The sequence below is a fragment of the Phaethon aethereus genome, assembly GCF_964289735.1.
Source record: "Phaethon aethereus genome assembly, chromosome: Z".
Taxonomy (NCBI): domain Eukaryota; kingdom Metazoa; phylum Chordata; class Aves; order Phaethontiformes; family Phaethontidae; genus Phaethon; species Phaethon aethereus.
The window spans coordinates 45,937,691-46,009,779 of record NC_138577.1 but is presented as its reverse complement, the minus strand read 5'-3'; the positions used below and the strand labels follow the sequence as shown (position 1 = coordinate 46,009,779).

General features: G+C 39.4%; 3 protein-coding genes across 3 annotated transcripts; 2 read left to right on the top strand and 1 right to left on the bottom strand.

The window, feature by feature from the left end:
* Positions 1-12,178: 12,178 nt before the first annotated feature.
* On the top strand, positions 12,179-27,984 carry GKAP1 (G kinase anchoring protein 1; the record flags this gene model as incomplete). The annotated part of the gene is made up of 11 exons (XM_082013046.1): positions 12,179-12,424; positions 15,099-15,242; positions 17,280-17,357; positions 18,960-19,089; positions 20,149-20,171; positions 20,860-21,012; positions 21,412-21,513; positions 23,461-23,524; positions 25,024-25,094; positions 25,977-26,054; positions 27,937-27,984. Exons 1-11 carry the CDS (start codon positions 12,212-12,214, stop codon positions 27,982-27,984), a joined length of 1,104 nt encoding a protein of 367 aa, XP_081869172.1. The 5' UTR covers positions 12,179-12,211.
* An 8,435-nt stretch (positions 27,985-36,419) lies between these two features.
* Positions 36,420-58,374, top strand: UBQLN1 (ubiquilin 1; the record flags this gene model as incomplete). The annotated part of the gene is made up of 11 exons (XM_082012824.1): positions 36,420-36,575; positions 45,583-45,734; positions 47,926-48,041; positions 49,194-49,456; positions 50,256-50,414; positions 51,062-51,305; positions 51,767-51,909; positions 53,396-53,479; positions 55,917-56,032; positions 56,349-56,517; positions 58,219-58,374. 11 exons carry the CDS (start codon positions 36,420-36,422, stop codon positions 58,372-58,374), a joined length of 1,758 nt encoding a protein of 585 aa, XP_081868950.1.
* A 5,684-nt stretch (positions 58,375-64,058) lies between these two features.
* Positions 64,059-68,824, bottom strand: IDNK (IDNK gluconokinase; the record flags this gene model as incomplete). The annotated part of the gene is made up of 5 exons (XM_082012765.1): positions 64,059-64,419; positions 66,604-66,647; positions 68,208-68,294; positions 68,589-68,619; positions 68,784-68,824. 5 exons carry the CDS (start codon positions 68,822-68,824, stop codon positions 64,059-64,061), a joined length of 564 nt encoding a protein of 187 aa, XP_081868891.1.
* Between the last annotated feature and the right edge of the window lie 3,265 nt (positions 68,825-72,089).

Below are 72,089 nucleotides of genomic sequence, written 5' to 3'. Positions count from 1 at the left end.
AACAGCTGCACTCGCTGCGGCTTCTGGTTGTGTGTCTTGAACAGAGGTGCGTTAATTAAAACATAAAAAAATCATCAGCTACAGCAAAAATGATGATCGTAATTAGAAGCTAAAACGTCACTGGGACACGAGTATTTACTGATCACTGGCAATCTTGTTGTTCAGGGTTACTAGTATGTATTGGTATCCAAGAATGCTAGTATCTGTTGTTGCATTAGTCTCACACAGCAACTTGACTGTGAAGTTTCAAAGTTTGTTAGATAAAAGTTCCTAACTTTAAATCTTAACTAATTTTCCTTAACTCTAGGGGTTTTTGCGGGGAGGGGAAAACACGGGAAGAAAAGCAAGGGAGGTGACACTGTCAGTCAGCATCCTATGCTCAAACTAAAGACTGGTCACTTTTACATTTTAACCCTGAGTTTAAAAAATGTTTAAAAAAAGTTCTTCCTCAAAAACATTAATTTTTCCAAAGCGCAGCGGTGAATTCACTGTATTCTCCTTTCAAACAGTGCAAGGCCCTTTACTTGCCGTGCCTTTATTGCTGCTGTATATGCCAGTGCTGCAACTCTCAAGTAGATTTCTGAACCATATTTACTTTTTGGTTTGTGGGGGGCTTTTTTTGGCTGTAAAGTTACATGTTAAACTCTTCAACAAGTTGATGACTTTAACTAAGGATTTAGAGCAGGATTTAATGCAGCTTTATAGCTTTTGATCAGATGGCATAAACCAAAAGCAATTTAAATGGAGAGAGCTCATCCAGCTGTGAGGACCTCCTGTGCAAAAGTTCCTGTAAATGCAGTGATAAGGAAAAGCAAATTGAGCTTGCTGTGGTAAGGGTATAAACAGGCAAAGATCAATATGTAATGTGCAGAAAGTGCGAAGGTTGATCAGTGCCAGTAGGGAATGGGTGTGTTCTTTCATTTACAAATGTTTATTGTGTATTTTAGTGTTATTTCCAGGTTTACAAAGAAGTACTGAAGTCACTCAGTACTTCAGGTGTTGGCTAAGAACATGTATTGATTGTAGATTACCATAAGTATTCATTTTAGTGGTAGAAATAAGTAGACTGTATGTGGGAAGAAGCTTTAGCGTGACAGTACCCTGTTTTCGAAGTTTTCTAAAATCTGCATCTTTATTAGCAGTTTATTTGATAATGGAAGTGATTAAATAGGAAATTAGTTATATTTTTGGTCGTTTCAGCATATTTTCCTTGAAATAGTAAAGGCTAACATTTAAAGCTATGTGGTTATAGGTGCTTAAAGGTGTACGACTAGCATCAGGCTAGAGGTTCCTAAATTGTGATGTACTGCTCACTTCTTGGAGGTGCTTGAACACTTGCCAGTTAAATGGTGACTCATGCACATGTGCCAAGCTGCACAAGAGGCCAGGAAGCTGCTGGTGCTTAATGAAAACAAGCCTGTGGATGTGTGCTAAACTCTTCTTAATATATACATTGGACTAGTTTACAGTGGAGCTTTTAAAATTCAAGTATTTCAATAGCAATTTCACCCGCATCATGTGGGTAAACATAAGTAACTGCTTGCAAAAGGGATTTCAAGTTACAGTAACACCAGATGAGTATGTTAGTTCTATTACCTCAATCTTTGTTACATCATGTCTAAAACTAGACTGAAGCTCTCCAGGGCATCGACCAATCTCATGTTTCTGAAATAACACTTAGTACACTTCAGGGAAAACTTAAAAAGATACCTTTTCTTTTCAGTCATGTCACAATTTAACTTTCTAAATATGTCTCCTTGTTTACCAAGAGCTGCACGTAGAGTAAGCACTGTGCGCTTACAAATCACTGTATCACACGTGCTAAAGTAATACATTACATGTTTCATAAATGGGGCCAGCTTGGCATAATCTATTGATTTAGTATCGAATTCCAAAATAATCTGTTCATGTAGGTGTCATGTTAGGAGTCGGAATCTGATGTGTGGCTGGGGAAGCCCTCCCATTGAGTCACGAGGTTCAGAAAGGACCCCCTTGCTTTCTAAACTTCTCAGAGAGGAATCTAGGTGCGGCTAGGTCCCATCGTAGTCCCAGACTTGGTCAATGTTACTAGATGGTGGGCCACATTCAGATCCATCCTTAGAGGGGAACTCAACACACCATTCAGTGTTTATTGGGACACTGTATTTGAATGTAGTTGGGGCACCCCAGAATGGTCAAGGAGGTTGTGTAAACCAAGGAACTTCAGTACATTGTAGTACTGTCGCTTATGGTAGAGTTGAATATACTCCTGAGAAAACTGGCTTGAACGGTTCACTTAGACTTGGTATTATTCTGTATGTTAGTTAAGTTAAGGCCTGAGGGATAGGTATAGGTTCTTGTATTAAGCCCTTCTCCCCATGGTATTGAGATGGTACTACTCTTTTCCCATAGCTGAGATAATATTCCCCTTACGTCAAGTGAGATTACCACGAAAGGGAGTCCTTCTGTAGGAGTGGTTGGCCTCATTAAGCAAGTAGTACCTTGGGTCCAATTCATCATTCTAAAAAAACCTTGTAACAGCTTAAAAGCTGTGTTTTCCTGCAACATTTCTGAGGTTCTCTTACTTCTTTGATCGTAATGTCTGTAAATCACACACAAAATTACCAGTCCTAACATACACATACATATTAAGCTCATACATACCTTCCTAAAACTACTTACACACAATAACAAATTGATTAAACTGCAGCTGCTACCTAACAATCAATAATGCAAACGAAACAACAATAATGATAAATGTGATTAAGCTTAGAACACATTCCAAATCAACACATCAACAAACACACGCAAGTTATTTCAGTCATGACCCCAAATTGCATCACAGTTTTGTTAGTCATGGTTATATTAAAATTTTGGTTTCCAGAGAAGTATAAGGATTAAAAATAGGAATACCCAACAAATAAAAATCAACAATCCTTGGGGGCACTCTAGATTAGTATAGGGGAGTCCAGGATCCCAGGTGCAATTTCCTGGCATTCAGAGTACCTGTGGACACAAAAAAGAGGTGCTCAGTCATTACATAACCAGCAGACGTTAGGTTAAAAGGTGGGTACTATCCATCTAGTACTGATCATTGGAGTTTTGTGGAGCCATCTTTCGCTTCCCAAGTGTAAAGGTTCTTTGGGGTCATTAGTACCACTGCCACTGTCCCAGTCTGAGGCATTTTAACCAGCACAGTCTGGCACACATAAAAGCCAGTAGAGTATTCCCCTGGTTTTATGCTTGCCTTTGGCAACAAAGTTGTGGCAGAAGCACAAAAAGCTTTCATAGTCAGACAATCGTCTCCGCTCTGTCTATTGTTTAATTGACAGATGGTGTTGGACAGTTGCAGATACCATCCAGATTCATGGGTTTTAGCAAATTGCTTGACCAATCCATTTGTTTGCCCAACAATACTGTTGGTTTGGGGGTAGTATGGAGTATGGAATACCCACCGGATCCCTTTTTCCTTTGCCCAGCCTTGTGCTACTGTAGCTGAAAAATGCGACCTGTTACCACTTGGAATCTCCTCAGGAAGGGGGAGGGTACTAAACCATTCCTTCAGACTATGGACTCTATTTTCCCCGGTGGCAGCCGTCATGGTGGTAGCCATTGTAACTCCTGAAATGACTTCCACCAGTATGGTTTTTTTTACCCCCTGGGGGTCACAGTGGGTCTGTGTAGTCGATCTGCCAGGTATGCCACCGTGTTTTCCTCTCCTGGATATGTGGGGGAGGCGCCTTACTCGGATGGTTTTTGCTAAGTCGCAAGCGACATTGTGAACAGGCGGTTACCACTTGTTCACACAACTTTAGTGATTATGGGCCATCCTTGGGCTGTACCTTACCAATACAAATTGGCTCGTCCGGTGTGACCTTGTTTTACGTGCAACTGTTTGAGTAACCGTCCCCATTCGTGGTCATTGCTCATGACATCAGTTTTTTGTAGTCACGTGAGACTATCCATTTGTTGATTAAAATGGGCAGTGATAGAACTCAACAATCATGCTCTTTTACCCAACCAGTGTGCAGCACCCTTTGTTCTCCTATTTTTAGCAATTGCTTCCAGCTGTTGGTTCTCCTGACTGGGACTCTATTTACCTGCCAGTCGTTGGCTGCCCAGTGGCCTACCCACTCTGTGGCTCCCTTAAAGACCACATATGAATCGGTATAGATATGGCTGGCACCACGTTGTGCATGAGTAAGGATGCTCTAAGCTCCCGTACCAGCACACTTCCTTCACCTGTTGCACTTAACCTTTCTCCTGTGGCCACTTCCAGTGCCACGGCCTTGTAATTCCACTCATGGTTTTGTCTATAAGATGATGCATCAGTAAACGATACCCCATTTTTCAGAGGAGGTGCCTCCTGAATCAGAGATGGTTTGCTTGGCGGGATTTGGAATAACAATGTGCTGTCTATATCTTTCTGCAATTTAGATACTTTAGTGTTGCCTTCCTTAATAGGCGTAATTTCATGGATACCTTCCAGATAAACATACCACTTACGGATGGTAGGTTTCTGGGCAATGCCTACAGGTGGTGCTGTCCTCTTGCAAACGGTATCTAGGTGACAGACGGGTCACACCCTGTCCTCTTCTTAGGTGCTCTGCTCATTTCACCACTCCCACCAGGGACAGCAAGCCTTTCTCAAGGTCTGAATATCTCATTTTGGTGTCATTGAAAGAGCGGAAGCTAAATTCAAGCACTCTCTCCAGTCTTTCTGGTCCCTTCTGCTGTAGATTACAATGCGAACCGTGTTCACTGAATCCCCATTCTACATGGATAGGGTCGGTCGGCTGTAAGGGGCTTGGTTGTTGGAATAGCCTGAGTTCTTTAATTAATAATTCTAACACGTTCTCATGCTATTTAGTCCACTCCCATGATTTACCTTTTCTGAGCAAATTGTGTAAGGGATGGGCAATAACAGAAAAGCCAGGAATATGTTTGTGCCAATAGACTAAAGTTCCCAGAACGTGCTATAACTTCTTCATGCTAGGTGGGTTCTGCCCATGCTCTGTTTTTTCCAGGGTGTCTAGGGGAATAGGAACGGCTCCTTTGATCCACCATACCCCCAGGAACTTAACTGCCTGTGCGGGACCCTGACACTTGGGTGGAGCAATGTTTCGTCCCAAAGTTACCGATTTTTCTTGTACACCTTCCATGGCATGCCTAATTTCCTCTGAGCTTTCTACTCCTATCAGTATATCATTGATATATCGTGTTGCCCGGTATTTTTTTGAACAGAAAACTTCTGTTAAAACCTTTGCCAAGGCAGTGTGGGCAACGGTGGGGGAGTGTTTCTATCCCTGTGTGAGCGTGTTAAAGGTTACTGTGTCCCTTTCCAAGTAAATGCAAATTGAGCTTTATCATGTTGCTGGAGTGGGATCATAAACAACATGTCTTTGACATCCAAAGTCGCCATTCATGGCTGTGATGCTCCCTGGATTTGGGTTACTAATTCTGCAGTGTTTGGTACAGCTGCTGTTAAAGGTGTGGTATTGGCGTTCAGTTGCCTAAAATCAATTATGAGTCTCCATTGTCCATTCATTTTTTTCACTGGCCAGACAGCAGAATTGTATGGGGAGTGTATATGGGTAACGATGCCTTGGTTTTCTAAATCTTTCACTACCCTGTTGATAACCAGTTGCGTGGCCACTGGCAGGGGGTATTGTTTTAGGCCTGTAATTTTTGATGGGTGTAAAGGTATAGATGTCTCTAACAAATTTATATATTTAGGCACATCCCCTTCAAGCTGTGCTGTTTCTTTATTATCTCATGCTGCAAAACTCCAGACTGACCCATTGGGAAGTTTCCACATTCCATACAACAAATGGAATCCCAGTATGTTAGTGTTGGCAGCACTGACCAACACTTCAGTGTGGGTTAATTTCTTCTCACCTGGGAGCCATAGGGGAATTTTCGCTATGGAGCATTCCTTTATAATCCCATCCCTATAAATTTTACTCTATGGTGACTGGGTTTCACATTCAGGCATTTTACGATCTGTTTGATGAGTACTGATATTTGAGCACCAGTATCAATGAGGAAATTTATAAAAACTCTCCTTGGTCCTACTGGAATAGCAATGACAGGTTCGTGATGTTTGGCAAAGAGCCATTGTATAGCTAGCACCCGCCAGGCAGGGTGGCTCACTGTCCTCCCCAGGGATGCAAGTTTTTTGCTGTGGTATCTGCTAAGTCAGCTGGATCCCCCTGCGGGGCTGGGGGCACGAGTCTAAGAGGAGTCAATTTATTTCCTGCCATCTGATTTCTGCCTGCTGAATCCATCTTTGGCTTAGCAATTGTACCAGAGCTTAGAGGTCGGCAGTAGATGTGCCATATAGTAACTGTCATGGCACCCCCATTGCCAAGGCTCTACGCCAAAGATCATTACATTCCTTATCAATCTTTGATTTGAACTCTGGCTTAGGCTTAGTGGTGTGGACCTGGAGAACCCATCACGGGGATTCTGGCTGTCTCGCAGTGGAAGATCTGACCCAACCCATGCGGCACCCATAATTCACTCTCTCTGGTACAAACTCAATCCAGGTGGGCAGATGGACCTGCGGCAGTGTTCACGGCACGGGTGGTTTGTATACAGCCCTGGGCATTAGCGACCTATGTCTTTAGGCTATCCGGGAGGCCACGGATAAGGGGACTTAACCTTGCCAGGTCAACAGGGGCTAGTGCTTGAGATCTCTTCAACACGTCCCTCTCAGACATCACTGGTATGCAGACTGCCTTTTGCACAGAAACAGCTAAACTAGAGAACCTTGAGGTCTTAATTACAAGGGGATCTCCTCTTTCTTGTGTGTCTATGCTGCCGGCCCAGTAGGCAGCCCAAAGTGGCTAATGAGCAATTATGGTCACCCGGTCTGGTGGTTAAAAACACTCCAGGGTCCCAATAGCCTCCTGCTTCTTCCTTGCTTAATAAGATTTGATCCCCCCCGCAGCAAGGGAGACTCACCACATATATTCCATCTTGGATTCCTCTGGTCACCTGCAATACTTTTCCTGTAACTTCACTAATTCAGCAGGAGACCATGGCATGGTTCATACAGTACTATGAACATTGTAATCTCCCTCATTTGTGGTTTCGTTTTTGATCAATGGTCATATAGGTACGGGTTCTGGGGTAAGATCAAAGTCTTCACCAGTTCATCCTTGTCATTATCGTCCCAGGTATCTCCATCCCATGTCTTGGGATCTGCACAGTGTATTAATTCGCAGATTTGTTTAGCTGAGACTGAGGATGGCATTTGATTTAGTAATTTAGCTATTCCTGCAGTTGGTTTTCTCACCTTTCAGCTGAGGCTAATAGCATTTTAAGTTCCCTATCTTTGGTTTTTAAGTTTGGGGTTTCAGTCATGAGGGTATCTAACTCATGTCCCCAGTTCCTCGCAGTTCTCCATTTCAAAGATCAATGATGTCTTTACTATTTTGTTTTCTGTTTTTAAAACAGCATGTTCTACATCTGCAATTTGTTCAGGGGGAGGGGACATTTCAATCTCCTTTTGAGCACAAGATAAGCAAGCCCCTAACACTGCACAAACAATTCCTTTGCCTTTACCTTTTTTAATCTTTTGCTTACTTCCACATTGTTCTATCTGCTCTGCTATTTGGTCATCTTTGGGGCCCATTCTATTCCCGCTTGGGATGGTGCACGCTTACATATTTGCAGTAGTTTATCTATGGCAATCCTGTCCAAGACACCTGTGTTAGGAGTAAGAGTCTAACATGTGGATGGGGAAGCCTTCCTGTTGAGTTATGAGGTTCAGAAAGGACACCCTTGCTTTCTAAACTCCTTTTCAGAGAGGAGTTTAGGTGCGTCTAGGTCCAGTCTTAGTCCCAGACTTTGTCAACAGTTTATGTCTAAAAGGTTGTGTGTGTAGCCACTGATCAGAGTCAATGTTTGCCTGTCAGAGCTTTCTCAAGGACTTTCCCTGAGACAGCTTCACAAAGTTGAAAATACAGATGCTTTGTTAAGTCAATAGATACAACAAATTCAGAATTGCCGTTGATAAATACACTTACCACAGAAATTGAGCTCGAGTTAATAGTTCAGCGCTTTTGTTAACAATATTTTCCAGCGGCACGTCTAACAGAGTCAGAAGTGCGAATCTTACCAAAGAGGCGTCCCTGCTTCGGGAGGAGAGAGGTGCAGGCCCATTGACCCATATGGTAGTTGGAGTTTTCATCCTCAAAATGGTGAATTCTAAATGCCAGATTTATACACTTGGTGAGGTGGGACTAAGTCAATTATTGTGTGCCGATTTGCTCTTGGCAAGGGTCTGGGGGGTCGATGGGGCCTGATGAGTCAGTATGGGGACGGGGAATTTGGTATGGATGTACGGGGGTCTTTGTGGGTTTGTTGAAGCAACATTGGGCTGTGAGACCACATACATGTGATTATAGACATGGAAACAACTCCAAGTACTGATGTTCATTTGTTGGTCTTTTTTTTAACTTGTGGTGTCACTTGAGGTATTAGTGAGCTGTGTAGATGCCACAAACATGCTTTGCTTTCTTCCACTCCTCTTGGAGATATTTGCTTTACTCTATATTGTAAGGAAAGGAATTGTCTTGTAATTAGTTAGGTAGGCTTTGGCCAACTGACTGTTATGAATGCATAACATTTCTTAGACTGACAAACTCTTTCTTGAAAGTACTGTAAAGGTTGAAATGATGTTTCAGATCCTAGTTTGATCTGCAGAATTACAAAACACTCTGTGGTATTTGAGAGCTGCTTTTGTGTGATCAAAAAGCCTCTTTGAGCACAGCCTCAAGCTTGAGAATGTCAATGCTTTAATTTTCTAAGACTGTTCATATAATAATAAAGAACAGCACAAATTATAATTCTGTGTTAAACGAAGAAAAAAGACCTTGTAAAAGGGGTGGCAAGCATCTACGCCTAGCTGAAAGCTTTTGAGATCAGGCCATTGGTTTCCTGTGGGGGGAGAGTCAAATCTTGGAACTGAAATATTAGGTACTTGGTAAAATTTGGCTGTCAGAATTGTAGGTGTGGTATTAAAATGTGAATCATAGCATGGTGGTAGGCCTCAGTGAATCACTGGATCCATCTTTAAATGTTGCAGAAGTGAGGTGAGTACATCCTGCTGTAATATGAATAGCTGTATTGAAATGTCCTACTAACAGAGTTTGCAATGTTAATAGCTCTTCTAGACTTAACTGGAAAATAATCTATAATCACATGTATTTGCAGTTTCTTCTACAAGCTCATTAGTATTTGTTTTTCTGCTCTGTGGAAACAAATGTAATTCATTAATAAACTTCTGTAAATTAATTTCTTCTTGTCACTTAAGTATTTCAGTGAATTTTAACAGCAGAATTCCATGCGTAGTACTTGCTTGTCAGCTGGGCACTTAATTGCATGCCAACTACAGTGAAATAGCAAGAGAATGCCTGTGGTATTTTTGTTGTATTTGTTGAAAAAAGAGAGGAGTTTTCAGCCTTGTTCCATAGTGATGTAGAGCTTCAGCTGCTATGGCTAACTAAGTCAAACTTCTTTTCATCTTTCTTTATCTGTTGTTCTAGAGTGACTAATAATTGTATCTGGATGATGTTTTCTCTTAAATTGTATTTTCAAAGGATCTAGCTGCCATCACTTGATAGCAGCTTGAAAATATGAAATGTTTTCAAATTGGTATGGGCAAAAAGAAGTATTTGGCACAATTAGTAGCTGACAACTTAATAAAGACTATGGAGTGCTGTTTATATATTTATATGAAAACCAAAATACATCACAGTAAGTAGACAGAGACTAGAAATGCCAAGCTTTTGACTGACAGGAGTCACCTTTAGTACACTTTTTTTTAAGCAAATACAGTAGAGTGTTTACAAACTTCCAGTGTTAAGACTGTTGTAGTCTGGGTAGTGCCAAGAGCACCATCCTCTATCATAAGTTCATGTTATAGTGTGACTGAGTACTTACCTTTGGTGCTGTTTTTCTGTGAAGGTGTATCTTTAATCTTTTCTCTGAGTTTCAGGTTTCAACTTAACTGCATGTTCAAATAGTTATAGCACAGCATCTCTTGGCTGTAACTAAACTCCTAGGCAGGATAACTATATGAGTATTAAGATGCATTTAAAAACACACACACAAAGCCAGGAAAATCCAAACTTACCCTGTTATTTAAAGAGTAACAAGGACTAATTACTTATAGTGTTCTAGATGTGACTGATGTGGTTTTTTAGATGTGTAGTTGTGGTCTGTTCAGAGAGTCTGAACATCAGCAGCAGGTGGATTCACAATTTGATGTCAAGTTTGTTTTATTCTTAGGATACAACCAGCTTCATACGATCAGCTTTATTTTGGGGTTTTTTTTCAAAGAAATATAGTAGGGTAACTTTTGTATGAGAAGACTGCTGTTCACTGTAACTTTGTCTTTGGTAAACTTGAGTAAGAACAGTACTAGCTTACTTGCTCATTCTCTTTCACCTCTGAGAAATAAAATGTAATATTCCTTTTTAATAGTTACTCTGGGTAATGGGCATAATGGTGACCATTTAACATAGCGCTGGTAACATAGCATTGTTTCCTGTTTATATGTCTGAGCATCTTTAGAGCACCTATACACGTTTGTCCTTGAGAGTCTGGAATTTAGCGATAAAAACAGCTTCCTGAAATTTCTGTAGATTCTCATGTTCTTCTGTAATAACAACACATTTGTTGATGATCTAAGCCAACATTCAACTTCTTATGTTTACAGTTGCCAAACCGTAAGCATTCATTTCAAACAGTGCTTTCAAAAAGTATGTACTATTTCACTACACCTCCCTGTCGTAGTACCTCAGCATAGCTAGATGACTGTTTTCTATGAAATTTATGATCACCGATGAAATAACATCACTTTCATCTTCTCTGAATTCACTAAACTTTGCATGGAAAAATTGCAATTAGCCAAATATTCTTATGCCAAAAATGTAACCGGTAGCCTAGAGGAATGATTGGTACTTTGGAGTGGTGTCATGGGAATATACACATTGGTTATAGGTACAGGGGGCAACGGAAGGCATAAGTGTGTTTCTAGTTCTGCCTCCCCCCAACACATCCTCTGTGTTGTGCGGAGGCCTAATGTTTGAGGCCAGTACCAGCCATAACGCTGAGCTCACCTTCCTGTGGAGAAAACTGCTTGTTGAATCTCCAGCAGCTTGGGAACAAAATGATACTACTTGTAAAATAAGAAATAAGGCTGCTGTTGTGATTTAGCCCCAGCCGGCAACTATGCACCATGCAGCTGCTCGCTTACCCCCCTACCCCGCCAGGTGGGATGGGGGAGAGAATCAGAAAAAAATCCTTGTTGGTTGAGAAAAAAAGAGTTTAGTAGGACAGTAAAGGAAGAGGAAATAATAATAATAACAACAACAACAACAATAATCATCATCATCATCACCATCCTCCTGATAAAGGAATATACAACAACAAGTGATGGCCAATGCAATGATTGCTCAGCACCCAGTGATCGATAGCCCATCCCTGAGCAGTGATTCCACCCCCGCCAGCCAACTCCAGTTTATCTACTGAGCATGACATTATATGGTATGCAATATCCCTTTGGCCAGTCTGGGGGTGCCCCCTCCCAGGTTCTTGTGCACCTCCCCGCTGGCAGAGCATGGGGAGCTGAAAAGTCCTTGGCTTAGTAAAACACTACAAGTACTTATCAACAGCTGAAAACATAAGTCTGTTACCAGCATTATTCTCACACTAAATCAAAAAAACAGCACTATACCAACTGAAACCATGACGGCTGCTTACCCAAAACTGGAGCCTGCATATGCATATGTTTGTCAGGCTCCAAGGATGGCATCTGAAACAATTCTGGAGCACTACATTACTCCCAGATCTTTCTTTCCTCCCCTCCCCTCCTCCAGATCATGAAGGCCAACTTCTTTTAGAGCCCTGTACTTGTTTTTTTCATCAAACGTAATCTCAGGAACAAATGTATTAGCCTAAAATAACTGTTGTTTTATAGATTATTCTTGCCTTTTGTAGGTCTTGTTTGAATACTTAAGATAGTACAACTTAGTAAAAGTATAAAGAAATAATACCGAGTTTTGGGTTTGGGGTTGTTTTTAATACTAGTTCTGCAGCTAACAGATACAAATTATTGATTGTTTGGTCAAACACTGTTTTCATTCTTATTTCTGTGCTACTTTCCCAGGAAACCTAATAATTAAAAAGAAGCCAGATCAGTAGAATTTCAGATGTGGCAATGGCATCTACTGTAATCAGTTCAGTTCCTACCACTGCATCTCGTTTTGCTTTACTACAAGTAGAAAGCGATACTGATTCAGAGCCTGGAAAAGGAAGAAGTGGCCGAGGTGCCAGTAAATCTCAGGCTTCAGGGGGAAGATCATCTACAAATGAGAAAAAAAGAAAGAAAAGGAGAAAAAAGAAGGAACAGCAGCAGAGTGAGGCCAATGAGGTAACTGGATTATATTTTCAGCAGTGGGTAAGGTTGTTATCTGATAAATAATTTTTGCTGTCCCTGACAAATAGTTGTTGTGGTTTTTTGTGAAACTGTTGTGGCTTAACATGGCAAGTAACTAAAACAACCACACAGCCATTTGCTCACCTCCAAAGGGTGAGTGGAATGGGGGAGAGAATAATAAAAAAAAAAGTAGAATTCATGGGTTGAGATAATGCCAGTTTAATAGGACAGGGGAAAAAAAAAGTTAATAGTAATTATAAAAGAAAATACAAAACAAATGATGCACAGCACAATTGCTCACCACCTGCTGACTGATGCCCAGTTAGTCTCCGAGCCCCAAGCACCTCCCCAGCCAACTCCCCCAGTTTCTATACTGAGCATGGCATCATATGGTATGGAAGACCCCTTTGGCCAGCCTGGCTCAGCTGTCCTGGCTGTCTGCCCCACCTCAGCTTCTCGTGCACTCTGGCTGGCATGAGAAGCTGAACAGTCCTTGACTTGGCAACAACTAAAAACATCCATATATTATCAATGTTATTTTCATCCCAAATCCAAACTACAGCACTATACGAGCTATCAGGAAGAAAATAACTCTTTCCCAGACGAAACCAGGACAGAAACAAATGCTACTTAGTCACAGAGACTGCATCTTTTTCTTTGCCTTGTTAAGAATTATTTATAGAAAAGTAGGATATTCCCTACTATACAAGTTGAAAAATGAGAATAAATTGCTAGTTTTTACTTTTTTGACAGCACCACTTGAATAATTAATTTCTAATGACGGGAATTACTTTTCTAAAAAGTGATTGCTAGGAAACAACTTGTTTTCAGAGGTTTTTATGTGGTCAGTTCTAGTTGCCTGCTTGGACAGCATGTTAAAATTCAAAGGTGCTTTCAAGTTGTTTTTTTTTTTTTCTTTTTAGGAGCTAGTTAGACCTACCTGCTCTGTCTGAAGAGCTTTAAAATATGTTTCCTTAAGTTGTAATTTTCAGTTTTATCCATCACTTCAGCCCCCTAATAAATCCAGAGCCTTTTGTTTTGTTTTGTTTCTTTCTGTGAATTGGGGAGCAGAGTGAAGAACAATGGTGATTTTCTGACATTGGGATTCTTAAACCTCAGATGAAATGGAAATTAAGTGAGACTGAAAGAATTGTTCCAAGATTCTGGGAACTGGAATTCTAGATTGCTGTGTCTGGTGACTGGTCTGAGATAATATTTTTGCCTGAAACTGTACACATCTCTTATCGAATTTACTATGTAAAACAAACAAACCTCCCGAAACCTTCTTTTTTCTTTCAGTATCTATTAAACTTAGAATCTTTTAAATTTTAGTAGTTGCAGTAATCCTAAGTGATTTTTTTCAGTTTTGATGCTGTTCTTATTATATTGAAGATTAAGTTTTCAATAAGGATACCCTGATGTTTCTTTATGCCTGCCTTAACACCATCAAAAATTTTAACACTATCAAAATAATTGTATGTATGCATATGCATTGCATACATCTACAGAAATTCATTTGCATGGAGATGACACTTATTCCTGTGACGGCAGAGAGGGAAGGAAGGGCTGACTCATTTTCTTCACCCCAGCATGTACCATGTCTATGGCAACACTCCATTGAAACTGTAAATCAGAACGGTCTGCACCAGTGTTCTTGCCAGCACTGTAATCTGAAGGAGGAAGCAGGGGTTGTAGTACTGGTTCAGGCAACAAGACAGTAGCAAAGCAAAAGGCAGTATGTCAAGGGACTGTTTAGAGCAGAAGGAAAAGAATTCTGAGGTATCTGCAATGGTTGCCTGATTTTAAGTAACGTAAGGTAAGCTGCCATTGTAAGAAGGAGTCATGACACTCGATAAACACACATTAAGGAGAACACTGTTACTGTACTTTGTTCCTCTTTGTTTCATCTTTTGATAATACCTTCTTTCTCACCTCCAGGAGCCTTTATGTTAAGGAAATGCCTGTCTCTAAATTGATAGTAGATTGTATTGGTGCCTTTATTTTCACTCCAAGTAAGGACCAGAGTGTCAGTTATGTTTAACCTTGAGCAGTGAATGTGTTTGAGCTGCCAAATTTGCAGGTTACTTGTTCACTATCCAATTTTATAATTGTGTATGGTATTTTTAAGATGGCACTGTTGCATCCGTATGGTGCAGAGATTGAAAATAATTCTTATTGCAGGTTCTTAAAATGTGACCAACTTTAGATTGTTGACAAACTGTGAGGACTTATCTACGTTGTTCTTTTACTACCTGAACCCATAGTTCCTCTGTGTGCCGATGCCAAATCTGTGTATACCACCTTTCCTTTGTCATCATATTTAATTTGGGTCAGGTGTGAGCACACAGCAGTATGTGATCCAGCATGAAATTTGTTGGGCACAGTTATCTCTTCAGATTTGTTGAAAGTATTTTCAGATGGCAAAATGTATTTACTTTTTCATTGGTTTATGTTATGTGGCTGTGGTGTTTCTGAGCCACAGTTTTCCGTAGTTTTGCATTACAGTGTGTACCATAAATGATTAAACAAAAATGTATCCCAAACTACAGAGTAGGGTAAAGCATATGCACATCTATTTGCACGTGTCTGAATGCCTTTTTAGTCCATTAATACTGTTTCTGTATACTTGCCAATGTTTTGATTGATTTAAAAAATAACTGTTTTTCAGCTCAGAAACCTTGCTTTTAAAAAGATTCCTCAGAAATCCTCACATGGAGGCTGTCTATCTCAGCATGAACAAAAACTTCATACTACAATGCAGAAGGACTCTCAGGAAGAAAATTGGCAAGAGTGGAGACAAAGAGATGAGCAGGTACAGCTTACTGTATTTAGTTATCTTTGACTTTCCTGAACTATGTTACGCCATGAAATTAAATCTCATGGATAGAGAGAGATGGGTGGAGAGGAAGCAACAAAATACTGTCACATAGAAAGAAAGGTTTCAGCGGAAATTCAGGCCACATCTTCTGTGGAATATAGTTTAGAGCCAGCATATGCTGCTTTTTGCACACCTCATAGCTGGGCTGTGGATACTGGAGTATGGTAAGAGACAACAAGTAGAAGTACTGCCATGGAAGGATGGTGAAGTGCCGTGGTGAGAGCAAAGCTGGAGATGTTTTGGTGGAGCAATATGTGGATATACAGTATTGATCCATAGTAAACCAGGCTCAGTAAGTTCTGTTAGGCATGAAATAAATAGTTCCTTTCTAGGTAACAAAGAACACTTGAACTCTTGAGTGCTGACTGTCCTTCAGTACTCCAGGGTAGTCCTATTATTGTTGTAAAGGAAAAGAGAGAGAAGCCATGCTTATGTTGGTGTGGTATGCGTTAAAGGAAGAACCAGTTAAACCATCTCAAAGCCCACAATAGCACCACTCTTAAAATTAGCAAGAGATGGTAATTACAACCCACAGGGGGTCCCTGTAGTAGGAAGAAAAGGTAAGGTATTCTTTTGAAATGAAGATAAGAAGTGTTGGAAGCTCTCATGTTTTAGCCCTAGCCGGCAACTAAGCACCACACCAGGTCAAGATAAAGACAGTTTAATAGGTAAAGCAAAAGCCGCGCACACAAGCAAAGCAAAGCAAGGAATTCATTCATCACTTCCCATGGGCAGGCAGGTGTTCAGCCATCTCCAGGAAAGCAGGGCTCCATCATGCGTAACGGTTACTTGGGAAGGCAAATGCCATAACTCCGAACATCCCCTGCTTTCTTCTTCCCCCAGCATTGTATGCTGAGCATGACGTCATATGGTATGGAATATCCCGTTGTTCAGTTGGGGACAGCTGTCTCAACTTCTTGTGCACCCCCAGCCTACTCACTGGCAGGCCAGCATGAGAAGCTGAACACCTCTTGACTGCTTATCAACAACTAAAAACATCAGTATATTATCAACATTATTTTCATCCCAAATTCAGACCACAGCACTATACCAGCTATCAGGAAGTAACTATCCCAGCTGAAAGCAAGACAGAGTTTACCTTATTTTTGTGTGTTGATTGTTCTCTTTTTGTACAACTTAATCTTGGTTAACCTTCCTGTAAACAGTAACATAGGTTTTTAGCTGTTAGATTTAGATTATCCACTGCAACTGTAGCATCTATACCCTCTAGGTAAATCTTTTATTTGGGTTCCATTGAACTGTTGCTGGTACTGGTCTTCTCAGTTCAATCCTTCAACCTTCTATGCAGCAAGAGCTGGACTTTACTGCATTCCTCTGTTTTCCTAAAACACAAGGAAAAAAGAGATAATCTCATCCTTCATTCCTGTTATGTTGTTTCTAGTTCTTTTTCTTAATAGCTCACACCTAGAAAGGTCCAAATTTTCTTTCCATCTCCCAAGAAGACTTACATACTTCCTTTTCTCAGAAATGAAAGATAAAACATCTTGAAATAATTCAGGTTTTCTCAGTTCTGCTCTCCTTGTAAGAAAAAAATAAAGCGTGCTTAACCTAATCTTCTCTATGCAATGGATGAGCGCTTAGACTTTCTGGAGGTCTACAATGACAATTTTCATCCTTTAACATCACCTGGTTTTCATGTTTTGGATTGAAAAATTATTTTAAAGAAATCTCATGTAAACAAATCATCAACAACTGTATTACATAAAGATGTGCACAAATTATTGTGTACTTACATCCATCTCAAAGTTTCCTGAAGCAAGATATCTCATTACTTATGGTACAAAAAGGTATATTAGCTGTTAGTAATGCCATATGTCAGTGAAACTTAGGTTTTTGGCAATTGTAGTAATATGTGTATCGAAACTTAAATTTCAGTGTGGTCTTAGAGGTTTTGTCTGCTTTTTTTTTAACAACTTAGTCACATGAAATACATTAATTCTGTTTCTTCAGCTGACATCTGAAATGTTTGAAGCTGATCTCGAAAAAGCATTGCTGCTAAGCAAACTGGAATATGAAGAGCACAAAAAGGTATTTGCAGGATTCATCCTAATGTAAAAGCTGTACAAGTTTTTTGAATTGTAAAAATACAGCAAAAAAACTCCTAAAAGTACCATTTTCTTCATCTAAGTTGTTTGCTTACACTGTTCAGATGCTTAAGAGTTCAGAGAAATACTGGATTTGAAAGAAACCATATATAGTAGTATTAGGTGGTTTTGTTTTGGTTGGGTGGGTTTTTTAATTGACCTGTAAAGGTGGAAATCTAGTTTCACTTTTTTCAATTTTGTGGCATATAAATGCACTGAAATTTTTTAATAGTACAACAAGGGATCCTGACCTTCCTCAGAAAAAATCCAGCACACTTGAAGAGTAAGAGAAACAAAGCACTGACTCCTTCTTAGGCCTTAAAGTAGTAGTTATATTTGAATTGTTTGCAGTTTTGCTAACATCTTACCTCTGTTTGAGTTTAAATATTTTATTCTAATAAGCTGTGTATGTTTTCTCAGCTGGTCAGTGTTCTTATGGAACACTGCAGAATTGTTCTGAACAAGTACGCTTAGATGAAAACTTTACTTCTAACAGGAAGTTGCTTCTTATTTGCAATAAATCAGGAGCCAATGAAATGTTATTAAAATATGTAAATTTAAATATAATTATGCATCATAAAGAAATAAGAATTGCACATGCACTTTTATGCAAATGTCTCTGTGCAATACTTTGGTTTTTTGAGGGGGAGAGTACCATAGTTCTTGGAAACCAAGAATAAAATTTTAAATTACATAATAAAAGTTCTTTTTAAAAATGAAGACAATCTTCTGGCATAGTAACATAGCATCGCTTGTAGACTTTTTGAGAATTACCTCTGAATAATTTAAAATATATACTGTATATTCAAAATACACAGTACATGAACATGCTGAACAAATCTTGTTTCTATGGAAAGAAAAGCATTCCTTTTCCATCTTTGCTCTCTATATAACAATTTTTTCTTAAGATTTTTTAACATTTAAGATTATTTTAAATCTTAATTAAAATACTTAATTAGTATTTAAGATTATTTTTAACAACTGGGACATTGATAGTTTGCTAGGAATGTTAATGTAGATGTGTGGGGAGGTGGGACTCAGGTTCAAACAGCTGTTTTGTACCAGGCTGTCTAATTTCAATCAGCGTAAGGACAGTTGGTAGAGCATTGCTGCACGCTAATAGCTCTCCGACTTCTATTGAATGAGAAAGCATATTTTGAGAATAAAAAGAAAGTACAGTAGACATCTGTTTTTTAAAAAAAGTACTAACCTGCATTGTGTAGCACTTCGCCTTCCTGCGTTTGACTACTATATATTCTCAGTTTATGTGTTTCTGGATAAAATTTAATGTAGGTGATTGAGGAAGTATTAGGTTGATAGTTCATTTGCTGTTTAGTGAAGAGCAATGCTCTACTTCAGAGAACAGAATCGATGCTTAATTGCTAATATATCCTGCACTATGTAAACCAATCTGGAGCCTGCAAATTACTGTTCAGGCTAAAATCTCCTTTGGTACATTATCACTATTTTTTTACTTGTATAAAGCTTCAGGAAAAAATATTTGGGTATTGAAGAAAATTATACCAGTGGGACTTTATTCTTCTAGGAGTATGAAAACGTTGAAAATACTTCACCTCAGTCAAAGTCTGTGAATAAGAAAGAGAAAAAGAACCAGCAAGGAAAAGACAAACCTCTCACTGTGTCTCTGAAAGACTTTCAGTCAGACAGTAACATAGGTATGCCTTATCATACCATAATGAGCTGTTCTACTTAGAATTTTCATAGTGTGTGTGCTAACAGCAAAATGCCCTTCTGTCTGTTCATTAATACTGTGTTTAAACAAAAACGAAATGAGTTGCAGTCAGTGTGTCATACTGAATCTAAAAGCTAAGTATTCATTATATAATAATGAGCTAATTAGATTAGCAGGAAAAAAAGAAGAGGTTAAGGAAAACGTGGTTTCATGTGGTATCCCTGGGGTGGGTGGTGAACACAAAACACTTTTACTGTGACTTTTTTTTTTTTAAATCTAAGTGAGGGTTTTTTTGTTTTACTAAGTTTGCAGTCCTCAGGCAACTGAGTTTGTTTCCTGGGTAACAGCAAGTCATTGTTTGCCTTTCTTCATGATACTGGCTTTTATTAAGATGAGTAAATATTGAAATAACTTACATATGCTCATTATATGTGTTATATTTATATGTTTAAAATTCCTTCATCTGTGTCCATAGAGCAGAGATTCTGAATTTTAGTGAAGAAATCAAGGTAGACACTAGAAAAGGAAGAAAGTAATTTGTTTCCTAAGGTTTTTCTTTTAAGGATGTTTTAAACTAAATCTCCAAAATTTATTAAACACATTATTTCCAAATATCTGAATAGAGGAAAAACATTGAAAGCACAGCAATCTGGAAGGCATGGAAGGCATTCAGGTATACAGTGAGATATGTGCTAAAAAAGCCTAATAAAAAGAAACAAACCAACAAATTCCTTAAGTGTCTGAACCAAAGACATTGCCTTCCACTGAAGCAAACGAATATGGGATGCTGTTTTTCATTAAATAGTCTGCAAGATCTGGGAGAGATGCAAATATAGGGCTTGAGGTAAAACGTAGTTTATAATCTTGGCTTCTAATGCTTTAGCAATGACATTTTTTTATTGTGTCTTTGAGAGGAGAGTTAATGTTGAAGAATGCCAAGAGATGGGTTTTACTCCCCACTTTTCAAAATGGCTTGTTTCAATATGCAGCTGTACAAGATTTGAGTGCTTTATTGATGTAATTTTTTTTCTATTCTTTTCAGATAACCTTGCTAAAAAACATGAGGTAAGTCTTATTCAAACTAGTTTAATAAAAAAATGACACCAAACTCTTATGTTAAGAAGGTAATTATTTTCGCACTTTCAGTAGTGACAATCAATTATACATTCTGAAAACTGACTGATTTCTATTTGGAAAATTTTTACAGATGCAGATTTAATCAAGGTGTATGGCTGCAGTTCTTGTATCTTGAGAACTTAGTTTTGGCTTTCTTAGAATTATCTCTTGCTTCTTTAGTTTTCAAGTAGTCTTTGATGCAACTTGCAGATTTAAAAGCATGTTAAAAATAAAAGTGGTAGTACAAAAAAGAAGCAAATTAGGTAAGAAAGTACTGTGATGCTACTATGCTGTGGCGCAGCCCACAAATACTAAAACTCTTACAGGGAAGAATATTTAGTAGAGAAATAAAACATAAATTAGTTTAGTCATAAAGCAAAATTATTAAATTCCAACTTCATGCTTTTGTGTAATCTCATAATCAGCTAAATGTTAGCTCTTAATTAATTTCTAGGCTCTTGAATTGGTATCATATTCTATAGGTGGAAGTCACAATATTCTCAGGATGTACAACATAAAACAGTATCTGGATTTAATGTTTTTCCATGACTTAAGCTATTTTTTAAACATGTTAATTTCTAGCTCAATATTAACTTATATGTAAAGGAAGATACCTTATAATACTTATTTTTGACAGGAACTGAACTCTTCCCAGTCTTCATTGCATGATGGAGGATTTTTCAACAGGCTGGAAGATGATGTTCACAGAATACTTGAAAGAGAGAAAAGGAGAGAAAAGCTCACTGATTACAGTGAAATGGATAACTGCATATCTCATGAACACAACCAGGCATGTAAAACAGCAGTCATTCTGAAGTGAAGAAGTTTGCCTAATGAAGCTTATTCAGTGATCAGAAGGGAGCACCTGAGTAGAAGAAAGCACAAATCAAAAGCATGATAATCTTAAAGAATTAAAAAACCCACAACACTGTAATATTTTTATCTCTCTGAAGAGGTATTTAAATGACTTATTTTTTTTAGCACGAAACACTTGAGATTGAAATAATTTTTGCTCCACAGAAAATGCCAATATTTATTACTGCATTTCTTATCCTTTTGGTATCTATGCACATATACCTCTTTTGTTTTGATTAAAAATTCTCTTCTCTGACAAGCAAATAAGTTGCCTTTCCCAAGAATTGAATTCACATGACTAAATTATTAAGAAGTGATGTTTTCTTGCTTATAGGAGAATGTTTTGAAAGATGGCAAAACAGAACGACTAAAGCTTGAGCTTGAAAAGAAAGATGCAGAAATTGAGCAACTGAAAAATACAATAACTCAGTGGGAGGTATGTAGTTGATAATACCTTCAAACAGTAGACAAAATTTAACATTTTTATACATTTGAAACAAAGTATTTATTAAAATGTGACCAAGCTGTAGAAATGCTTCAGACTGGCCACAGATGACGTATTTACAGAGCAAGTCCTTCAGCACGACATGAAGCAGTCTTTCTTGGTAAGTTAAGCATCCTAAAAATAATCAAAGAATCAAGACAAAGCATCCAGAAATAAACTTCGTCTCTGGCATATCAGTCATTACTTGTTTTCTAGTATTGCTGTTTTCATGGTCAGAAAAATAAAGATGTAATTTAAGACTAGGCAATATCTTGAGCAATCTGATCTGTCTTGGAAGTTAGCTCTGCTTTGAGCGGGAAGTTGGACTTTCTTGGGTCTTTTCCAACCTATTTATTTTTTAAAGTCTACTCAGCTTTTCTTGCATTTAAGAACTACATATTGTAGGCATTTTTTGTAGATTCAGTCCAATATTTGAAGTGGCTAAAGAAACCAGCAAATATTTTGTCAGGTTTAAGAGAAGTTCCTCTAAAGCCGCGGTGTAAGAAGAATGAAGTCCTGTGTTTTGTTATATGTCTTCCTATTACATCCAAGTGAAATTGGAAATCAAACTCACCATATGCTAAAACACACCAGGAAAGAAAGATTTGCTCATTAATAATTGCATGGTATTGCTATATACTGGAGTAGCTAGGGAAAATGTCTCTTCCTATTCTCAGTCCATGTTAGCATTGTCTGCATAGTATCTAGGGCAAGAAGGGCAAAATTTCCATGAGGAAATGGCATTGTAACAAAGTATAGTAAAGCACCATAGAATTATTTTACATTATTTTACTACTATCTTTGGTCATTGCTTAAGGTAGACTGAGCAGGTTGCCAGATTGGGAGTTTTCTGATGCTTCAAAGAAGTATTTTTACTTGTGGTAATAAAAACATGAACTTTATTAACAGCTGTTTTCACTGTGTATTAAAGTTGGAATCCCCAGGTGAAATTCTAAAGAAAAAAATCATTCTTATTTACCACTATCAGCACTTGATCACATTGGTGAGGTGATGGACGATGAGACAGCTGTTTAATTTTATGAACTTGTCCAGAGACCTTAATACAGTTTTAGATGGCCATGAAGGGTCTGGTTTAAATGTAAGTTAATTATCCTCAAGGACTGGTGTGATACTAGAAGTGGAAGATAGTAGCTTCTTTATTACAAAAAAAGTACGTCTGAAATTAAACTTGTTTCAAGAGCCTACAAGAGCGAACTGTATGAGAGACTTGCGACAGGAAAAATAAGTTTACAGCTAAGATACATGGCTAGAACTGCCATTGCTGGCATGGAAAAGACTAACTTATGAGTAAAGTGTAGTGATACCAGATAGATTGAAAAACCAGGAAAAATAGGTTCTTGAGTAGTAAATTGTAAAGAATTGAAAAGGAAAGAAACCATAATGTAATAACAATAACTGCTGAATAAAATAAGCTATAGAGCAGTGGGGTCTTGTCCTGCTTGCCAAGCAATATGGCAAACAATTATCTAGAAAGTACATTACAATTGTTGTAATTTTTCAGGGGAGAAACTACAAAGCCCTTGATGCAACAGGCCACTATACTTCAAGCAGACCTGAATGGTGGTTCCTGCACTATCAATGCACTGACATAACATTCTTATTTTAACTTGCTCTAAGCTTTGTGCTTGCCTTTTTTGCTCAACTCTCAAGTTATTAATCCACTTCTCCTGTCATGTATTCCTTACTTTGGCTGTGGTTTATTTAATTAAGACATATATGATCTTAAAGGTCTCTTCCAACCTAAATTATTCTATGATTAGATTCTCTGCAGAAGTTATCATTTTAAACTCTATGTCTGACTGTTAGTCATACTTATTTTATAGAATACTTTTTTATTTAGTAGGGCATACATGTAATAATTCAATCTCTTTAATACAGGCGAAGTATAAAGAAGTGAAAGCAAGAAATGCACAGCTTCTGAAGATGATGCAAGAAGGTGAAAGTAAGTAAGAGTTTTACCAGAAAATTTCAATATTCTTTTTAAAACATGGAAGAACTTTCACAGCAGCTTTTAAAAAATGACTGAGTAACAGGTATAAAGAACTAAGAAGGTATTAATTTGCAGCAACTCCAGTGAACTACAGAATTTGGTGGGCCACACAGTACTGCATTTCTGTTATTATATAATGAAATAATCAGTTGCATGTTGAGGTCATTCTTTGAAATATAAACCGTTCAAGTTACATTTTAGGTACAATGATTCTTCAAGCTAGACTTTCTTTTGCTAGTGACAGCGATCTGTTCTGTACTGATCTCATAATATCTGTTTAGACACACTTGAGGAAACTGTTCAGTTCTTGCATCTTTGTAAGCTGTGCTTTGAACTGTTGGAAACTTCATTCTACACCTAAGCAAGTCTTTTGCCACACAATGAATGGGGATAGCTAAACCACAGGATTATAAATACAACTGTGTCCTAATCTTCTTCTGTTACAACACTATTCAGAGTTTTTATGATTCAGAGTTTGTTGGCAAAGTTGGGGGGGGGAATGCTATATATACACTTACATATATGTAAATATCCTAGTGTCTTTATACTTATGCATAGTTATCCTTTAATATTCCTAATCTTGTTTGATGAAGTTGTTTGAGGCTATGAAGCTAGCCTCACTAATTTTGTTACAAATTTGCTTTTGCTCTTCAATTTCTTAATTTAGCTCTTGAATATAGTGTCTTCAGCTAAAAAAGAGCTCAATTTTTTTCTTTAAAGTATGTTTACAAAAACTATGCCTAAGCTAGTTTAGATATTCATAATGTGATTGAGCCTCACAAATTTTAACCTGGAACTTTATTACTTCAGGTCAGTGTCTGAGCCAAGATGAAATATTTTCATCTTGAGAGGAAAGAGGTAAAGTTCTGAAGGTTTTTTCTTTGTGCAGTAGTAACATACTATAAAACAAGCAATTTTGTGTTTTTCTACAGAGTATTCTGTATTTTAGAGAGAAGAAAGTTCATGGCAGAACTGAGCCTTGAAAAAAATTCATTTCTTCATATTGAGAATTTTAAGTTATCCACAGATATTTCATAGACACCCGCTAAACAGTTTAAACATCACCACATCTGAGTAATTAGAAGTTTCCATAGCTATGACTGAGCTTGGATGTGAAATTTATGATCCCAAAACCTTGATCCATTGCTAATACTCAGTTTTCTGATGGACTTTGTTCACAACTGGTATCTCTAGAATCAATGCTGCTTACAGGGTTAAGTGTGGGGTAAGTAGTGCAAGGTTGGGCTTTAATCTCCAGAACTTTTCAAGCTGCTCCTAATGGCACTGGTAGCTAATGGTTGGTTTTGCTTTACCACATCTATTGCTCTCTTAGTGAAGACAGCATTATTTAGAGGTAACAAAATAGTGAAGTAAAGTGATGTCACAGTGCTGTTGCAGACAAAGACCTGTAAATCTAAAAAGATCCTCATACTGTGTCTGTCTCTCTCTAGTGAAAGACAAAGCAGAAATACTCCTACAGGTTGATGAATCTCAAATTATCAAAAATGAATTGACTGTACAGGTAAGCAAGGATTTCTAAATGTAAAAGTTCATGGGTATTTCAAAGTTGCTATTTATTTAAGGCAGTGATAGAGGCAGGGAGGGAAGAAGCTGAAACAAAAACTTTTTGGAAGCAAATTTCATCCTTAGCCCTTCACTATGTGTGTTCGACCACATGTATTATGTAGATCTCCAGTATGATTCACTTAGAACTGTTTCTGGAAAGACAGCAGACCTCACCATGCCTGAAATGATTTCACCCTGAGCATCATCTTAGGAATGTCATTCTCTGGTGAACCAAGCTAGGAAGCTCAGAAAGGTGCTTCAGAAGATGGTTCTTTCCTGGGTGGTTTGGTGGTGGTGTTTTCTTGGGATTTCTTTTATTTCTAGTCTCAAGTTTACAAACACAAATGAGCTACAAATGACTTACGACATGTCAGTTAGCAAGTCAGTGTAGTAGAGAGCATGCAAGACTTTTCTATTTAGTTTTTGATCTGCAGCAACTGTTAGTTCTAAGCCCTTGACTTGTCCAAACATCTTGCATATAACACAGTACTATTTTTTGAGGGAGATGTAACAAGCTTATCTGTGTTGCATAATGCTACATCAGTTAAGTGTTTTATGGAATAAACTAATGCCGAAACCAAAAGTTGGAAGACTTTCTAACTTTATAGCTTTTCTACATCATTATACAGGTAAACCAGTAAAAGTTGCTTGGGAAATAAGTCATTAAAGAATATTTTACTTGTATTTTCAGTTTATGTACAGTGCTAGTGGTAGTCACTCTTGAACTCAGCATTTATTACCTGCTTGTTCAACACAGTACTAATGGAGAACAACACTGACTTGATAAACTCACAGATGTTAAGAATATTTTATAAATTCATATTCTGCATGCTTTTAGGTAACTATACTTCATGCTGCATTAGAGCAAGAAAGATCCAAAGTGAAACTACTGCAGGCAGAATTAACAAAATATCAGGTACTGTTATTTTCTGTGTTTGTAAATTTACCTGTTCTCGATGTAGCTGAGCCTATCATGAGGTAACATGCTCTGAACTGACCTATTAGCTCTAATTTTTCCAGTTAAAAAAAAATACAGTTCATATTGTAGGGAAAAAAACAGTAGCAAACCTAAAGCACAGTTCTGGCAAGTTGAAGTCTACCACCTGTTCTGTACTTTAAAACTTCTTGAAGCATGCTGGTCAATAAACATACTCCAAGCAACAAGTTAGTTTGATTGTGTAAGTCTAACTGTGTGTAACTGGACTAACTGTAGATTTCATGGCTTTTTTTGTCACATTCTTTCTTTGGTTCTGTATCTTAGTTCTGTCTCTAACCAAGTCTTTGTAGGAGATTCACAGCAAGTTGTGTCAAAATATGAGTGATAAGATCAGTGTCTTGCTGACTGTGCATATGCTGTTTTGTTCAACTTGGCTGTTAATGCAACTCATGTTAGTGAATTTCAGTTAATTTTTGCATAAGTAGTATGCTGTTTAACATTCTGACTTTTTTTGAAGCGTGACAGTATTTGCAAATAAAGATTTGTACTTGTGCATAACTTGACACATTTTGGGGTTGTTTTGCTTGTTTGTTTCCGTGGGTTTTCTGTTTGTTTTGACTGTGACCTTTTGCATAGGTTTACAAGGAGAGCCTGTAGTATATAATGGGAGCTTCTAAGGTAGCCATGTAGTCTTTGGCAAGCTATCCTATTTCAAGTTGCAACACAATGTGTTGGAATACTATCATTTTGGGAAAACTGGCTCACTAAGACATAATTACTCTTTCTTAAGCAACACATCTTTTCTGATTACATTAAATGCTTTGGCTAGAAGCAAGTTCCTTCTTAAAATTGTCTTGCATTAGTTGACAAATGTATATGCTTGTTCAGTCTGTTACAGACAAGCAGAACATTCACACCACTAACTGAAACTAAAGTAAATCTCCTGTCAAATTCACTCATTCACGTCACTGTTCTGACTTACAACTTCAGTCTTTCCATTTGTTTTCCCCTCCCATCCATGCCTTTGATAATGTTAAGTATTTTTCTCTGTAAATAGAATTTTTTGAATAAGATAAATTTTGAGTAAGATACATTTATCTTGTGGTTAGCTGTAATAAACAGGATTAAAAGAACAACAGTATAAATTTTTTTTACAAAAAATGGTTTTTGTTATATGCTTAGTAATTACTGCAAAATCACCTATTCTGATGCTATTTTTCCTCTGCCCTCGCCAGTCTAATATGCTTTTATCTTTTCACATCTTGCCGTATTTCTTGCTTACTTCATCACCCTGGATTTTTTTGTTTTGCTGGTTGGGTTTACCTTTTTAAATTTTTTGTGTGTGTGCTTTGTTTTAGGAGACCCATCTTATCTGCCTTGCACGGATTGTTGTTTCTGCTTTTATTATTCTCTCCTGTAATCTTGCAGGCCGACCAGGACAACCCTTCCTATATTGCTACTTTTTGTGGTGTTGTCTTTGATGACGAGGCCCACTTTTTTATGGAATACCACTTTGAAACATACGAATGTATTTTTAAAAAAAGTAACAAAAATCTATGGATTAAAAAAAAAAAACCACCAACAACAAAAAGCAATAAACCAGTGTGGTTTTATCCTTAGATGTTAATATCTCAGTTATGTACCCCATAAATGCCTTGACTGTTTTAATCTACATAACAATATTTTGTGTTCAGATGAGTTTGTGTCCCCTAATACTTGTATAATTTAACAAAAGTATGCAACTTAACTCCTGAGGTTTTTTCTTGTTAATTTATACTACTTTAATACCCAAAACAACTGCAGATATAAAGTGTCATGTCTAATATATTAACTCAGCATTTGTTTTAATTCTTTCTTACAGAGCGGGAAAAAAGGGAAAAGGCACTCAGAATCTGACCAGTGCAGGTGATGTCCTCTGCCACGAGATTCAGAGCAAAAAGCCGTCAAAGCTTTCTTCAGGGTTTTGCAGAAGTTTATATATTTCTTGTACAACTGCTCATCTATGCAGTTTTTGAAGAAAAAATAACAATTACTAGTTTGTTTAACAGTCTGATTTGTTGCACTTTCTGCTACAGAAAAGTTAGAAAACTACTATTCCAGCAGAGCTGAAACTAACTGTAATGCCATTAGTTTTTCATCATTCAATAAAATTTACTCTTACATTTCTATGTTAGAATTCTTGCTTTCACAGAATTTCTCAATTAAGAAGACTTCATTTAATGTCTGTCAAAATCCAAATGCGTTAATATGCAAGTGGTCAAGGTTTCACCAAGTCAAAACTGAAAATGGGACAGCTCATGCAAAAGCATCTTGCTGTTGCTGAACACAGATGTGTTTTAAAAAAAAAATAAAGTCAACAGGCATTATTTCCTCTCGCTGTATATGACATTATAAGGTTCAACAAGGCCAAGTGCAGGGACCTGCACCTGGGTTGGGGCAATCCCTGGTATCAATACAGGCTGGGGTGTGAAGGGATGGAGACCAGCCCTGCCGAGAAGGACTTGGAAGGACTGGTGGATGAAAAGCTGGACATGAGTCAGCAATGTGCACTTGCAGCCCAGAAGGCCAACCATATCCTGGGCTGCATCAAGAGAAGCATGGCCACCAGGTCAAGAGAGGTGATTCTGCCCCTCTACTCCACTGTGGTGAGACCCCACCTGGAGTCCTGCATCTAGCTCTGGAGCCCTCAGCATAGGAAAGACATGGAAGGCTTCAGAAGAAGAGGAGGGCCATGACAATGATCAGAGGGCTTGAACACACCTCCTGTGACAAAGGGCTGGGAGAGTTGGGGTTTGTACTTGTTTTGGCTGACATAGAGCTAATTTTCTTCATAGTAGCTAGTACGGGGCTGAGTTTTGGATTTGTGCTGAAAACAGCGTTGGTAACACAGAGATGTTTTTGTTATTGCTGAGCAGTGCTTAGACAGAGTCAAGACCTTTTCCACTTCTCACCCCACCCCACCAGCGAGTAGGCTGGGGGTTTGCAAGAACTTGGGAAGGGACACAGCTGGGACAGCTGACCCCAACTGACCAGAGGGATATTTCATACCATATGATGTCATGCTCAGCATAAAATGCTGTGGGAAGAAGGAGGAAGGGCTGGACATTCGGAATGATGGCGTTTGTCTTCCCAAGTAACCATTAGGCATGCTGGAGCCCTGCTTTCCTGGAGATGGCAGAACACCTGCCTGCCTATGGGAAGTAGTGAATGAATTCCTTGTTTTTCTTTGCTTATTAATCTGTCTTTATCTGAACCCATGAGTTTTCTCACTTGTACTCTTCTGATTCTCTTCCCCCATCCCACCAGGGGGGAATTAGGAAGCAGCTGTGTGGGGCTTAGTTGCTGGCTGGGGTTAAACTACGACAGGGTTGTTCAGCCTGGAGAAGACAAGGCTCTGGGGAGACCCTGTTGCAGCCTCAGTATACAAAGGGAGCTTACAAGAAAGAGACTTTTTACCAGGGCCAGTAGTGACAGGACAAGGTGCAATGGTTTTAAACTGAAAGAACCATAGAATCATTTACGTTGGAAAAGACCCTTAAGATCAAGTACAACTGTTAACCTAGCACTGCCAAGTCCACCACTGAAGTAGGTCCCTAAGCACCACATCTACATGTCTTTTAAATACCTCCAGAAATGGTGACTTGACCACTTCCCTAGGCAACCTGTTCCAATGCTTGACAACCCTTGCAGTGAACAAATTTTTCCTACTAATCTAAATCTCCCCTGGCACAACTTTAGGCCATTTCCTCTTATCCTATCACTAATTACTTGGGGCCAACACCCACCTCACCACAACCCCCTTTCAGGTAGTTGTAGAGAGCAGTAAGGTCTCCCCTCAGCCTCCTCTTCTCCAGACCGAACAACCCCAGTTCTCTCAGACGCTCCTCATAAGACTTGTGCTCCAGACCCCTCACCAGCTTTGTTGCCCTTCTCTGGACACGCTCCAGCAACTCAATGTCTTTCTTGGAGTGCAGGGCCCATAAACACAGTATTCAAGGCGCGGCCTCACCAGTGCTGAGTGGAGGGGGAAGATTTAGGCTGGACATAAGGAATAATTCCTTTATGATGAAGGTGGTGAGACACTGGAACCAGGTTGCCCAGAGGAGTTGTGGATGCCCCATCCCTGGAAGTGTTCAAGGTCAGGTGAGATGGGGCTTTGAGCAACCTGATCTAGTGAAAGATGTCCCTGCCCATGGCAGGGGGGTGGACTCAGATGGTATTTGAAAGGTCCTTTCCGACACAAACTATTCTGTGATTCTATGATTCTATGATCTGTATCCTCGCCATACCTACATGGGTTTCAGCTACGGAATGTGCACCTAGCTTGTAAAAAAAGCCTTCCTACCGGTTAGCTTTGAAAAGCGCCCTGTGTCATTCTGCAGAGTGTGCCTAATAACAAAGAGTTCCTCCTGTGCTAAGAGGCAAAGCTCATGCATACTTCCGTCCCATGTTAACTGTCAGTGAATTCAATATAGCTATAAAAGTGCAGAACTGTTTGTGCAGCACTGAATGCAGTACTAAATCCTGAGATCTTACTTATTTTGGGATAGCTGTTGAAGTGAAACATTACAGAAGTAGGAGCTGGCTGACTAGAAGCCGATGAGAAAAATCTCTGTCATTTACCTGGGCAATCAGCAGAGAGCACAGGAGTTGGAGGGAAAGAATCAGAGAAGTAACTAAGGAGGAGACAAAGCGAAATGCCTGTAGATCTAAAAGTAGAAGACTTTAAAGTGAGTCATCTTTTGAACACACTGTAGCACTAAGCAATTTCCAAAGCCAAATATGTGTGAAGACAGGACTTCACTGGGGGGCAGGAGAAGAAAGCAGGACAAAAGGGCTTATCAATAAAGGTAGTAAGAATCTGTAAAGCTCTTACAGTTAGCAGTGACTTCTGAAAACTAATACCATGAAGATCCTAACAGTGGAATAAGACTTTTCTTGGAAACTAAGACGTTGTAGTTAATAGTCCATAATTATTCAAATTTTATAATACTGGAAGTCTTATTGCAGCTTCACTGATTTGTTTGTCCTCTTTTTTTTGTTGTTCTGGCCAACTCTTTGAAAATAATTTCCAAATACTACATCCTCAGGATGGACCAATACCACTTTTTCAGAACTGTGAACCCTGTCACCACACATAACTGCAACAACTTACCCTAACAGATAAAACACGACTGGGTGGAACCAACAATCTCACTTGTTAATAGTCCAATTCAAACAAAAAAAACTTTGTTTTGGGATGTGGTATGTTTTTTCATTATCTGCTGCCCCACAGGAAGTATTTACCAGAACAAGACCAAGACTTTTTTCTAATCAAATCAGTGGTGCCTGTAACTTTAAGATGTGACTTCCTTTTCCAACATATTTGTATTTATAAGCAATTTCAAGTTAGGAAACCCAGAATATATATCTTTTCCCAAAATATAATCAGTCTGTTTCAAGGTGTCATTAAATTGCTAGATTATATTTAGAGAGAATAATTCAAAGTTCTATTGCTTCAGCTGTCTAGAAGCCAAACCCTAAAAAACTGACTATCTGCTATCCTGTAAATTTGTCTTCCTCTAAGTTTTAATTTTCCCATCTGTCCCAATTTGACATAGGGTTTTTTGTTTTGTTTTGTTTTCTTTCAGAACTGTCAGCAAAATCTCCCTCCCCACCCAAACACTGTAGAACTATCTTGTGCTCTTGAGTTTGACATAAATGAAAATTAGTTCGTTTAACACTTGCTGATTAACAACAGAAGGAATTCCATTAAAATGAAACAGAAGTTGTATTCTAAAAGTGCATGTTCACATCCTCATAAAAAGCTCATTCTGCTTCTAAGTGCTAAAAAATAGACACATATTTCTAATTTGGGCAGTGCTGAATACAGTTCTCATTGTTCAACACAACTCCTTTCTCTGTTCACCACTTGGTCTGTTAGCTGGTCCAGTAAGAATTACACAGAAATTCTTCTGTCAGCTGATTTGTTCTCCACTATGTCACTCTTACTTGTAAATTTTTGTATGACTCTTGAAAAAAACATAAATTGCATTTTCCCACATCTAGTTCCTTTTACATTTGTAATAACTGAATGTTCATAAAGACAAAGCTTTTTTTATAGTTCTTGCAGCCTGTTTCAGGGGATGTTTTCTTCTGAAAATTCAGCAATTGTCTTGCTATTACTCTACCACAATGAGTCATGTTAGACTATGAGTGTACATAACTTGGCTATAGCCAGTTTTGGCATTCTTCTGATTTCCCGTACAAATCTTCCAACAGTATACTGTATCTATCCCAGCTGCTTTGAAATAACCTGTAAATTGTACATGTAATGACACAATACATTCTTTTTTTAAATAAATTTTTATTACAAAAATAAAAATAAAATATCATCAGAATCTCATAACCAAAGGTGAGGTGAGAAAGCCAGAAAAAACAGAAGGAAGAGAAAAAGTCTCCTATATACTGAAAATTAGAAAGAGTTTAGACTGCATAGGTTCTGTACTACCTTTAGAATAGGCAGTTAAAACAATACTACAGCTACAAGTTTCCCATGCTGACATTAGGAATACTAATGAATTTTGGGGGGAAAAAAATCTGAAATGAGGGAAACTGAGGTGTCTTTGCCCAAAGAAATTAAAAGCTCCATGTAGCAGAGGTTAGGGAGACCCAGGGGCTGTTGGAAAGACCAAAGCACAGGGTACATGCTGGAGAAAAAAAGCACTGGGATGGATATGACTAAAATCAACTACAAAACTTTAAATATAATTTTTTGAATCAAAACAACAAAAGTAAGTAGGCATAGGGCTTAAGTAGAGGAATACAACTGGAAAATATCTATTAACTGATCAGGACAATAAAACCACTAACTTTTTTTCTAGAATTCTGAGTATGTGATGGTAGCTAAGAACCAGCAGTCACAGTTCAGCAGCTCAGGGCTCTATTCCTGTCTAAAGCTACTTTTATGAAGATCTTTAGTGTCTTCCAAAAAGTAAAGCAAACACCACTGAAAGTGACACAACAGCATTTAATTTATCAGAATTACTGATGAGCTGACAAGGATGTTGCCCTCTGGTTCAGATCTAACAAGGCATTGTGCTTGTGGTTTGCAGTACTAAAGGCAGAGTACCACACAGCGAGCCCCGTATCCACAGCAGAAGAGAATTGCTGTCCATCCGGCTACACTTCAGCATGCAGCTTTTTTTAATTTAACCCCTCTAACTGTGTCTAAAACAAGAGTTCTAACCTTTGTTCTGGCAAATCAGGAATGGGAAACAAGCTATAGAGTATTTTTTTAAGGTCATATGAAAGTAGAAGTATATACTCTTCCCTTATACGTTATAAGAATAAATCACAGGTGTGTGTGTTATGTTTTGGTTTTAATATTCAGAAATACACGGAATATTACGTGTAGTTTATAGCAAAACTTTGGAAATCTTGCATGTAAGTTCCACTGTCATTAGACCACCTGACAACTTGTCTAGAATTTAAAATTGCATCACTAACTTCAGGTAAAACATTAAACTGAGTTTAGCCAAACTGGTTCAAGACCTTTTACTGATATTCTTAATTTGGTTCAACTCAACTTGAGCCAGTGTTTTAATTTTGATGCAAAATATTGTCTGGCCACTGCAAGTTCATTTTCAGTTTGTTTGTTTGTTTGTTTGTTTCAAGCCAATTTAGGTGATGCTGCCTTGGTTTAAATCAACTACCTATGGAAAAAATACCAAATTGAAGATGTTTAGTCAGAGTTGGGAACTAAGCTGAACTTCTGTAGTAAATACCATAACCATGGGTGAGGAAAATGGAGTGGCATAAAAATTAAGCTGCTCTCTCTAATAAACATTCTGAATTATATTATTTAGGTTCAGAAATTACTGAAGAAAAGTTGCACAGGATGGTTGTAGAAAGGGGAAATAAAAGCACAGCTGGAAGGAAGTGGGAAAGAAAAGAAAAAGCAAGAGGAAAGAAACAAGTGTTTAAAAACCCATCAGCCTAAGGATTCCTCTTGGCTTAATTAAGAACTTTCGATAGCTTCCAAGTTATTTTCTATGAATTTTTAGTATCCTTGTCCCGTATAAATAATATACATCAGTAAGTAACACTAATGATTATTCCTCTAACTTGTAATTCTCTGCTAATTATAACCCATTAGCAGTTATGCTACTCCAGTACAAACTCTACTTAAATGCATAAGCTATATCTATAAACTAAGAACAGCCTGGGATGAGGAACATCTCCTCGCACTTTAATCTGCCTGAAATCACTGCTTGATTGCAGGGCAAAATGTTACTTCATAATGTCGTACACTCTGCCAGTCGATAGGACAATGTAGTACTGGCATGTGTTGAAGTGCTCCACTGCATCAGAATTCAACACCTTGTAGAGCTGCGACTAATGTGGAATAGGAACAAACGTGACCAAGGGAATGGTCATTATTTTTATCTGCAACAAACAAAAGCTCTAGGATGGGCAAAACCTGGAATTGCCTTCAGGCAGTCTTTGGTATTTCTATTTTAAAACCTCTGAGCAGGTTTTATATTCCTTTAGGATAAAATTTAGAGGGTTGGAGCAGATCATGTTGTATTATACTTGATTTAGTATCAGCTGAACCAGTTTGTGTAGAGCTTCTGACAGGCTACCCCAACACCAGCCCAAGCCAGCACATCATCTAGTGAGTCAGGCTGCTGTGGGAAACACCAATTCTTATTAAAGCAAAAGGAAGAAAGGGCATTTGACTCCAGAATTTGAAGCCACACATACATTTTACACTGAAACAGGAATGAGTAGTCATATTGAATTTTGTATCTGTGAGACAGGAAAATCACTCATATTTTGGGGGAACACCTAATTTGGTGATACTAGGTTTAAATACTGATTAAGTTTTTTTGGTCCAAGTTTGAGGAAAATCTGATTCCCAGCTATGGAATACTTCCACAGCAATACTACTTTTATAGTAGTAAATGTTTAGTATTTATTGCCCTTTAGCTAGTGCTGAGTAAGCAACTCAAAAGCAGCAGGTGTGACGTGGGGGCACTGGTGGATGAGAAGCTGGACATGAGCCGACAACGTACGCTCGCAGCCCAGAAGACCAACCCTATCTTGGGCTGCATCTAAAGAAGTGTGGCCAGTAGGTCGAGGGAGGGAATTCTGCCCCTGTGCTCCACTCTGATGAGACCCCACCTGGAGTCCTGCGTCCAGCTCTGGAGCCCTCAGCACAGAAAAGACATGGGCCTATTGGAGCGGGTCCAGAGGAGGCCACCAAAATGATCAGAGGGATGGAACACCTCTCCTGTGACAAAGGGCTGGGAGAGTTGGGGTTGTTCAGCCTGGAGAAGGCTCCAGGGAGACCTTACTGCAGACTTCCAGTACTTAAAGGAGGCTTAGAAGAAAGATGGGGACAGACTTGTTAGCAGGGCCTGTTGCAACAGCACAAGAGGTAATGGTTTTAAATTAAAAGAGGGTAGATTTAGACTGGACATAAGGAAGAAATTTTTTACAGTGAGGGTGGTGAAACCCTGGCACAGGTTGCCCAGAGAGGTGGTAGATGCCCCATCCCTGGAAACATTCCAGGTCTGGCTGGACGGGGCTGTGAGCAACCTGATCTAGTTGAGGATGTCCCTGCTCACTGCAGGGGGATTGGACTAGATGGCCTTTAAAGGTCCCTTCCAACCCAAACTATTCTATGGTTCTGTGATTCTACGATTTATTTCCTTGATGGAGCTTCACAAGATGTACCGAGAGAGTTTTCTGCCTTTTTCCAACACAAAACCCTTGCAGATCATGACAGGCTACTGTTAACGCTACACGTCGTCGCGTTACGGATTAGAGCTCCTGCCAACCGCAGCGGCGCGTCCGGCGTCCGCATTCCCAACTTTGGGAAGCTCCTAGTAACCCTCTCCATGTGTTCACCCGAAACTTCAAAGCACTGAGCGCCCTTGTAACTGAAAATTAATTTTTCGGTTTCCCTGTGGCAGTCTGACCAAGGGGCCGCGCCGCTTCCGGCGACCTGTAACGTCCCTCCCCAGCAGGCGAAGTGCGCGTGCCGGAGGCGGGACGTCCGCCGCAGGCGCAGGCTCCGTTCCACGATCCCAGCTCCTCCGCGTGCGCGGCCGGCGCATGCGCGCTGGGGTAGCCGAGGACGGGCGAGCCCACGCCCGGGCAGACTCCTCCCCTTTCTAGTAACTTCCCCGACGCGCGACGTCATAAGCGTGCGCCGCGCCGTAGCTGAGTAGGACTGTTTCCGTCTGCTGCAGCTGGAGCGGGTGCCGTGCGCTGCGAAGGGTTTTTCTGGAGCTGTGCGGCTGCAGCCGTCCAGGCCTCGCCTTGCTTCTCTTCGCCTTTTCTCGCCTTCCCCGCGCCATGTCGGAGAGCGCGGAGGGTCCCGCGGGGGATCAGAGCCCCCCGGATTCCCCCGCCCGGGGCTCCGCAGCCGAGCAGCGGATCATCAAAGTCACGGTGAAAACTCCCAAGGAGAAGGAGGAGTTCGCCATCTCCGAAACCAGCAGCATCCGGCAGGTGAGGGCCAGTGGGGCTCTCTGAGGCGGCTGGCGGGTCGGCGGACGAGGGGGTGGGAAGCGGGGGGCATGGCGGGAGTAGTCAAGCCGGGGTTAGGGCCCGGTGTCAGGGCCCGGTGTCGGCTGGCGTGCGGCCCGGGAGAAGAGCACAGGCCCGCGGTTCCCGCCTTCAGCGCTGCAGGGCGAGGGCCCTTCCCAGTGACAAAGCAGCTCCTGCTCGCTCGGGCTGCTCTGGGTGCTGTTGGGCGAGTACCAGGGTGATCCCGACTAGTAGGAGGTAGTAGGAGGCGGCTACTGACCTTTGAGGCTAGTAGGGGTAGTGAAGAAACCTTCTGCTTCATCTCGTCCTCCCCAGCTTCTCAGCTCCTTGTTGCAGTGCTGAGACCCGGCCCGGGAGGTGGATGTAGCTCATTTGCTGAGTGTGAGTTGTCCTGTGGAGCTGACTCAGTCTGAAAGTAGGAGGCTGGCTGGCAAGCTAGCATGACTATAGAAAACATGCAGTCACCTGCATCTCAGTGCTGTGTTGCCAGTGGTTATCTTGAGCTAAAACTGCCTTTAGGAACAGTGAGTAGGTCATGCAAAGGTGTCTTTATTTTAGGGAAGTGATGTCTTTAGACTGTTAACTTTGCAGTACAAATAAAGCTCACATTCTGCTTTACGTAAATGTGCTGGTTATTGATATGGTACTTAGTGTGGCAGTATTGTCAGATATCCCTGAGTTATTAGGGTCCTTTTTGTGTTCTTGTGAAAGTCTGTGCCCACTGGTGCCTTTGGCTCAGAAGAAGCAGTGACACCTACCGAATCATCGATGCTATTTCCTGCAACTCTTCTGTTTTTCTTTGAGGTTTTCCATGCAAGTATTAACTAGACCTTCATTTATTTAGATTAGAAAGCTACAAATCATAGAAAAGGTGTAATCAAAGTGTAAGGTAGAGGCTCTATAAAGCCAGAGTCTCCTGCTTGTGCAGAGTGTAGACATTGCTGTGCTAAAATACTCTAGAAAGTGAAGTTCTCTGAAGGAGACTCAGAGCTTACTTAATTTTCCATAGAATTTCTCTGAAATGCGCACTGAAATGCCTCTGAATGAGGCAACTCAGTTTGTCACATTTTTTTGGTATGGTTGGTAACTTCAGACCTCACTTAAGTTACACATGTGAGAGTGCCACAGCTGTCTAGGTACAGAGCTTGAAATCTTTCCTAATGGATGAGCTGAAAGATACTGTGTGGTTATCACAGGAGGATACAAAAGATGAAATAAAGGCTTCCAAGTGTAAATTGTAGTGCCAGCAGCTTGGCTGGAATATCAGACTCTTGCTTCACCTAGTTGCTGTGAAGGGACAAGATGCTGATACTTCTTTCAAGTTTTTCCCTGGGTCTGTTTTAGATTCAGGGTTTTTTATGTTGGCATTTGGTTTATAAGTAACCCAGACATAAGTTTTATTGAGGTCTTGTCTCCAGCTACTAGAGGGGTCAGACTACCACTCTCTTGTCTTCTGGCAGCTGCAGTATTGTACTCTATAGGCTACTCTCTCTGCAAGCTTAATCTAGGCATTTCTCCCAAAGGTAAAATGATTGTGTTTGCTTTTTGATGTTGTCCACTGCTTTCTCAGCAATCTCAGTCTGAAAGGAGTGTTTTTCACTTCTCTTCTCCATAGATTTGTGAGCAGTGTCAATACAGTTTTTGTAAAAATCTTTGCAGGTTTTGGTGTGTTTGTTTTCTTTTTTAAAGACAGATTCATATGCTAACCCAAGGATTGCATTTGTCCTGAAAAGCATGCTACAGTTTCGGTACTTCAGTAATTATAAACAGACTTACTTAAGATGTGAATTTTGTAATCTATTTGATATTTCACGTTTAAAACAATCTTGCTAATGCCAGTGTGGCTGCCAGGTTTTCAAATAAACAATTGCCTTTACAAAAAAATTAAATAGTTATACAACCTAGCAAGAATGAATTTCTGCTGAAAGCAGCCATGCAAGTTTAGGTAATTAATAGAACACACTGCTTAAAATGTCTTTGTTGCCCACAGGTATCTTAAACTGTCAGTGTGGTCTCTCTTGGAGCTGCTGTTAACAGTTTAGATCTGCAGTTTTATCTTGATTCCTGAGAAGTAAGATTGCCCATGTGGGTCAACCATTTGTTCGGAGTTTCAGACAATGTCATAGCTAGCACTAAAAAATGCACTGTCCTTGTAGTGTGACTAGTGTTGGCTGTTTCTCTTAAACTGTAAAAATTAGTTGTTGCTAGTAATAAGCATCAACAGTAGGTGTGCTGTTTCTAGACCCAGCCTTGAAAGTAGGTACATCTCAAATACAGAACAGGTTGAACATCTGTTTAAATGCATTTGGGATCAGCAAGTGGTTTGTTCTGCTGGCATAGGTGGGTCGGCAATGCCTGTCATATTTGCAAGATGAAAAAAAAACCCACACAACCCTAAAATCACAGCAAAATAAAACTCTTTCAGTTGTACGTTTCTGTAGCTAGTATTATGACTTAGTGAGTTGACTTGTTGCTTATTTGTTTGTAATCATTTCAGAATACTGCCAGAACAAAAATCTAGATTTTTAGGTGAATATTTTGTGTCATCGGGGCCAAATTTAGGGCTACATAAAGGATATTTGATGTTGCTCTGTTAATGTAAATCAGGTTTGCAACCATCCTAAGTCTAAAGAAGCTTTTTTCTTATGTTAGAAGACTTCAGCAACATAGGATTTGTTAATGCTGATTCTGTGTTGTGCAGCTAGCACAATGAGTATGCAGATTGGAATAGAAAATAACCTTCAAGTACAAAGCCACTCTGGGAGGTCAGTTGATTGTGAGTGCCACCCATCTGTCTTTTTTTCTGTGGAACCTATTTGATTGTGCTGAGCACAGTTTGGCTCCGTATCAGGACAAGGACCAAATAATTGCTTTCTTGACTGGCTATGATACTGATCTTGCTCTGTGCAAAGACTTCATGAATACATGGTGGTTAAAGATGAATACCAGTAAGTCTGCTGACTTTAGCTGACCCTGATGGTGCTGACACTTTAGCTCAGTAAAACTGTTTGTCTTTTGTCATCCGCCCCCCGGCCTCCCCCATCCCCTCATTGCTTTATTTTCTGAGTTCATGGCAATACAATCTCTGCAATTCCTTGATCAGCAGAGTTGATTTGACAATGTGTTTTGGTAAAGCCAGTATACAAAGAGAAAGTGCACCCGTGTTATGAACAACTCATGTCTTAATGTGTTAGTGAGGGACTTCAGTTGTTTGAGTGATGAGAAACCATTGACATGGAAAAATAGTTTTACTTTCATCATTTAGACTGTTTACACCAGAAGGGACTTTTTTAGAAGAATTAAAGCTTGATGAGACTTCACGGTGCGCTTCTTGTAAAGCCCAGTGTTGAAATTTGCAGAGTTCAGGAGTTATTGTAACTGGTTCACAGTTACTGTCCACAGGTGTCAACGCACACTGCAAGATACCAAGTTGTGCATTCTGTGAACATGACTACTCTGAAACAGAGTAACATGCCATGCTGTATATTTTTAACTGGTAGGCCAACAAAGAGTGGATATAGCAAATCTGCACTAATAATTTCAGAAGCTTGCAGACAATTATTGTCAATCCTGTGACTATCTGAAAATTTCAGAGTAATGTCCATCTGGAAAAGTTTGTGAAATTGAGTTTACTTCCACAGAAAACAGATTTGGGTCTTTTGCATTTTTTCTCCATTTTTATTTAACTTCAACCTTTTTATGGAATTTCTCTTCAGTGCAGAATACAGTTTTCAGTAATAGTGTATTTAACGCTTGTTAGTATGCTTTTAAAGTAAGTGAACACATAAATATTGTGCTTTCTGTGCTTACACTGACTTACAGATAAAAAACCTGACCTACTGAATTACACATGTAAATGTATACATTGTGTTGTGACTCTGCTTTTGTCAAGTGGAGACTTCATAAAATTGTAGTCTGTGATTACAACTTGAGTACAGTTTATGGTTGAAACTTTAAATCTGTAAATCAAGGGGTTCAGATTTGTGCCTGGTTCTTACAATCCCAGGCCTTGATCTGGGATTTTGATCTTGATCTACTTATCAAGATCAGACAGGTGTAAATGTTAGGGGCATGGTTGGATGATTTGGTAGTGGAGCATCTTTCCTGACTTATGTATGCTTTTAATATTTTATGTAATGTTTTACTTCATAAGAACACTTTAATTTCAATTCTTTAACTTAATCCAATTCTGTCTCAGTGTTTTTCTGTAGTCCCAGGATTACTGAAATGGTACAACCAAAAGAGGTTGAAACTATATAATGGAGTCCAGTTTGTTCTCTTCAGGATTGTGATTTAGCTTGCTGTTGCCATCTGTCCTAGTTTCAGCTGGGAGAGAGTTAGTTTTCTTCCTAACAGCTGGTATAGTGCTGTGTTTTGGATTTAGTGTGAGAATAATGTTAAGACACTGATGTCCTCAGCTGTTGCAAAATGGTTGTAGTGTTTGTAATAAGCTAAGGACTTCACCTGCCGAGGCTCTGCCAGCAGGCAGGTACACAAGCTGGGAGGGGGCACAGCCAGGACAGCTGACCCAAACTGGCCAAAATGTTATTCCCTACCATGTAACATGCTCAGTATATGAAACTGGAGTTGGGGGCAGAGGGGAGAATTGCTGCTTGGAGACCGGGCTGTCCATCACAGGGTGGTAAGCAATTGTTGCATTGTGCATCACTTGTTTTTGTATATTCCTTTATCAGTAATATTATAATTATTTCCTCTTTCCTTTCTATCTTATTAAACTGTTTTTATCTTAACCTGTGAGTTGTGTTTTTTCCTGATTCTCTAACCCATCCTACCTAGGGAGTGAGGGGTGAGTAAGCTCCTGAGTGGGTGCTCAGCTGCCAGCTGGGACTAAACTACAACAGCACCCAGGGCACCTGATTACATGAATTGTTTAGCATTAGGTTTTCTGTCGTCTCAGTGCATTGAAACACATCTGTGTGACTCTTTATGCAATAGACTCTGATTATTCATGTTTCTTAAGCTATTTTTTCTCATTTTAGAAACTTGAATAAAACTGTTTCAGAGCAATGGTAGATGGCTTAGTAGAATAAAAATCGTTAGAAGAAGGTATATTGACTTTCCTGACAGCTGGCTTAGATGTAACTCAAAAGTATCAGTTATTTAACCATGGTACTTATCAAGTGTTTTCTTATAAATGACTGGCAGATATAGTAAAATAAAATACCTCTTTAAATAACACTGTGAAGTGTCTTGTGCGCAGACACTCTTCTGCAGAGTCACAGTTCATTTTGATATTTCAATTTTTTAATCCTTTTAAAACTTTATCCATGTCCAATAGGGCCTTCCTTCCTCCTGTGATTTCCTGTGCGTTTGTTTTGCTAGCATCCCTCACCCTCAGTCATGGGTGTCACAACTTTGAAAGATTGTCCTGTGTACTGCTTAAAATTGCCAACATCAGAGAAGACCCTAATGAATAAACAGCTGTGATAGAGGTGTCATGGTAAGATATTCTACATATTTATTTTAGTCAGTCAGCTTCTCAATCTAGTGACTACAAACCTTGCCTATATAAGGAGGATCACTGCCTGGGAGTAAGGTTAAGTCAAAATCTTAAGAATTGGGGATTACATGGTGACATGAAGAAAAATGTGTTTGTTTAGACTTCTTGTTGATAGGGTTAATTGTTCCCTACCACTAACAGGTGAAAATGCACGTTAGTGTCTGTAGTCCACTCATGATTATGTTCTGTGTCACCTTAAATTTAAAACTTGCTCAAGTCCAACAATTTAAAGATGCTCACTTAGAAGGTCACATGAGCAGGAGTTATTCTATCAGCAGTTACTTGTATCTTGGTGTTTCCTCAAGGAAAGCAGATGCTGGCAAAGCTCCTCCCGGTTAAGTTGAAGGATAAGACATCTTATGATGTCTTGTGAAATAGAAAGTATAGGTTAGATTCTAAAAAAGGAGCTCTACTGCAAGAATCCCATTTTATACATGATCTTTTTATGGCCTTTTCCAGTCTTGATGACTTACTAGAGAACAGGCTAGTTCTGTTGCAAGTACAACACTTTCCAACAGTATATTGCAGAGTACTTTTTTGGAGAAGGGAAGTATTACTGACCATTTCTCCTAAGTCAAAGCGTGGAGTAGTGGAGTGACTTGCTGAAGGATGCCTGGAAGGGGTAGAACTGGCTAGAATACAAATCCTGAGCCCTTTCCACTAGGTTGCACTGCTGCAGTTTTCCTTTATGGGCTATTAGGCTTTTAAGTTCATCAAGAGTCTGAATTTGTTTCTTGAGATGAGTTTTCTATGAGTTTGGTTTAGTTGCAGAGATAATTTGGTTGTCGAGCTAGCATGCATCATTGGCAAGGGCACAGGAAGACAATAACTCATCGAGTCATGAAAGACAGAATAGGCTTATGTAAGAGCCTAATTTTGGGTGTGCTTTCTAGCTACACTTTATCTGCTGCAGACTGGGCTGTGGGACAAAAGTGCTTTCCTTCTTGAAACCTGAAGGTCTTGTCCCCCTTACTGTACAGTGTCCAAGAATTGTGCAATGAAACCCTGTTTTCACTGACTCACTTTAATTCACAGTCATAAGATTACCAGGTATGATTCACCAGGAAAGGACACCACAGTTGGCAGTGGTTGTATTGCCATGAGTGTGTTTGTTTCCTTATTTCTCGGTCAAGATGACCTGTAACCATTAATTCTGTTGTACAAAAGAAAGTGGGAGCTCATTAAAGTTAGCCTCTGTTGAAACTGCTGGATGTGGGTGTAAGAAACTAGAGTCTGGCTAATATGCTTAACTGTGTATGTTAATAGGAATGGCAGTTGAAAGTTTAGATGATCATGGGTGTGCTTTGAAACAGCAGTGCTGAACAAGGTAATGTGATTTGAAAATACTTCTTTGTAGTAGAACTGTTTGAGGGACTGCTGGCAGTGTGAACTGCAGTTCAGCCCTGTAGATAACAAACCTTTGCTTCTGTCTCATCCACTGCTGTGTTCAAAACAGTTCAGTGTGGGACGAGTCAGCAACTTCGTTTCTTTATTGTCATCTAGATAAAGTTGTAGCTTAGTATTTTCAGAGCAGTTGCAGGTTTTAGGGGCCTGTTTTCTGTTACTTTTCAGTGGGAATTGGATATTAATTCCCTGACGCCTCTTTCAGACTGTTACTGTAATTCAATTTTTAAATGTCTTAATAAGCCAAGGTTGAGAGGATTTGGGGAATTATTTTTCATTTGTTCTCTTTTTTTTTATTCCTTTTGCACAGCACTTTGTCATGTGAATGCATAGTAATGCTATTACAGTTGCTGTTTTTGATGCTATACAGTGAGTCAGCAAAAGCTGTCGAATCATTATATGGTGGTAACATGTCAAAGGGCGGTTTGCATGTTAAGATTTTTACTTTGCCTGGAACTTTTTACCAGGCCCTTCCTAGGCCAACTTGGCAGATGATCAGATGTTAATAGGTTAATGTTTAAAGTATGGATCTGCTCTGCAAAGTGATAGTGCTGAACAGTCTCTGTTTTAGTCAGCTGTTCTACTTCATGTGTATTCAGACATTTGCTTTGTTTAGTGACAAAATGTTTACTTTAACTAGCTCAGGTACAAATATGCATTTGTTCAGCACTGGGCATCAACACTGTGGTGTCCACCCATACCTTGTAAAAACCTTCAGACGCAATTAAGTTGAGCAGGTGTAATAGAAGTCCTACCTTGCTTCATGGAACTTTTCTTTGTATTAACATAGAACAAAGAAACTGATTTTTTTTTTTTTTAGCAGAGTATTGGGCTGAGTTCCTTAAAGTTGTGTGAATATGAAGATATTTGGCATGGAAATTTAGAGTGTAAACAAGAAGCGCTGGTGTGCTGCTAAAAGAAGTGAGAGTTGTCAATGTGAAAAATTGCTCTGTTCCTGCCCTTTAAAAAAAAGTTCACAAACAAGTTAACTTGAGGTAAAATGGTAATGTGGGCAAGGTGCTTCAGCAACACTAGCTTTAGATTTGCTGTAATTAGTGTCAAATCTACAAGTTGCCATGCTTTGAGCAGGCTGTGACCTTGAATTAATTCACTCCGGTTAAGAATGCTTTCTCCTTTCCTCCCTAGGGAAACCAGGCCTCTGTCTAGATATAGTCTTGTGTTGCAGTCTGATTCCCATTGTACTTTCCACTGATTCATCTAACAATTATGTCTAAAATTGACATAATTTTACATCATTTTTACTGTATTCAGTTGCTAGAGGAGTACCATGAACTAGTTTCTGTGAATATGCTAGGTGTGAAAATGCTATGTGAAACATTCTTTATTTTTCACAACTTCAAGTCTTTTTCTGTGCTTTTTCTACTTGCTTTGTATGTGCAAACCCACTTCATGTAGCTATGTCATGCATTGAATGAGAAAGGAGAGCAACCTGAGAGGTCACTATAGCTTGTGTGGAAAGGGATGGTATTTTTGATACTTGGAAGGCAACAAAAATACATGTGAAAAGAGAGAATGCTTCCAGGAAAAAATGTAGACAGATTTATTGAATTGTGACATTGCATCCTCAGTCTTTCAGCACTGAATGGCTTCAGTGGGGTGTGTGTATATTTAGTTTTGTATACTTACTAGTATATAATTATATACATACTTTACAGTGTGTGTATATGCAAGTAGTATATATAGTAGGATGTATTTATTGTCATGGATGCATGCCTGATTGGAGCCACAGTAGCCTTTAAGTGAATTAGATTTTTGTTATTGCTAGTTATATAACTAGTGCTCTAGATGTGGAACTCTTCTGATTTTTATTGTGTGGCAAAGAAATAACTAGTTCACATCTTCCCATGGATGAAAAAAGTTGAAAAAACTTTATGCAATCTAGAAATACTTTATTACCCCACTTGCACTGCACGTTCCACTTTAAATAAATTAAATGTGAGCAAAACAGCTTGTCCTTAAATCACTAAAAAAATTATAGTTCAGTATTCAGTTACATAAATGTATAATAACTTTTTTGTTTAGTTCAAGGAAGAAATCTCTAAGCGTTTCAAGTCCCACACTGATCAGCTTGTGTTGATATTTGCTGGAAAAATTTTAAAAGATCAAGATACTTTGACTCAGCATGGAATTCATGATGGACTCACTGTTCACCTGGTTATCAAAACACAAAACAGGTAACCTCACTGAATGAATTTCTATTTGCCTCTCAGGAGTAAAAATACTCTGAATTCCTAATGTGACAGCTTTCTGTTGGGCAAACCTGGATTTGAGTAAATAACTTCAGCTCCTTAGTCACAGCTGGTACAGAGTAACATTCTGAAGTTATGGTGCTCTTCGGTTTATTTTAATTGTATTACTGCATTTTAATTGGATTAATGTTTCTAAATACAAGTCTCTTGCTTTTTTGTTATTTAACTTTTTGGTTTTAGTGCTGAGTGGTGGCTGTGTTTTTGCTCCATAGTTCTTAGCATCAGCTCTTACTGTCCATAAAGATATGTTGCGCAGCTTTTTTCACATGCGAAAACTTCTAGTGAATCCTTACTCACTGTTTTGATAACACAAGGAAAGAAAACTTTTGAGAGGATTGTTGTAGTGCAACTGATTTATCTGGCTGAAAGAAAGACTTGGATTTTAAGATTTTTTTTGTTTGTTTTGGTGAAGCAACTTTCAAAATGATGATGAGAAAGTTGCATCTGTTGAGCTATGTCACCTGCCTGTTACTTCCTGGAAGAAGGAAAAGGCTCAACTAAAAATCCTTTCATCAAGTAGAGTAATGTATCCCGTAAGTGAATGTAGCTTACTTAGTTAATAACGTGTTTGTTGTTCTAGACTGAAAGTGTTCTTGCTCTTCTACTTAGTCTTTCCTGTTTGCGGTGAGGATCTCCTCTTGTGGGAAAATGTCAGATAATAAAGAAAAGAGCATGGAACTCAAGAAAGAAAAGAAATATGCTTTGCCTTTCCAGGCCTCACCAAATCAAAGGCCTGTTAGTAACATTAGTATTAAATTTAGGCATCTGTTGACATTAGTAGCATTAGCATTAAATTTAGACACCTGTTGAAATTTATGTCTTCAGTTGCATGCTTGCATCCTGGCAGGACTATCTTCTCTGTCCTTGAGTCCTATCTCCGTCAAAACATTTTTGTTTGCACTGACAGAGGTCTCCCCTGCCCTGCCCTGTGCCTCCCTAGCCTGAAATTTAGGCCTGATAGCCATCCTAGTCTCATACACATTGTTAACTAATATTGCAATTTTAGCGTTGCAATGCATCTTAAACTAGTATTCTGCTGTTGTCATTTTGCCTGCAGTCTTGAGTGTGGCAGAAAGGCTTCGTAAGTAGCGACAGCAGGATGCTTTTGACTTGTACAGTCTTCAGAGTGTTCATAGATTGGACCTAACTGTATGTACTGAAATACCAGTGCCTGTCTTTTGTACCTTCTTGTATTTTGCCTTTAGCCAAAGGAGTATCCATGCACAATGCCACATTTATTGTTTTGGGGAAATTTTTGGTATCCCTGTAGCAGTCCTATCAGCATTGCAATCCATGTCTTCTCTCTCTCACCATTTTTGAATAATTTTAGAAGTGTGTATTACCATTAATCCTGTCTCGGGCAAGGAAATACAAACAAAAAACTGCAGACCCTTTGCACTTATCTACCCTGTCTTCAAATGAGGCATTAATATTCTCACCTACTAGCTTTGCTCGAATAAACTGAAAATATGCTCCTAAGACCTGCTAAAGAGAATTCCCAGCACAATGAAGATCACATTTGAGAAGGTGTAACATTGTCCTGAACCAATATATTCTTGGGCAGCCTTTAGTGCCAGTGCTAAATTATGCTGGCTTCATTTAACTATGGTTTTACCCTGTTCTTGAAGTCTTAAAGGTTATTGAGATTCTGATACTTGTCTTATTTCATTAGAAGACATTAACTGAATTTCACATTCAGTAAGGCATCCTATTAAAGATGTGGCATGAAATAAATCTGATGTTAAATCTCGCGAGGCTTCATTTCTTTACGCTCCAGGCATGTAATCAGTAATATTTGAGTATAGTGGAATAAGGCAAGAATCCTTAAAACAAGGTAAGGACAGGGGAAACAATTCATTGCTGGGCATCCCAGGAACAAGATGAGAAGGTGGTAGTAGCTTGCCGTGGTGCCCATCCATTTTCTTAATATTTTAAACTACTGTTCTGAAAAACTGATGGCATTACAGATGTCTCAGATTTGTTACAGGAAGCCATCTAGAGAGAATAGTGTGATTTTTGAGAAAGAATCTTAACTTACATTTTGATTCTCAAGTATGACACTATGCCTGTATTTAAAGGCATTATTTAAATTTGCTTTTTAAACTTGCTTTTTTAGATCACAAGACCACCCAGCTCAACAAGCAAACACGACTGGGAATACTGCTAGTGCATCAACATCAAGTAGTAGTACCTCAACACCAGCTTCAACAAATAGTAACCCTCTTGGATTGGGTAAGAATATTTGTTAGGTAGCATGGTGGGTGTCTTCTCTTGGATTCAGGTAATTGTTCCTGAAGTTTTATTCTAACATAGACAGCACTTTAAAAACCCCAAACAAACATACCACCCAAAAAACTCTATTACAAGTATCTATGGTATTGGTTGTAGAAGGTTTCTGATCAGTAAGTTATGAGGGAAAAGTTGTTTCCTTAATTTTATATGCAGAACTTCAGAGTTGTGCTGTTTCATCTTCAGTAGTAAGGTGCCAATAATGTTATGTTCTAGCACTGCGTGTAACGAAACTCCTTCCAGTGTCCTTGTGCTCCTTAAAAGTGCATCTGAATTGCTGTGAGAAAGGTATTGATGAAGTTGGGCCTGTAACATGAAGATAAGATCTGAAACAGGAAAAAAACGCTGCTACTCTTAAAATTCAGTATTTCTCAGGTTCCAGGTCTGATAGCATGATCAGTCTTCTCTTTCACAAATACAGAGGCTGCAGTCTGACTTAAATACTATTATCATAACCACAGTGGAGTTTTTGGTTCATTCTTTTTCATCTCATTGGCTTTTGTGGGATGGGGGAGAAGTAGAATTGGAAAGCTAACCATAGTAAGCAATTGCTTTTTTAGGTGTAAACAGTTCTTCAAACTGACTAGTACCTTCTGCAAAGTTTTGTTTGGACTCAGCAAAGGAGGGGAACTCAAAGCGTAATTAGTTCTTGGTGCATTAATAAGAAGAGCAGCTCTACTTTTAATTAGAATAGGGAAGGAGAGTCATATTGGAAGATCTCTCTTGGTTATAGTCTAACCAAGAGGAGACAGATAATTACTATAAATGCATTGGAAAGTGTTGGGGGTGGAGGGAACCTAAGACCCCAAACCTCAAACGTCCATTGTGCCTTAGCTGTGGAAAATGAACAGAAAAGCTTTTAGAATTGTAACAAGTTATAGTTCAGATGCAGTTTGGATTTTTAGTTCTGTGTCTTGTTGTTTAAAGAAGCAAACTTTTAGTGGATAACTCCTTGATAGCCTTGCAATGATGGAGTTTTCATTATTTTGAAGTGTAAGATATGTTCAAGTATTTTGTATTTAGAAAGAACCTGGATGTGTTTAGAAGTATACTAGAAGCAGAAAGTTCAATTATATTTTTTTCCTCCTCTTGAAGGTGGCCTTGGAGGTTTGGCAGGTCTGAGTAGCCTGGGCTTAAATACATCAAACTTTTCAGAGTTGCAAAGTCAGATGCAACGGCAACTTATGTCCAACCCAGAAATGATGGTTCAGATAATGGAAAATCCATTTGTTCAGAGCATGCTTTCAAATCCTGACCTGATGAGGCAGTTAATTATGGCTAACCCTCAAATGCAGCAACTGATACAGAGAAATCCAGAAATCAGTCACATGCTGAATAATCCAGATATAATGAGACAGGTATGTAGAACAATCTCTGTAAGTTCATGACCTTTGATTATACTGTAACTGTGAACAACAGAGCAGGAATTGGACATGCTTAGTTGAGTGCTTAAACATTCTTGAAGTATTTAGGCTTGCTAGAAAATCCATAAAAGGTTGCTGTAGGCAACTGATTTTGTATTTCTAGTTGTTAATGTCTGAATTCAGAAAATCTGCAGCATAGTTTTGAAAGACACTGAAGACTCTGTAATCATGTCTTCTGAGGTTACAGTTGGATGTCCCTGTGTGCACTTGGAATCTTCTATTGTCTAGCCAACAATGACTTTACCAAAAGTAGTAATTCTCCAAAATACTACGCATTTTCATTTTATCTAATTGTGGGTACTTCTGAGTGCTTTTAAAAATACATGGTATGTAAGGTATGCTGTGGGGCAGAAAGTTTAAAAAACCAAATGGATACTTTTGAAAATGTAGGTATTTATTTTTGAAGTTGATATTATAGGCTGCCTGCTGTAACAATGTTAGAAATGGTAGGAGTATATTGTGTTGAAAAGATGAAGAAAGAAAAGAATAGTTCATTAAAGGTTTTCCTTCTGTTTAGCAAGTGCTTCCATACCCAGCCAGCACAGTGATGGTTGTGGTACAATGCTGGCTAAATATCTAATTCAGTCAACTCCCAGTAAGCTGACATCTTGATTTGACTTCAGTCACAATGTGAAACTGGGTTAGACATGGTAACTGAGATACTGCCAGATGCTGATGTTTTTGTTTTAGATGGATTTCTTATTAATACAGATTAAACATTCCACTTTCCTAGACACTAGAACTTGCTAGAAACCCTGCAATGATGCAGGAAATGATGCGAAACCAAGATCGAGCCATGAGTAACCTTGAAAGTATACCCGGTGGATACAATGCATTGCGACGTATGTACACAGATATCCAGGAGCCAATGTTGAATGCAGCACAGGAACAGGTGAGAAAAGATTGCAAATGCCACTGAAAGTAAATGCTTTGTTTAAAATAAAAGCATGTAAGTAATATGAATTTCCAAATACGTATTTGACAAAATATTTCTTGAAGCTTGAAGTCACTATGTGGCCTCTTATTCTTGAGAGGAAAGATCTTTAAAAATTCTGTGCTCTTCTAAACTTGAAGAATACAGATATCACTTTGTGTTTGAGAAGCTATTTTAAAGTTAAGGAATTTATGTATTACTTAAATTTGAAATTCTTTAATTCTTTGCCTTAAAATTCTGAGGTCCAGGAAATTTTTTTAAGGGTGTGTTCAGTAACTTGGAACCTACGATGGGGACGAAGAAGCTTTGAACTTGGAAACCAATGTAAGATACAATCTTACTGTGATCAAAATACTAGTGTAGTGTCAACACTGCTTTGAAAAAGAAATATGATTTAACTTTTTTGGAGGTGCTCGTATCTCTCAATGTTGGCATCTTTTCAGAATATTCACAGTGAATTACTCCAGGATGGTAAGCATAACTTATCAAGAGCCACCAGTGTTTATCTTCATGTGTAATTTTGGAAAGGTAACTTGCTATTTCTAGCAGACTTAAAAACAGTTGGCTTTAGTAGATGATACATGTTTGTTTTCCTTCCTCTGTAGTTTGGAGGCAACCCATTTGCTTCGTTAGTAAGCAATGCATCAACAGGTGGGGACAGTCAGCCATCTCGTACAGAAAATAGAGATCCTCTACCAAATCCCTGGGCTCCTCAGTCCAGCTCGCAGACTTCCACAACAAGTACAAGCACCAGTGATGAGAGCCATGGCAGTAGTAGTGCTGGACATAGCACCTCTGGAAGTACAGGGCAGAGCTCAACTGTACCAAACTTGGGACCTGGACTAGGAGGTGTGTATGTTATTGCAATTGTATATATTTGTGCATACTTGGGTGTTTGCTGAGAGTATTTGAGTTAAAGTTTTTATTGCTATTTGCTTTCATAGAACATTTGACAAGTAGCAAAGTCCTCTGTAAAAAAACAAACATGAAAAGTAAACTGAGTGATTATAGTACTTGTGTATTGCCTTAAAGGTAGGGAATCTCTAGATAAAAGATGGTATTTTTCCTGTTTGGCAGCAAAGGTGAAAACAGCTAATAATGTGTATATACTTAGTGGGACTGCTTGTTGGATGCAGCCTCTGCCTTAAATTTTAGGGTAGATGCGTCTGTGTAAGCAGAACCTCATTGAGGTGTATTTCAGGGACTAAAACTTTCAGGAACCAAGTGGTTATATCCTAGTTTTTGATAGACTAATTTGTCGTCTGATAGTCAGGATTTTTACTAAAGTGGCCTTTTGCTTTTTTTTTAAGCTGGTATGTTCAACACACCAGGAATGCAGAGCTTATTACAGCAGATAACAGAAAACCCACAACTTATGCAGAATATGTTGTCTGCACCCTATATGAGAAGCATGATGCAGTCATTAAGTCAGAATCCTGATCTTGCAGCACAGGTAAATGCGTTTGGTGTAGTAATGTATTGTGTGCATTGAAGTAAAGAGCTGAATCTGTGATACAGTTAAATTTTCACTTGTGCCAACATCTCAATTGTCTGTAGTGAATGGCACAGTTTTTCATGTTAATGCCTAACTCCCTGAAATTACTACCTACTTACATTTAACAATTTGTTGCCAGGAGCTTCCTTAATTTGTAGTTGGATGTCATGCCAGGCATGCTTCTAAAATAGCTTGTAAGTTTGTGTATGTTTTGTACAGCCCTAAACTTGTGACCCAGCATGAGAACGAGTTAGACAAAGCAGATGCTTTGGTTGTCCTGGTTTCAGCTGGGATAGTTATTTTCTTCCTGATAGCTGGTATAGTGCTGTGTTCTGGATTTGGACTGAAAATAATGTTGATAAGATACTGGTGGCTTTAGTTGTTGCTAAGCAGTCAAGGGCTGCTCAGCTTCTCATGCTGGCCTGCCAGCAAGAAGCCAGGGGGTGGACAGGAAGCTGAGGTGGGGCAAACAGCCAGGACAGCTGACCCAGACTGGCCAAAGGGGTCTTCCATACCATATGATGCTATGCTTAGTATAGAAACTGGGGGAGTTGGCTGGGAAGGTGCTGCAGCTTGGGAACTAACTGGGCATCAGTCAGCAGGTGGTGAGCAATTGTGCTGTGCATCACTTGGGTTTTTTATATTCTTTTATTATTATTCCTTTTTTCTGTCCTATTAAACTGTCTTTATCTCAACCCACAAGTTTTACCTGTTTTTTTTTATTCTTTACCCCATCCCACTCACCCTTTGGAGGTGAGCAAATGGCTGTGTGGTTATTTTAGCTACCTGCTGGGTTAAACCACAACAGTTGTAAATTAAGGTAGAACTCCAAGTAAATAAATACCTCCATGAGCTTGGGAGGAGAGAAGGCAGGGAATTTGGTGCCATATCTAGGCATTATTCTGGCTTTAACTTCTCTTTGTGACCCATGCTCACTGCAAAAGTGCAGATGCTGCTTTATGAATGGTATTGTAGAACTGCTTTCAGATGTTGTTTAAAGCAGTAATATCCAAATCCTGAACGGAGATTAAAAAAGTTGTCTTTTCTATATTAAATGCTTACTTGGAAAATATCCCTGATTTCAGGTGATGTTTACAGGGAAACTGTCACTTAAATCTGCAGTGGAGGTTGAGCAGAAAAGGATTTTCTTGTAATATAAATTAGGTTATCTTGGCAAGTATCTGGCAATTCATTCAGTTAAAAGATAAAAAAAATGACAAACAAAACCAAAACAACAACAAACCAAAAAAAAAACCCCAACCAAACAAAAAGGCCCTGCAATATGTTCAGGCTGGTGGTTCCTAAGTTTTGGCCAAAGGAGGAGGAGATGATTGTTACTCTGTGAGGGTATTTACATAGTCTATTACCATGTAAGTAGTTGTCTTTAAAACCCCCTGTGGTTTTTACTGCTTGATCTTTGAAGTTAAATATTTTTGTCCTATAGATGATGTTGAATAATCCTTTATTTGCTGGAAATCCTCAACTTCAGGAACAAATAAGACAACAACTTCCTACTTACCTTCAGCAAGTAAGATGAGATACTAGCTGTTAATAAATGTCTGCAAGTCAATCAGCAATATTTTCAATAAACTGGTGTCTTTGATTTGGCTAAAAGGTAGATTCTGTAATATATTCTCATTAGCTTTAGAAGCAAGTTAGGTTGTCCCTTGCTAATTCTTGCTTAACTTTTGAAAGGAATGGAGACATTAAACCTGACTTTTAGTGGCTGTTGTGCTAGCCACAGACAAAAGCCACTTAGATTTGCTCTTGCTGCTTTGCTTAAAAGCAATAATTGTTCCTACTGTGCACCAGCCAGAGAACAGCTGTTGGCAACATGATTTGTTTCACAAATTAAACACTAGTACTTTCCCCTCTACTAGAATAAAGTTTCACTATGCATGTCTTGTACCTCTTCAGACCTGCCTTTAAGTATTTGGGTAGAGAGATCTTACAGCATCCCATGAAAGACCCAAGTCATTACCTTATTCAAAAGAAGTGGGTTCTCAAGTTTTTCGCCTGTAAAGACTACTCTGCCACCATCTTCCCCTCTTAACAACATTGTGCTTGCAGCCGAAGTATCTGCTTGGTATTAGCTGCCATAGTGTGTAGTAGTACTGTGTTCCCTTGCAAATCAGAGTAAATGTGTGTTGCCAAGATCTGATTGTACACAGGCAGTTTTGGGTAACAATACTTAACACATAAATAAATTACAGTAGTAAGTTCAGTGTTTGGAAGAAACTTTAAATTGTTTCAACTACATGAATGGCTGTAGTTTTTCATAATGCCACTGCTTTGTGATCACCTGGTATCTGAAGAGCTAGTACCACATGTATGTTCTGAAATCTGTGAATAAATGGCAATTAATGAAAACACACTTCTGTTTCCTTAAGGTATCTCCTCTCAGCATCACCTTCTGTCATCATCACCTTGGGGTTTATGTGCACAGCTAGTTCTCTGTTGTATTCACTGTGTTAGCACAGGTGATCAGCAACGTTAGCTGATGAAGTGGAGAAATAAATGGGTATTCTCAGAATGTTGACAATATTGCAGCTCATACTTCCTTGCTTAGCTACTAGCATTTACATTATGGGATTGGGTGAGAGGAACCATGTCATGTTCTTCCATGTAATGGAAGGCATCTTTTGCAGTAAAGGGCAATTGCCCAACATAACTAGGAAAACTATGAGCTACTCCATCTGCGGCTTTTATACAAGTCTTAACAGCAATTGCTGCTACTTAATAGCTGGAATTAATAACATTAGAGGCAATGTCCAGGTCACCTAAGTGCTCAGAGTTGTTGGGCCACTATTTGTGTAAAAACAACTCCAAATATCAGACAGTAAGTAGTGACTTAAATATTTTCTTAAAGTAACTGCAGCAGCCTTCTTTGGAGAACCCAGTATTTTTTCCTATTTAAAATTTGGGTAAACTTTGCCAGCTGTATATTTACTTATTCTCTGACTTTTAGTTATCAGGAAGATAAAAATCCAAGAGATTAATAGAGAATATTAACAACTTGCTGTACTTGAGTCTCGTTATGCACCCATATTCCAGACTAGTGCTTTGTATCCTATTCTGCTCTGCCCAGAGGAAGTTTGACCTTAGTCTGTGTACTTCTATGGTAATCAAAAACATTTTTCTAGCAGAAGGAATGTGGTCTACTTTCCAAGTGAAGGCTGCTAAGATTAATAAGACTGTCTGCTATTTGTAATAGATTTGGCTACCTAGACTCTTGTCACTTGTGACTGAAATGCATTGCTTTTCACTTACCTGTAGCATCTCTAAGCAAAGGTGGACATAAACCGTGAGTTTTAGTTTTGTATCTAAAACAGTCAGGTTTCTGGACATCTAATTTCAGAAGTGAAAATTATATACTTTTTAAATTATCTGTGGATGTGAAAGCCAGTTTTTTGAAGTAGCAGTAGAGTATGAGCCCTTGAACATTATACATTTGTTTGCTAGTATGTTTTGCAGTGTATTTGTTGCATTTCCCAAGGCTGTGAGGGCACTACAGGTATGAAAACATGCACAAATAGTCATGCTTAAGCTGCTGTGGTCTGAATTTAGATAAGAAAACGAAATACTGTGTAACTTTTTCTTAGATATCTATTGGTCAAGTTTCATTGTGTTCTGCATTGTTGCTTACCAGTTGTCTGATATAAGAGACTAATTCTAGAATGATGTTGGACTAATACAGTCCTATGGCTTTGAAAGATGATGAGGTAATGAAAAATACTTTTCCTTGTGTATTTCTCATTTGAAAGGCTCTGTTCACATCTAGAGGGTTCATTGGTCACCTCCTATGAAAGTTTTTTCAAAAAAAGAAAAATACCCAAAGGATTTTGTATAAATATTCAAATTTAAAGTTGAAAAACAAGTCCTGAAATTATGTTGGATTCTGTAAAATGTCTAGTGATAAACTCTTAATCATATGGATATGTTCAAAGTTAATCTCCTTTTCTTAGATGCAGAATCCTGACACATTATCAGCTATGTCAAACCCAAGAGCAATGCAGGCTTTGCTACAGATTCAGCAGGGCTTGCAAACACTAGCAAGAGAAGCACCGGGGCTTATACCAGGGTAAGAATCAGCCTTACAAATTTAGACAAGACCTTTCCTCTTGTGTTATGTTGTTCATTCTTTTTACTTATAAAAACTGGGTAAATATCTATTAGACTCCTCCTCCTGCCTCTTTTTAGTTTAACTAAACTTGTTTTAGAATCTGCCACATTTTTGCTTGCTGTGCACTTAACAGTCATGACTGGTCTTTGTCATAGTACTTTACTTAAATTGTCATCCACTCTTTGGCAGGATTTTTGCTCGGTAATTAAATCAGAAGAGACAAGCTAGTATTTATTATTCAAGGTGTGTATTTCTTTTCCTGTCTTTTATGCAGATTTAGTCCTGGTTTAGGTGGATTGGGAAGCACTGGAGCTCCTCCAAGGTCTACTCTACCTAGTTCTGTTCCCAGTGAAAATACAAGTCCAGCATCAGGAACTGCTGAACCTGGTCACCAGCAATTTGTCCAGCAAATGTTGCAGGCACTTGCTGGTGCAAATGCTCAGGTAAAATGCATCACTCTATTCTAGATTTTTTTTTAAATTCTGACTATATTTTTTCATTGTAAACCATTAGAAAGGAGGCTGATAGGGAGAGCTCTGTGGATACTTCTGGTTAAAGGGGAGCAGAGGAGGCCTAAAAGTGCAAAAATTCAGATTTGAGTAAAAGTGTCCTCTGAACAGTTCATTGAATTTCTGAAATGCTTGGAAAGATTGAGGCAAGCTGAGGTGATAAAGTTCACTCACAAGTGAAGTGTGAGCTCAGGCAAGAGAAAAGCTTAAGCATATTGAACACCATTACTGCTATGCTTTTTGTCTGTATCGCTGGTTGTTACCTCTAGCCATGTCTAAGCCTCTGCCCCACACTTTAGGAATAGCCACGCTCTGGTTATTTGGATTCTGAATTTGTTGTGTGGCTTCACTAATGTCCTGCAGGTCCAGACTGCAAGGCATTTTTGTTAACATCCTGAGTCGGGTTAAGGGTTTCCAGAGAGCTGCAGAAGTCAAGCAAAGGTGGCAGCTTTGCCAGTAGCTGTGGGGTGGCGAGCAAGACCAGCTTTAAAGGAGACATGCTGTTACTCTGGAGTGCTGTGTGAAACGGCGCCTTTACACTGTGGTATGTACCCACGGTGTAATGGCAGTGGAAAGGGCAGTCCTGCTTTTTCCTCCTCTGCTGCCATGGAGTGAGTTAATTCAGTTTGCTGATGTGACAGACTTTTTTCTCTTTTTATCTAACCATGAGAAAGTGTTGGCCAGTGTCAATGTAGGAAACCATATTCTCATAAGTTTTCACTTATCATGCTGTCAAATCTTACACTACTCAGTCAACATTCAGTTTAGTTTTGCTTGGGGGAAGCAGGTGGGGGCAGTTCTTGAAGTTCAGGTTATGTCTTTATATTGGATTGGAACCATATGCAGATTTTAAATACTGGTATAATTTCTTGATGTATGAAACTGTTGAATTGGAACAGAATGAAAGTTTTCAGTAGCTGCACAAATTTTGTGTTGGCATCTAAATTGACTCATTGATTTCAAAAAGTGACTTCTCATTATTACTCCAGCATTATTATTTTCCTGTAATTGTTCTGATTCAAAAATGCCTCTGAACTGAAGATTATACCAATGAAATCATGCAGAATTTTGCCATGAGTTTGTGTGAGCGGGATCATCCCATAAAGCACAGCTGTCAGTATGCCTTAGACTGAAGCTTTCTAACAATTAGAATCTTGGTAATTTTAGTCAACAAATACTTGGAGCAGTAAAAAAGAGGTGATTTTTCTGTCAAGGGAAAAAAAAGCCTATGATGTGCACCACTGCTGACAGCGACATCATAATCCTTGCTGTTCCCCATTACTAGGTTGAACTCTGTTAAATTTTTAAAAAAACTATACATATATCTTTAAGAAACTGTTCATGGGACATAAATTTTCCCAATTTATTTTTAATCTTTTTTTATCAAACAAGCAGCTTTTCCTGTAGTTCAAGACTGTCATGCAAGTGTAGATACTCTTACAATTTGAAGCTGCTCTGACTTGTTAAAAACGCTTCAATTCAGAATTGAATTTATGTCATAGCATAGTTTTAGGATCTTGAAAAAGATGCAGTCAGAAATCAGTAAACACAGGGAGTGGTGCAGAAGCACCAATATTTAAATCCTGTACTTTGCTAAATGTCTTATGCTTTTATAGCTTGAAATTTTGTTCTTAGCAGTTACAAAATCCAGAAGTTCGATTTCAGCAACAACTGGAGCAGCTGAGTGCAATGGGCTTTCTGAACCATGAAGCAAACTTGCAAGCACTAATAGCAACAGGAGGAGACATCAATGCAGCTATTGAAAGGCTGCTTGGCTCTCAGCCTTCATAGCAGTGTTTCTTTAACTTGAAAAAATGTAATTTATTTTTGATAACAGCTCTTAAATCTTTAAAATATTTGCTTTATTTCATTCTGACTCTTGGGATTGTCATGTTATAACTAAAATTGGTCTGATGCATTTTAAGGTGGAGTGCAGTAGTTTTCTTCAAACAGTGGGAATCAATGCATTTTCACTCTGCTGCATGTACCACACTTACCTTGTTCTGCATTATTTGTGATTTTTTTTTTAAAACAGTATCAGCTTTCACAGCTGGGTAAAGAGGTTTTGTCTGACCTACAACTGTTCAATGTATTTACTACCTAAATTGCCACTGAAGGCTAATGTTTATGTAGAATACAAATTAAAAAGGAAAAAAATAATTGAAGCTACAATTTGTGGGTACCAACACTGCTTATTGTGATTTTGGCATGAGTTCTTTTTGCTAGCAAAATGCTCTAAGATTTATACCACTTGAGTAATCTACCAATTTTTTTGGCTTTAATTTGTATAAAGTATAAACAGAATATATACAATGGAGACAGCTTGTTTCTAGAAATTTAAACATTGCAATAGAATGGGATTATAAGTAATGCAAAAAAGCCGGGGCGGGGGTGGGGGGAAGTCCTAGGACATGTTTTTGGTGTAGAATATTCCAGTATCTTTTGGTAACCATCTCAGCAAAAATGCTTAAGCAAGTTCAGTTAAAGTATACTAGAATTATTGTTCTGGTTATCTCTTTACATCTAACTATATAGAAACTTGCCTTGTAACATTGTCTCAATATTCACAAAGATTAACTGTAAATTACCTTTACCATCATGCAAATTAAAGGGGTGCTGCCTTGTGCGCTGGAAGTGCTGCTAAGGCTTTTTGGCTTGTTCCACTGAGATTCCAACACGTATTCTGATTTGTAATTGGGTATACTTTCATGGTCATGTGATATTCTAATTACTTTTAACCACCATGTAAAAAATACTGTATATCTTTTGAGATTTATTGGTAGTTTCTTTTCTTGTGCACAAGTAATAAATGAATTCTTTAAGCAACCTGTCTCAATGTGTTTGCAGTTGATGATTACCTAGAATTCAAGATAACTGGCCAGCTTAAAAGTTGGCATTTGAGTGTAACCTTGGGAAATATTCACCAGCTCTGGGGCAAGATTAGTAAACAACTCTTGGGAGTGTGAGGTGGAGGGAAGAGAGTTAAGAGGCATATGATACTGAAGCCTACTAGCTTAGATAAAGTGGGGCTAGCAGAATAAAACACACTACTGTGTGTCTTACTGAACAGCATCTGCTTTTTCTTGGTCTTCCATGTCAGTGTAGTTGTGAACGTGCTCACTGAATTCCTGTATTGCTTTTAAACACTTGGTTTGAACAGCCTTTCTTTTGATGATGCAAGTATAAATTAATTTTTTTCTAAAATTTATTGCAAATGGTTTAAAATTACTTGTTTTAACTCCAAGTTGTTAATCAGTTTGAAGCAAAATTATAATGCCATATAAAGGAAGAAGTTGAGCGCATTTCAGCATATAGTGAAATTTTAAACTTTTGGCAAAGCCATGTATGCAGTTTTGTTGGCAAGTAGCTGCAGTGTATTCTTATCACAGAAGTTTCACTCACTGTCCAGTAATCTTGTTTCTTACTTTGCCAGTAAGTAAATTGATCAAATACTGCTGATGCATCATACTGGGTGAAGTTCAAGAAAATCTCTTGGTTGGCAGCCTCTGCCTTTTGGATCAAAGTCTCGTAGATGCAGCAGGACAGAGTGTTTAATAAGCAGAAATAAATTAAAATGGAATCTGTTGGTAAGATGTATCTAATATAATAAAAACTTTTTAAAATGCCTACAGTTTACAAAATTATTCCTACTTTTATTTCCTAGGCAGTGATCAGGCCCATCATCATACCTTCAGAGTCACTTCTGTTGGATGGGTAGCTTTCCTTCCACTGAGCACAAGGCTGTGATAGGGAAGTGATAGATAGCAAGTAGTTTCTGTAGAAAAAAATCACTACTTTTTAGTTATTTTCACAATAACTCTTTATTTTCAAAATAACTAATTTGACTTGACTTCATAGTGTGCCTTATTGGGACCTTGCTTTAAAAAAGGAAAGGCCCCTCATCATTCAGGAGGCAGGTCCTTTTAAGAATACAATCCACAACATCCAAAAAGGTTACTGTCGAATGAAAGGGCAAGGTGGGGAAGAGAATAATTTTTATCAGGCTTTACCAAGATACTAAAAGAATGAGTCTTACTAGCATGAACACCTTGAGACAACATTCAGTTCACCTATGCAAGTATTTCAGTTGCACATTACAAAGAGGTGCTAGATTTGAAGTCAAATTTTATTGCAATGCGATGAGATGTTTTACCTAAATTCTACAATAAGCCCTTGAGCTAAGTTTCCTTGTTGAAGTACAATCAGTATTTATCAGTAACTATTGTTGATTAGTAACAGCAGTTACTAACTTTCTTTGCAAGTACTGGTAAAACACGGAGCCTCCTTTTGCATAGGAGGAATTTTAGTTTTGTCAGAAAACACTAAGTAGAACAAGGTTTATAGGTAGGGTAGACTTTTCATTACATTTTTAAGAGTAAAAGAAAGATCACAGTTGTTGGTTTAACAGCATACTAACAATGCTCCTGTTCACCCCTCCATTCTTGCTGCCCATTTTCTTGTCCCAGTTTAAAATTCTCTCTTCAGAAGTATCATCTACCTCTTCTTCCAGAAACAACCTTACAGTTAACTCTGAGAACTTTGATAGCTTGTATTTGAAGATTGACACTTGCGTTTTGGAGCAGAAGAAGGGCACATGTGCCTGAAGCTTCTCTCTTTAGTTTTCCTGGTTTCTTCTTTTTCCCCTACATTAGATCAAATGATGTCTACAAAATCTTTTTTGTCTTTGTAGGGATTGTCTACAAAACTGCCTTGCCTGATCATCAAACTACTGCTAGAGAAAGTAATGACTGCAAAAGGAAAATAAGATTTCCAAAACCCAAAGAGCTGACATAGACTTCCTTAAAAACCATTCTCTTAAGTGTTGAGTACAATTTTCTGTTACTGCTATGCTATGAATGCTGACAAGCAGACCTGAAAATGAGAGTCTAGCCTTTTCAGCACTCTCGCTTGAAAATGTTGCCCAACTTTCAAAATGTATTTATTTGAAGGTCTGATCAGATCTGTTTGTGACAGGATGCAGCTGCTTTTCCATCACTGTATAGCATCCTCATTTAGTTTTCTTGTGTCTGAAAAAAGTGAGCATAAATCCATATTCAATAATGGGTATATCAGAAAAGCTGTTTGTAAAATGGTGTATTGCGAGAATATGAAGACTTCATTAAAAGCACAGGTACCACAAGAGGGTGCCATTTCCTTTGATTTTCATAACTACTAAGTGTACCTTTACAGTTCTGATGAGTCAGTTGGTGCCTAGAAGAGAGGTGCCTAGTCTCTGAAATTTGAGTGTTAAAAATTAGACAGAAATGCCTGTCTCTTGCACTTAACTTTGCCTTGACTCCTGAGCTTTCAGCATAAAGAGGTTCTGAACTGAGAGCAAACATTTTTTTCTTAGTGCTGCTGCAGCAGCAGACTTAAAACTGGCAGCTGCCTGGTATTGAAACAGGAAAAGACCACTTCTGGGTGGGTGTGTTTAATGTCTACAATCCCAAATCCGTGCCTAAAAATGCCCACTTTCATTCAGGTAATGCCCATTTATTGCACTGATCTAAGCACTGATCTAAGCACAGTAGTTTGGTAAACTGCAAAGCCCTTACTAGACATACAAAATGAGAACCAAGACAAATGGTTTTGAACTAGTTAGAAACTAGTTTCTCTAAAACAAGGAAATGATCATCTTGTACGCAGTAGCTTGGATCACTAGTTGACATACTAGTTGACATAAACCAGATAAAATTGCACCAAAGATGCTTTGAAATGTGAGTTTTGCTTCTAAAGGAGCTCATCCATCATCCTAGAAATAAAAACCTGCATGACACACTAAAAATAATCCATGTGCGGCGGCACATGCAGATGACTCCATTCAGATGTGACTCGATCTTTCTTACAGAGACTTATCTGCAGTTTTCATTGTTAAGCTAAAAAGGCACCTCTTACGTAGTAACGCATAAAGAACTTTTTAAAAAACACCTTTGCAATAAAAAAGGATTTTAACCTTCTGTGAGTTAGGTAACTGATCTGGTATTTGGAAATTGGATCACAAAAAATTATGAAAAATGTGTATCACAATTAGCTTAATCTTTAGCTTTAAAGCAGTTGTATGGACACCCATCCATAAGCATATATTGGACTGGGCATCAGCTGAGGTGGAAGACTAAAGCCTACCAGAAGAGGTGTCCTGGTTTCAGCCAGGAAAGAGCTGGTTTTCTTCACAGAAGCTAGTGTGAGACTGTGTTTTGGATTTGGGATGAGGAACTGTTGATAATGTGCTGATGTTTTGGGTTGTTGCTGAGCGGTCAAGGACAGTCCAGCTTCTTGTGCTGGCCTGCCAGCAAGCAGGCTGGGGGTGCACGGGAAGCTGGGAGGGGACACAGCCGGGACAGCTGACCCAGACTGGCCAAAGAGATATTCCCTACCATACAACATCATGCCCAGTACATAAACTGGAGTTGGCCGGGGGGCGGAAATCGCTGCTCGGGGATGGGCTGTCGATCACTGGGTGGTGAGCAATTGCTGTATTGGGCATCACTTGTTCTTGTACATTCCTTTGTTGGTATTATCATTATTGTTCCCTTCTTTCTTTCTGTCCTATTAAACCGTGTTTATCTCAACCCACGAGGTTTTTCCTAATTCTCTCCCCCGTCCCACTGTGGGAGGGGGAGTGAGCGAGCGGCTGCGTGGTGCTTAGTTGCCGGCTGGGGCTAAACCACGACAAGAGGGAAGTGAAGGAGAAGGTCCAACTGTGAAAGAGTAAGTTAGTTTCTCTAAAACAAGGAAATGATCATCTTGTACACAGTAGCTTGGATCACTAGTTGACATACTCTCCATTGCACTTCATCAATGAGTATGCTTTGTACGTGAAAGGTGTGATCTCGGAGCCACTGTGATGCCACTTCCACTTCATTTCTAAAGCTTTCCATACAATTATGTTTTGTGTATTGCCTCACCACCACTACCTTTTTTCTCACATTTTTCAGCTTGGTGTTCAATGCATCCAGTAAGAGTTCATGAAAACTCTCATGAACTCACCAGTGCCTTGGTGAGGTTAGCAAGGACGCTAACACAGAAGCTACAACTTGTGCAAAATCTGGCAGTGAGACGGTGGTAGTGTAAAGCATGGAATTTCATCATGCAAGTTCCTGCCTTTTGACTTCTAGAAAAATATATTGTTTCTAACAAAGCTGTAAAGTATTTCATCACTTAATAGCAGATTTGCCCATCTCCATGGATGGCAGACTAAAAATTAAAATGAAGAAATTAAATCATTGTGTCTGACCCTTGGCAGGGTTTTCAAAAGCAGGAGTTTTAACTTCATGTAGTGAAGCGTTTCAAGTTTCATCCTACATACGCCTTTTACAGAAGCCACGGCAGAATACCAACAGTAGTAAACCAGCTCTTAACATTGCCATTCATTTAATTATCAGGAAAAATAAGCTGTTTGGATTTAATAATCAATTTAATAATTAAAATGTTGTTTCTTATGCTTAAGGGAATTTCTGCATGTGTAATTCGGAAACTTACTCCAGAAAAGCCTCACTCTGAAAAATGGCATGCTCAATCTCCAGCACTATTTCAGGGAGAGATTTTTCTAGATTGACAGTAATAAAGTTTTCTGGTGTGCTAGGAGGCTCCAGAGTATCAAACTGAGACTTGAGAAGTTCAGGTGGCATAAAATGTCCCCTCCTCTTCTCCAGGCGGCCAGCAATGATGTCTATAGGCCCATCCAAATGAACAAAGAGGATCTTCATTGCTGCATTTTCTCCTGGTTGTTCTGGCTGGTTGCTTTCAATTGCAGATGCTCCAGTAACTAATAAACGCCTATACATCTTCTTCAGTGCAGAACAGGCCAGAATTGCATGTTGTCTAGATAAGTCTTCTCTATCGAAAAGGAAAAAAAAAAATAATCCACATGTTGTCTAACAAAATGGCTTGTTAGTTCTGCTGAACAGAGGAGACAAGCCCTGGATCCTTGCAGAGGAGAGCCTTGGGAGTTAATGGCATTTTTCCATCATTTTGACAGGATGTTGAAACCAAATTTCCAATGCAGGTAAGGATGTGATTTGAAAGTCAGATCACACTAGCCAGCCTCCTGGTAAAATCTCAGTCTCGAGGACCTTCTTTATTAGCCACCATTCCTTCCTAAATTAAATTCAGTTCTAGCACAAGAAAGTGTCATGATCATTTCCTTAATTGCTGAGAACAGCAGCAACTGAATATCCATACAAACTCCCATCCATTACCTGTAAAATTACTATACTAATCTGTCTAGAGAGTAAGTGGCTGCTGAACAGTAGAGAGCTCTGTTCTTAAATACATATGCAGGTACACTTTCAGCACCAGTTTTCACTGTCTCAATTTTAATGGTAATGTTAAATTTTATGTTTCTGTAACCATAGTCATAGGCAGCATTGCATATACATCCACTTCAAGTTAAACAAGGGATTGGATGCAGGTAAATTAATGCTTTGCATGTGTATTTTTTTTACTGGCAAGGTTTCTTAAAATGAAGCAGGCATAAAACTGTGGGTGTGTGTGTTCTACTGGAAAGCAAATCCAGAATTAGTTGTCTCGATGAAGAGTGACTGAAATGCCTGCCTAAGAAAATACATTATGTAATCAAATTAAAATTAGGAATAAACATTTAAAAACCATGCTACATTCATCAGATTTTGGTTCACAGGGAAATAAGAACTTACACCACCTACTATTATCACCTAGGTAAGCCAATGCCAGCCTCAGCTACTGTTAAGTACTAGTAATTAAAAATTGGCATTAGGCTCTTTTAAAGAATACTTGATTTTGCAAAGTTTCTGGAGCTGGGTGGTCGCCTTTGGTCAGTACATAACATAAAGCAATGGATCCAGCATAACAATCCAGAAATATTTCTCAGTGAACCATGCTCCAATGAGGTACGCTTACCTGAGGGGCACAAGCAACAGCCACTGTGTAAAGCCAGGCTAAACAGCCCCTGCTCTCCCAGCCTTTCCTCATTTGGGAGACACTCCAGTCCCTTCATCATCTACGTGGCACACCACTGGATGCTTTCCAGTATGTCCATGTCTTGTTACAGGAAGGCCAGAACTGAACACAGCACTCCAGGTGCAGCCTCACTGATGCTGAGGAGAGGGGAAAAGATCGCCTTCCTTGACCTGCTGGCAATACTTTCCCTCATGTAGCCCAGGATATTGCTAACCTGCCTTGCCAGAACACATTCCTGACTCATGTTCAGCTTGGGTGTCCACCACGGACCCCCCAAGTCCTTTTCTGCAAAGCTCCTTTCCAGCTGGGTGCCCTCCAGTCTGTACTGGTGCCTGAAGTTGTTCCTCCCCAGGCACAGGACTTTGTACGCCTTGAATCATGTGAGGTTCCTTCCCGTCAGCCCGTTTCTAGAGTCTGGCAAGGTCCTTCTGGATCAGCCACTCCTCCCAGTTTTGCATCGGCTGCAGATTTGCTGAGGGTAGACTCTGCTCCATCATCCAGATCATTAATGAAGATGTTGAACAGGACGGGACCCAGTGTTGACCCCTGGGGTACACTGCTAGTTACTGGCCTCCAGCTAGACTTCGTGCCACTGATAACCACGCTCTGCGCCTGGCTGTTCAACCAGTTTTCAATCCACCTTGCTGTCTACTCATCCAGCCTTTACTTCCATCAGCTTCTCTATCAGGATCCTGTGGGAAATGGTGCCAAGCAAACATGACACTGTATCTTATTCAAACTAACAGTTTGTCTGTCATTATCGGTGTATTTTGTGCTTACATCCTTTGTTAAGTAGCTAATGTCAGGTTTATTACTGAACTGGATCCTTGAAACTATTTTTACACAGACAGCAGAAAAACAACTATCATTGGCAACAATTTTCCCAACGCTATTATTCAGGGATTATCTCACCCTCAGCAATTAATATGACACCTTAGATTAGTGAAAACAGAATGGCTTTATTACCTGCAGAATGTTTTTACACTACTACATATACTTCTGCTTTGAAATGCAACAGGGAAAACACTTTCGGTACTTTTTTTGTCTGTCGCCCAAGCTCCTTAAAGTTACATGTTCTCTTACCTCCTTAATATATCATGCAATGCACAAAGCCAGGGAATCCTGTCCTAGAAAGAAAACAAGTTACTTCAAATTTGTTCATTAAATTGATTTGAAACAATTGCTTCTAACATCTACAGCATTTGACTAGAGGTGAAAATTAGCATTAAACTGTACAGCAAGTTCTGTTTTGATTCTCTTTCTTCCTAATGTGGATTTGCTACCACTGCCTGAAGGCTAATGAGAAGTGGTAGGCGTATTATCAATAAGATGCTTTTAGTGGAATAGTACGTTTTGTATTACAGATGCCTAAAAGTATCTCATGGAAGCAGTATGTACTTAGGTGTCGCATGCACCTTGTAAACCTCTGAAGGACAACCAACTTCTCTCTTGCTTCTATTATGCGATTCAAATGTACAGCCTGAATTGTTATTTCTTTTTCCTTATATCTTGGCATATACACACAATGCTTTGGATCAAAGCTGAGGTTTTCAGGAACAGACAGATCTAAATTTAATTATCTGCAATAACTTAATTATGTCTTTTTTATGTCAGTAGCAGTCACAAATAAATGTAATCATAGCCACAATTTGCAACACCATTGCTCAGTAGTTAGACAAACACAGTGTGATTGATCAGCTTCTCATTATAATCTTACTTTAAATTTTCAGCTCCCACAAACTTTTGTCATACCTATTGAGCACTAAACAATTGCTTCCATTTCATCTTTCAGTGCTGTTACTACTGGGTGAGCACAACAAGTGATCACGTGGACAAATAAATGAAACGTTTGTTACTGTCATTACAGGATAACCTCCCGCTGGCATTCAAGAACAGCCTCACCATTTTGCATCTCTGATGTTTCAGAAGAGATGCTTCCCTCTTGCTGGGCACCACACACGAACAGTTCAGTCAGTGAGCTGTGCAATGCTGCTTTAGGCAACATACTGGCTTCTATGAACTTCCAACCACTAGTGAAAGATTAACGTTTTTAACAAGTATCTAGAGTATTTTTTTTTCAGTCTATGGAGACTGCTTTGAAGAAGAGAGTCTCTAGAAGCTTTATGTTTCTAGAGATTTCCCAGAAAAAGGTAAAGAGGTGTTGTCTTGTAACTTTTCTAATTCACTCAAGTCTCTGAATTCCTCAGTACTGTAAAATGAAACTTGATCATTTTTATCTGTTTTTGCTGAAGAACAGGCTGAAGGGAAGGAAGCACATTTTAAGCAGGCGCATATAAAACAGAAGATTGTGGAGTAATCCCTGCAGTCACTGCAAGTGATGCAATGTACTTCGCCAGACACATTTGTCTGTCCTCTTGTATTTAACTCAAAGCAGCAGCACGTAATCTAAAGCTGCAATTCTGTATATTGATGTAGAGGGACAGATTTCTGACAGGTTCTGAATCAGTATCAAACCCCTTGTGAGCTACCGAGCACACTTTGATAAACTATTTTTTTAATGCAGAATCCTTTTGTAACACCTTTCTTAGCCAGCTGCAGACCTGTAACTTCAGCCTATGTTTGCAGTCGGCCTAGTCTATAAAGCACAATCTACTTTAACATGATCTACCAGAGGTTACAAAGAAAAACGTGTCGATGACTGTTCTTTCGGGGTTTATATGAGGTACCTCATCATTTAGTGGTATCCCTTCTGCCATCTTCTTTTTATTCTCTGGAGAATGGTAGTCGTCTGCATCGTAGAACTTCCATCCGAGCTAAGGAAAAAAAAGTTAAAAAAAAAAGTGAAATTATCGATCATTCAGCCAAACCAGGTGAGCTAATAAGGATCGCAGATTGTACAAAGACAACACCTAAGAAATTACAGGCCTCTTACACCACAGTATGAATCACCATTTATGTCATGACGACATACAAAGTCAGCTTAGCAGCAGCAACGGCGGTGACGCATGACAGCACCAAGTCAGAGGCTGGGCACAAGGCCGCGCCGCGCCGGCCGCCCGGGCCCCGCGCGGGGACGGGGAGCTGCGGCCTGTACCGCACCGCCGTACCTTCGCCGCCAGCCGCCACCCGGCCGCCGTCCTGCAGGGAAGCACAACGAGACGGTTACAGTCCCCGCCCCGGCCCTCGGGCAAGCGGCTGAGACCAGCGACCTCCGCCATCGCCGAGCCGCAGCCCTCCGGCCGGGTCAACCGCCGCAGTCCCGGCGCTGCTCTGCTCCGCCCCGCCGCCCGCTCGCTACCTACTTCCCCGAGCCGCTCACGCCCATCACCACCACCAGCACCATGGCGAGCCCGGCAGCCGCTCCACTGCCGCCGCTCCGGCCCGGGCCTGTGCGCGGCGAGGCGGCAGCGCACCCCGGCAGCGCCACCGCCCCGGCCCACCCTCGGCCGCAGGAGGCGGGTGCGGGCCCGCCCGCGGCCTCCGGCGCCGAAGCTGCTCCTCCGGCTCCTCCCACGCCCCTTCTGCGAGACGTCGGGACACGCGTGTCGGGACACGCGTGTCGTGCCCCCCTCGCTCGCCTCCCCCGCAGCCGGGGGTTGGCCGGGTCTCTCCCCAGCCCTCGCTCTCTGCGGCTTTTCAGCCTGGCCGGGCGCCTCTGTGCCTGCGGCCCGCAGCCGCGGTAACACACATCAGGTAACAGCAGTCGTAATTTCTGCCGTGCGTCTTCTTAGAGCGTGCATTAGTGCCCGTTGGACACGGCTTTGCCCATAAAGCCCTGCCTTTAATATGGAATTCACGCGGTAGCCATGCCGTGGCTAGCTCTGTTTTAGTATTCTTTTGTAGGGTAAATTACACCATACTTTTAAATTTGCAGAAACGCTCTTAGGCACTGGGTATTCTTGCTATTAGCTTGTACGTATATCTGACCGAGCAACATTTGCGCTCTTTTAGGATGAAACGCGGTGTGCTGCTGCCAGGCCGCACTGATGGGGTTTTTGTGTGTCGGGGCGCAGCACCCGCAGTGCCTGGGGAGAGCTGCTCCAGGATGGCATGCGCCCTGCATTCGTGCCAGGCATGAGAAAGACTGCTTGCTCTTTGTAAGACATTTATTTTGACACAAAACTAAGAAAATTCGTGGTGTTTGTGTTGTGTGTTTTGATTGTTTTCAGCTTCCCCTCTTAAAATTCATCTTTGCAGGATCGCATCGTGTCCTAAGGGGAGAAATTGCTGCCTACAGCTAATGCTGCTGTATGGTAGTAGCTGGGAATGACGGAAATCCCTGCACGGACAGAAGACTTGGGTGACAGTCTTTTCATGGGAAAGGTTGCAGTCTAAGTAGAGAATATGGATGACAAGAATGTGCAAGTGGAGCAGTGTGGGTTTTGTTTGCTTGTTTTCTTTCCGTTTTGCAAGTGTTGTAGGAGGTCTGTGTCTTGGCTAGAGGTGTGGAGGGAATAATAGTTCTTGCGAGACACAAGGCAGAAAGTGGCAGGGAATATACGGGCCTGATGGATGTGGGGTGTCACCAACCTGCAGTTCAGTCTCCTGACTGATGGCCTGTGCGTGCACAGCGAGTGATGTACTGTAGACACCGTCTTTGCTACTCTTGCACAGCCTATGTGCGCCATACACGAGTGGCAAGGTTGCTTTACGTATGCACGGTGGGCATGGCATGGATTTAAGGACTGGCAGATTGGTCTGAACTGGCACTTCAACTAAACAACGAAATGCCTGGAAATTCCAGTCCAAGGTCTATATATTCTACTTAGCAGGCAAAGAAAAGGTAACAGTCAATTTTGCTCAGATGTCTCATAATCCTACTGGAGGGAAGGGCTAGCAGGTACCTAGAATAGATGGCCTAACGCTGGATGTAAAAAATCATGGTGTTTTTATAGCATCTTTTCAAATATGCTGTCATACGGATTTTGAAATGGTTGCGGTGGTTTAGCCTCAGCCGGCAACTAAGCACCACGCAGCCACTCGCTCACTCCGCCTCCCCCAGTGGGATGGGGGAGAGAATTGGGAAAAAAAACCCTCATGGGTTGGGATAAAAACAGTTTAATAGGACAGCAAGAGAGAAAGACACAATTATAACAATAGTAATACCAACAAAGGAATGTACAAGAACAAGTGATGCCCAATACAGCAATTGCTCACCACCCGGCGATCGATAGCCCGTCCCTGAGCAGCGATTTCCACCCCCCGGCCAACTCCAGTTTATGTACTGGGCATGACATCGTATGGTATGGAATATCCCTTTGGCCAGCCTGGGTCAGCTGTCCTGGCCGTGTCCCCTCCCAGCTTCCCGTGCACCCCCAGCCTGCTCGCTGGCAGGCCAGCACGAGAAGCTGGACTGTCCTTGACTACTTAGCAGCAGCTCAAAGCTTCAGCATGTTATCAACATTTTTCTCATCCCAAATCCAAAACATAGCCTCACACTAGCTTCTGTGAAGAAAACCGGCTCTTTCCTGGCTGAAACCAGGACAATGGTGTACCTTGCTTATTTATCCATGGCTTCATGCCTATGTGTGAGAAATGATGGTTTGAAGTAATAGAATATGTGTTAAATGAACATGTTATCAACAATACTGATCCATCCAGTTAGTTTTAACTCTGTCCTTCCACAATTCACCTTCTGGTTTCTCTGCTAGCATAGGGATAGATAGAAGAGTGTTTTTATTTTCTTTAGTTTAAAAAAATAGTTTAATGGGCACTGCCACAACAGAAGACATGCATTGAAATTTGAAGATTCGATTTTATGAGAAAATATTTCCCTGTTTTCATTATATACATTGGATTTCCTCTTTGTTTTTTTTCCCATAAGGAAAGGCTATTTAGGTGACTGCAAAATGAGTAAGTTCATTACACTGGACAGAAAAAAACCCCCAGTCAAACCCCAGACTGAGTCAAACCTTAGAGAAGAGATCTGATAGTATTGGTGATTCTTAATGAAATAAGAATTTTTATTACTTTAAGTTAGCTTCTCCTTTGAATGAGTAAACTTATTAAACATGTATCAGTTGAGTAGAGTATATCACTAGTTTCTCAAATAGAAGCCCTTCTCCAAAATTAAGAAGATTGAGTCAATCACAGTTTCTGATACTAAAAGAGATAATGTGACCTTATACGAATCAGCCAAGCGGTTGACTTAACGGGATCGCATTGTGTACGCTTCAGTATCCACTTAAGATGTGCCTAAGTTGTAGATCCAATAAGATACGTGTATGCTTTTGGTTTGAGCTGAATGAGGATTTCCCTTCCAGTCTGTCCTAGTCACAGGCAAATATTTTTTTCACTTACTATTTCTCTAGTGATATGGAGGACCTTTATATTAATCTTAGTCATTTAATGATATATGTATATCTTAGGAAATTTATTCAGATGCTGTTGTTCCATTGAAGACTGTAATTGGCATGAGTGCCTTCTCTCTAGCATTTCTATTTCTTGTTATTTCCAATGTTGGCAGAATATATAACTCAATCCTGAAGCTCTGATGTAGTTACATAAAAAAGCTGTATGGTGTCATGAATTCCAGAGTACATTTACATAGCTGAAACAGAAGACAATGGAACACAAATGTCTTCTGATTTATTATATTTAATAGCAGG